This window comes from Nicotiana tabacum, chromosome 5 (assembly GCF_000715075.1).
Source record: "Nicotiana tabacum cultivar K326 chromosome 5, ASM71507v2, whole genome shotgun sequence".
NCBI classification, from domain to species: domain Eukaryota; kingdom Viridiplantae; phylum Streptophyta; class Magnoliopsida; order Solanales; family Solanaceae; genus Nicotiana; species Nicotiana tabacum.
Window position 1 is genome coordinate 4,972,227 of NC_134084.1, and position 72,089 is coordinate 5,044,315.

Below are 72,089 nucleotides of genomic sequence, written 5' to 3' on the forward strand. Positions count from 1 at the left end.
CGGACACGACTTAAGGAGTCTTCATATCCTTCCTCTATTTTATTTTTGGTGCTTATCTGATTTAGTTGGCATTGAGGACAATGCTAGCTTTTATTTGAGGGGGTGCGCCCTTTATCTTTGGATGACTGTACATATATACTGATTTAGTTTATGCTTTTTTGATTTTCATTTGGGTCTATATATAACTTTACATTTAGTTACTTTTATCACACTTTTTATCTTTCATTTGGTCTGTATATAAAGTTACATCATTGTATATATTCATGCCCCGTTGTATATTCAAATCCCCTATTGTATATATTCGTTCTATTTTCGTAAAAGTTTTCGTTGTTAGCTTCTTAATTATATTTGTAGCTTTTTGTTTCATTTTTGACGCTTTTAATAAGCCTTTGGTTTTCTTAATACCACGGTTCTTTCCAAAGGTGGAGTATTGTGTGAACCGGGTGGCTCTTCCCGATAATGGATGGCGTGACAAGCTTTTTAAGGGTTTGAGTCTGTTTTTATTTTTGTTTTTGGTAGTTTATAGTTAAGGGTACCTCAAGAAAAGCTTCACTTGGGCCTAGCACATTTGCCTTTAATCCCATGGTCAAAGACAAAATCTTGTGTTTAGGATGGTGAAAGTCGTGACCTTGAGACTCTTGCGTCGACCAACAATCATCAAGTGGTCTTTCGGGACCATTGTGTGCTCATCGTGTCTAAGGTTGTTGTGGGCCCCCGACTCTATGTCTTTAGAAATCCTTTAGCTTGTGTGGTGAGAAATTGAATTGCGAGTCCAAGCCCGGAGACATTGGTCTAGAACTTGCCCTGAATGTTTATTGAGGTGAAATCTTAGGTGAAATTTGACTTGAGAAGTGATTATAGACTCTCCTTGATCCAAATGATAGTCGAACAATTCCATAGCCTACCAATGATATGATCCCTAGTAAACTCTTTTGAGCCTTAAACCTTTTTTTTAGAAACCATGATACAAGCCTATACCCGTTAAAAGATACCCTTTCTTGGCACCCGATCTTTCCTTGAGCACATGGCAAAAGTATATGTTTGGGGGGATAGATGAGGAAGGGAACAAAGTGGTAAAAGGTACAAAAGCGAAGAAAAGGAAAGGCAATGAAAAAGAAAGAAAAGAAAAAGACAAAAAGAAAGCCCAATGTGAAAAAGAATAAAAAGGGATTCAGGATATTTCCTCTGATTCCGTGTCCGAATATGTCCCTGACTGGCCCGGGAGAATGATATTGACTGATGATACTCCTCCACCCACACCCACTTCCCAAGTAGTAGATCATGTCTCCACTGAGTCGTCTGAGGTCTCAGCAGCCGGCAGTGGCGAGTACTCCACCTCCCCAACAGCTTTATTTTCTGGGGAGAGTGCAGGCGTAGGTGATGAGGGAGATGAGGAGGTACCTGAGGGTGGTGAGTCTCAGGTTAGGGGGATTTCCCATACTAGGAAACCCGAAGTCTGGGAGGATAGGTTTGTAAGCCAAGTAGCATACTACAAATTTAGGGAGTGGTGGCCGGTGCAAAAACTGATTTTGGAGAGGAGTTTAGTAGATAGAGATCTTCTACCCCTAAACCCCGATGTGCATAGATAGTTTAGAACAAGAGTGGGGTGGGAGCACTTTATAGATGACTGCAGGGAGACAAATGAACACTTGGTCAATGAGTTTTACTGTAATGTGGCCCACATCGTCAAAGGCTCCAAAGTGACTAAGGTTCAAAACAAAAAGGTGTTGTTCGATGGGAAGTCTCTAAATGAATATTTGGGCTTCAATGAGGAAGATGAATCTCTTTATATGGCAAAGCTGGAGATGGGCAAGGAGGTCCGTACATGGTTAGCTCAGTACTTGGAAATCCCAGGTACCGTTCTGGAGTGGTTGACTGTTGGGGTCAAAATATTATGGAGGACCCTAAACTTTGAGGTGAAGGGCTAAGAGACATTTGTGTGTAGCCGGTTAGACCCTAATACCCATGACCAGACACTTCCTCTCCACCGGGCTGTTTCGGTTGCTTCCATTATGGCGGGGTACCCCATAAACGTGGGGAATGTGATGTCCCGGATCATTTCTATAGTGGGTGCCAAGAGCGACCGGAACTATCCTTTCCCCAACACCCTTACTATGTACTTCCGGGACATGCAGGTGGACAAGAGACCATACGACATCAAGTTCAAGGAGACAGCCCCGTTCTCCTGGTACAGCTTGAAGGGGAATGACAACCCCAAGGATAAGAACAACAAAGCCCCTGCTTCTACCTCAACTAGCCAGTCTGAAGAGCCAGTTGTGGTAGAGACCCCAGCTGAGCCAGCCTCACTCATACTGAGATGCCTCCTGGACCCTCCACTTTAGATATTCCTCCAGGCCCTTCCACATCAGCGGGCCCAGAGATTCCATCTACTCGGGCCCATCCTATCATTGCCCACCGGCTGAGCCAAATGCTTCAGAGTTTAAACAACTGGATGTATACTGCATTATCCAAGTTGTCTACCTTGACCTCCACCATTGCAGCTCAGTCGGCCCCTCAGCCAGCACAGGTCCCACAGTCTATAGAGGATGCCTTAAAGAAGATAATTGAAAACTAGGAGAAGATCCTCAGTACACAGGCTGATTTGGCAAAGGCAGTGGATTCACATGGCAAGGCTCTGAAGGAGCTTGCCAAGGAGCACAAGAAGCTATGCAAGACACGGGCCTCCAAGGAGTCCGTGAAGGAGCTACCGGCGGATGTGGATAGATTGAAGGCAGACCAGCTGCCTTTAGACTTATTATTTGAGGACTCAGCCCCAGCATTAGTGCCGCCAGCAGAGCCACAGCAGGAGCAGGAGCAGCGACCTCCAAATAGGAGGAGGATGATCCCGAGCGCATATGATGCCATCATCTAGTTGGCAGACCCACCGAAGGCTTCCTCCCGTCAGCCACAGGATGTATCTGATACACAGCCTGTCCAGGTCCAGGCACTGGTCCCAGCAGCTGAGCAGCAGGAGTCTGTAGCGAAACAGCTTCAGCCCATTTAGAGAAATAGTCTGTAGCGGCCAATATGTACATCTGTCCTTTTGATTACTTTGGAAGTGGTCCAACAACGTCAAATCCACATGCATCAAAAGGCCATGAAGCTATAGTTGGGTGAAGAGGCTTTGGAGGTTGGTGGATGTAGTTGGCATGAAATTGACACGCTTGACATCTTTTGGCATGATCCATGCAATCTTTCACCATTGTCGCCCAGGGTCGCAATAGCTTTTACCTGATATGAGGGTCGGGATCGAATTCCTTAGGGAGCTAGGAAGGGAGTTGAGTATCTGTCTAGACTAGAGTCGTGTAATTGTTCCAAATGTCACTTCCAATCATCTTTTGATTTTTCTCTAACAAACTAATATTATCAACTACTAATTAGAACTAAATTATGCTAATGAGAAAATTGCTAGAGTTGTATCTAATGGGTAGAAAGGCACTAGGGTAGTGACTTTCACCTAGATGGATAATTGATGGGTAAATGCTTCTAAGGTTCGATTGTCATGATTGGGGAAATATGCTATAACCGTTGTACAATTTTACCCACTCTCACACCTTTCGGTAGAGAAAGTGATTTTGCCCAATTGACTCTCTCGAGACCAAATAGGTAGGCGAATTAGCTCAAGCAACTAGGGTTCAAGTCGGGTAATTACTCTCTCGAGGTTTAACCCTTTAATTGGGACTATCAGTTCTCTTGAGTCCATCCCAATTCCTTTGTTGGGTCAATTTTGGAGACTTAGGCTCTCTTTCTCAAGAAGAGCCAAGTCAACTTAGCACAAACCAATGTTTGCAACCACCAATTCATAGATTAAACCATAAAATTATCCTAAATAGTATCCATAGTCAATCTAACCCTAGATGTCAACACCCATCAATTACCCACACTAGGGTTGAGCCACAACCCTAGCTAATGAGTTTAGCTACTCATGCTTGAAGAAGAGAATAGAGAAATAGATGAAGAACAAGACATATTAATTAAAAGTTAATGTAAATATAGAGAATCTATCGTTAAATCTAAGTTGAGATGCCAAAAATGGCTACACAATAGCTTCTCACGAGCGTAGCCTTGTTCAAAAAATAGCTTATACCTTAAAAATAGAAAATTGTTCTATTTATACTAAGCTAGAAAAACTGGACAAAAATGCCCCTGCAAGGTCAGTGCGGACCGCACAGAATGGACCGCGGCCGCACTAGGCTCTTGGACTTGAAGTCTTGGCTCTCTGAACTCAGGCTCCGCGGACCGCGCAGAATGGACCGCGGCCGCGGAGGTCTCTAATGCTATCCGCACAAATATGACCGCGGACCGCACTGGAATGATACTTGTCAAATTACATCTCTCTGATCTTCTCTTACGCGGACAACACATAATGGTAATGCGACCGCGGAACCTTCAGTGTGGACCGTGCAAGATCGAATGCGACCTCACTTCCTTGAAGCTCGATTTGCCAGCTCTCTGAATCCCCTAGTGCGGACCACACAAAGTGTAGTGCGGCCACACTAGGCCTTTTTGTCCTAAGTTTGCCTTGTCTTTGGTACTTGAGCAGGTTTCACTCCTTTTGAGCTGATCTTTGACATTTCGTCACTATGTCGATCAAACCTGCAATCAAGCACAACTTATGAGCCTTCTGGGACTATTTTGTAAAAATTTATAATTAAAGCGTAAGCAGGAAGTAGCATAAAACACATCAAAATTCCTAGTTATGAGTAGCCTATCCTCTTGATGCGAAAATGGAGCTTGGGACCAGATTGGTGTGCTCCACATGAGCCAGAATGTGCTTCCTCCATCGCTTGGCCGGCTTATTCTTTGTCAAGACATCGCAAGAATAGTCCTTCAAAAGAGCGGCAAAATAAAGTCCCCTTGTAGAAGATGAATCGTGGTGCTCTTTGTTTGATGTCTGTTCTTTGTCGCGGATCTTCAGGTAACTTTCCATGTTCAAGGTACTCTATCATTGATTGCCTCCAATCTTCTTCTTCAATTGCTCGAACAGACGTATGATGACTTTCGTTGATTTAAAGATCCAGAAGTCTAGGAATAACCTATCGATGATGCATATATACCTTTGTTGACTCATTCTCTCCAAGTGCCTTCGTCGTGGCCAAGTTAGCCAAAGCATCAGCCTTGCGATTTTCTTCTCTTGGGAAGTGGTTTAAGAACACTTGGTCAAATTTTTCAAGTAAACTAGAAGCGTATTGATGGTATGGCAATAGATCTTCCTTCTTTACCTCGTAACTCCCCAAAAGTTGGTTGATGATCAGCTTAGAGTCGCTGTAGATCTCCAACTGTAGAATCTTTATTTCTATTGCCATTTCGAGACAGAAGATCAAAGCTTGGTACTCTGCAGCATTGATGGAGCATGTTTCATCTAAAACAAAAGATAATGGCAAGACTTGCCTTTCTAGAGAGATCAACCCAACACCTGCCCCCGTACTGTTGCGACGTGCAGATCCATTAAAGAACATTTTCCATGGTGGAAACTCTTCGATGAACAAAACGTCTTTATCTGGAAACTCATCTGAAAGCTCCCATTCTGTCGGAAGAGGGTGATCAGCCAGAAAATTTGCTAGTTCTTGTCCTTTCACAGCTTTTTGAGGTGTGTATGTGATCTCATATTGGTTGAACAATATGGACCATCTTGTTAGGTGTCCAAAAAGAACAGATCGAGTCATCACAAACTTCATGGGATCTGCTCGAGAGATTAGTTTGATGGTGTATGCTTCAAAATAATGCCTTAGCTTCTTTATCGCATAAAGTAATGCTAAGCATATTTTCTCAACAAGCGTATAGTTCATCTCAGCTCCTATCAGATTCGGCTAAGGTAGTACAAAGTCTTGTTCCATTCCTTCCTCATTCTCTTAAGCAAGTAGTGCTCCAAGTGAACGTTCATATGCCGCGATGTAGAGTATCAATGGCTTCCCAAGCATTGGTGCCCCTAACACAGGTGGATTCAGCAAGTATTTTTTGATGCTTTCAAAAGTATTTTGACATGACTGATCCCAATAAAAAGGGATATCCTTCCTCAATAGATGATTGAAGGGTTGAGATCGTCCGGCTAGATTAGAGATGAACCTCCGGATGAATGCTAAGTTTCCTTGGGGACTTCGAAGCTCTCTCAAGTTCTTTGGCTTGGGCATTTTCTGAATGGCGTCAATCTTTGCAGGATCAACTTCAATTCCATGATGACGCACAATGAAGCCAAGAAACTTTACTGAGGTAACTCCAAATGCACACTTGAGTGGATTCATCTTTAGGTCGAATTTTCTTAACCTTTCAAAAACAATTCGAAGGTCTTCAAGGTGGTAACGCCTACTCTTCATCTTCACCACCAAGTCATCTAGGTAGAATTTAACTCTCTAATGGAGCATGTCACCAAATATGTTTTGCATCGTGCGTTGGTAGGTGGCACCAACATTCTTCAGACCGAAAGGGCATCACTTTGTAGCAATATATCCCTTTTGGAGTTTGGAAAGTAATACACTCTTCATCTTTTGGAGACATTCTGATTTGATTGTATCCAGAGGACCCATCCATGAATGACATAGCTTTATGCCCTATTGTAGCATCAACCATGAGTTCAATAATTGGTAGCGGGAAGTAATCTTTTGGACATACCTTCTTTAGGTCTCTAAAGTCAACACAAACACGTATTTGACCATTCTTCTTCTTGATAGGTACAATATTCGATATCCATGATAGGTACTTTACCTCTCGAATAAATCCCGCCTCAATGAGCTTATTGACTTCGACTTCAATTTGTGATACAAGCTTGGGTCGAAACATGCGTTGTGACTGCTTCACAGGGCGTGCTCAACTTTTGATCCCTAAATGATGAACAACTACCTTAGGACTAAGACCAGACATTTCTTTATACGACCAAACGAAGACATCTTTGTACTCGGTCAACAGCTTAGAGTATTCCTCCTCCTCTTGAGGCGTAAGAAGCGTACTAATAAAGGCGAGGCGTGGATCTTTCGGAGTACCTAAATTGAGTTCCTTAATCTCATCCATAGTTGATTGCCCGCCATCTTCTAGTTGAGGTGGAGCCTCATGTACTTCATCATCAACGTTAAGGCATGGGCTATCTTCCACATTTATATGATAGGATGTTTCCACAAAGTCTGACTTTTCTCTTTGACTTCCTTGGATGGTCGGCATGGCTTCTTTCTCTTTCTTTGCTTCTTTACGAGGCTAGCAAGTGTGAACAATGGTTCTCCTTTGCACCTTTAGTGGACCATCTGTGGATATTGACAAAATAGACTTCCTCTTCATACGTGATGGGAAAGCACTATAGATTTCTTTGTCAACAACAATTTCAAAATGATCCCGCTCCTCATGGACTTGCTCCTTATGTTTTGACAGTATATTTCTAGATGTCGACTTCTTTGTGGTCCCTAGGTGATAAAAGACAGAGTTCTTTGAGGTAGTGGAAACTTATTTTAGATGTTTGGAAGATACACGTTCACCTTTGTGACTTAGCCTTTCAAACACCGAGACCGGAGGGGTTGAGCCTCCAATGCGATATAATACTGAAGCCCATTGTTTTATTTTCTTGCCCTTAACTTCCTTCATCTCCTCTACCGAGGTGTATTGTGATGAAGCTATCTTTGCTTCTCTTTGATGAAATTGAAAGAGGATCTGCCAAACTAAACCCCCAACCCAAACTTTGGAGTGGCGACGTAGTGCCCTTGCTTTCTCAACTTCATTTGGGACTCACTGAGCCCATGTATCTTTTCACCAGTGATTTCGTCTTTGAGTTCTCCTAGTTGTGATGGATTGGAGAAGTCATAACCAGACTTTTCAAGCCGTATGAAGGCCTTAGGATCATAGTGCCCTTTTATTTTATTAGCTTGGAGATTGCCTTTAGCAGACTCACAAGTCACGAATGGGATTTGTGCAACTGGGACAATCATAAGCTCCTTCAAATGTTGGATATCTTTGTGACTCATTTTCTTCTTTGGAATACATTCTTGTAGAAAAAGGTTGCCCTTTCTTTCGACGTTTACATGGAACATAGCGAAATACCAGATGCTCCTCAATCTTTATCTGTATGTCACCTTCAGATGATGATAGCTTAATGGAGACTTCTTCTATTCCCTTCTTAGGCAGCTTGGTGGTAGTCCATTGAGCCTCATTTTCCTCTTCTGACTTGACATCAACTTCTCCACTTTCGGTTCACAAGAATCTAGGTAGAATTTTGCATCTGCAAAGTAAGACTCCGTCTCAGTGGAAGGCTTGATGTCTGCATCAATTTTGACTATCTCACCATCTCTTCTGTACTTCAGGCATTGATGTAAAGTATATTATACCACCCCATTCTCATGAATCCAGAGATGTCCAAGAAATAAGTTGTATGATGTTTTAGCATCTATGACGTGAATCAGGATGTTTGAATTCATCTCACCAATTAATAATTATCATACCTATGGCTCGTTGTCCTCCTTGGTTGAAACCGTGGATTGTTAGGTTACTTTTGGATAACTCATCGATAGAGATCCCAAGCTTTTTTAGTACCATCCTTGGCATGATGTTGATAGCCAAACCATTATCAACAAGTATGAGATTGAGATGTCGTTCCCGAATGGACCCTACAACAAACAAAGGTCTGTTATGTGGCTTAGACCCCAACAATAAGTCATCATCTGTGAATGAAATTGTTGCACAACATATGACAACTTTTCTGTGATCGTGATGTTCATGTGTTTTCATTGGAGCAGGCTCATCGTTGCTTTCCATTATTTTGTCAGTACTAGAAACTACATGAGTTGCACTAACGTGACCTCCATGAAGGAATTCTCCAAGAAAGAATTCATGCAATGTCATGGGCTTTCGGAACATCGACGATAAGGCACTGCTAATCTTCTTGCTAGTAGAAGATTTGATATTTCTTGGTGATTGTAGCCTATATGCATTTCTCATCATCTCTCTTGAATTAGGAATTCGTAGCCTCAACATTGCCTGATGTTTTCACTTCTTGTGAGTGACTACAATCCAACCCTCATCGTCTTTGTCTTTGGAGTGATTATCTAGCTCTAGTGAACCTTTAAGAGTTTTCCTTGTAAGATCAACTTCAACGGGCTCGAAACTTCCAAATTGTAAGAATGCAGTGCTTGACATGTTATGCAACTTTGAACACTTCTTTTCCTTGAGCGCGATATGATAACTAAGGACTCTAGTCTAGTTTATGATCCTTTTTGCTTGAGTTTTGGACTAAAATGTTTACAAGTATTCCCCAAAAGCTAAATTATTGTGATTGTTTGTAGTGTTTGGTCAAAAACGGTCAAGGATGTCATAACCAGCTCAAAAAGGCAGTGAAACCTGCACAAGTTCAAAACCAAGTCAAAGCAGCGCTATAGCGGAAAATCCACCGCGGACATAGAAGACCCACCGCGACCGCGGTCCTTTTATCGTGGTCCCGGTGGCAAGGATTCAGAGAGTTGTCATTTTTGGAATTCAAGCTACCGCGGTCCGCGGTGATTTTATGCGACCGTGGTACCCCTACCGCAACAGCAGTCCTTTTACCGCGGTCTGCGTAGAAGAGATTCAGAGAGCCTGGAGTCTGAGCTAATGCTGAAGACCGCGGTCCGCGGTAGACTCACCACTGCAACGGTCCATTTTTTTCTGTCAATGGTACCTCCGTTAGGGGCATTTTTGTCTGAAAAAATTGGTTGTGTATAAATACTACTTTTTCAGATTTTTAGGTTATCTTACGTTAGCTGAGCACGTGAACCGCTGCTTTTGTCTCTTTTGAGTAATTTTGTAGCTTACTTAGCAATTAATCTTAGTCTCTTATCTTGTAATTACACTTTATGGATTATTCTTCATCTCAATCTATGATTTCTTCTTCAATTATGAGTAGCTAAATCCATTAGCTAGGGTTGTGGCTCAACCCTAGTGTGGGTATTTAATGGGTCTCTTGTTTTAGGGCTTAGATGTTTATGGGTAATGGATATTTGGCCTGATTTATGATTTCTATGTTGAATTAGTGGTTGCAAACACTAATTTGTTCCTTTTTGACTTAGACTCTTCTTGAGAAAGAGAGACTAAGTCTACGAATTTCAGGCCAACAAGAAATTGGAGTGTATTCAAGAGATTGATAGCCCCAATTAAAGGGTTAAACCTAGAGATAGTAATACCCGACTTGAGCCAATATTGCTTGCACAAAAAGAATACCCAATTGGGCTTGAGAAAGCCAATTAGGGCAAAGTCACTCAAACTACAGAGAGGTATAGAGTGAGTAGTTTCGTGCATTGGCTATATCACGGTCCCAACTATAACATTATTGCCCTAAGTTTGAGATCCCATTAGATACTCATCTAGGAGAAAGTCACTTCCCTAGTGTCTCTTTACCCATTTAGAAAACCCTACAAAAATATCCATTTAGCTTAATTTCTTGCATCAGTAGTATTAAATTTAGAAGTAACAAACAAACAAGAATGATTGGAAGTGCAATTAAAAGTACTACACATTGCTATATTAGATAGGAATCCAACTCCAAATATATCTAGCTCCTTGTGGATTCGATCCCGACCTTCTCGGGTAAAAGTTGCATCGATCGCTCTTGCCACTATGTAGTGGTGTTAGGTTGGAACCCATCATTTTTTGGTGCCGTTGCCAGGGAGATAAACAGTTTTGGCTATCTATTTGACTTGTTTTGTGTTTTGTTTTCCCTTCCTTCTGTGTTACTAATTTGTGTGTGTCATCAATTCAGGTACAAAATGGCGAACAACGACAATCTTGGAAATGTTATTCCGGGGAGGAGGTAGATGAAAATATTAATGATGAGGTACCTATAGTGCCTCAAGCTCAAAGGAGAGGCCGCCAGGCCAATGATAATGTTCCAGACCCTTCCCCGCCTCCTCCAAGAGTCGTTCCTTGGGTGCTTCCAAAAGAAAGATATACTAGTGCAATTGTCCCACCCCGGATCTGGGCGGGCAATTTACAAATTGCAAATATGATGTTGACTTTGTTGGAGCAGCGAGGGTATTTCACAGGTGCTACCCATCAGAATGCATATAAACATCTCAAGGGATTTGTGGATATGTGTTGGAGAAACAAGCAAACAAATGTATCAGAGGATGCATTGCGGCTGAGATTATTCCCTTTCTCACTTATAGGGAAAGCTTGGGACTGGCTCGAGAGGCTTTCCAACCATTCTATCACTACATGGGATGAGTGGGCCAATAAGTTCATAGCCAAGTTTTTCTCACTAGAACATATGGAGGCATTGAGGGATGAAATCATAGCATTCAAACAGGAACCAAATGATCCCCTTCATGAAATCTGGGATCGATATAGAACTATGGTCAAGGAATGCTCCAACAATGATATGACTGAGGCAATGATTCAACAGACATTTTATTGGGGTATAAACATGACCAATCAATATGTGGTGAACCAGTTAGCAGGGGGTAATTTCATGAAGCTGCCTTATGCTGAGGCTTGTGATATTCTTGATGAGATGGCTGATACTTCTTCAGCTTGGCAAAGTCGAGCTAATGTGCCACAGGGTGACCTCACTGTCATTCACTTGCACAAAGAGCTCCATGACCATGGCCAAGCAATAGCAGAGTTGACTACAACAATGAACTAGTTGGCAAAAGCTCAGTTACAACAAGTTCAAGCCCCTAGATGCTATGGAAGGTGTCAACATGTTGGTCAACAAGAGGCGACAAAGAGGTCAACAAGGTCAAAGTAGTCTGGATCAATATGACCAAGGTAGTGGTGGTTTCAATAAAGATGAGGGCTATGATGAGCAGAATGAAGAAGAGCAGTATGTGAATAATTACCAAGGAAAAAGGGGCAATGCTCCTAACTAACAATAACAGTGGAGATCCCAAGGCAATTAGGGAAATCAAAACCAACAAGGAAATAGCAACTGGGGTAACAACAATCAAAATTGGGGCAATCAGAACAGCAGGGAAACTAGAGTGGAAACAACAACAATTGGGAGGAAACAACAACCAAGGGGGTTGGAATAATGGTTGTTTGGTTTGAGAACCAAACAACCCTCCTCCATTTCCATCCCAAGGTCCTAGCTCATCAAATAATGAGATGGGAAGGATTGAGATGATGTTTGAACAAATGATGAAAAAGAACACCGACTCTGATGCCCAGTTAGCGTCTCATAATACTTTAATCCGAAACTTGGAGGTTCAACTTGGCCAGATTTTGCAATCTTTGAATACTCGCCCTAAGGGGTCTCTACCTAGTGATACGGTAGTAAACCCAAAGGGTGGGAACAATACCGGGCATGCAATAGCGGTGATTACTAGAAGCGGACGAGGTGGTGAAGTGAACACTTCCAAGAAAAAAGAAGTTGTGAATGATAAGGTTGAAGTGCAAGATGATGATGTCCCTTTAGTTGATGACCAAGTGAGTGAAGAGAATGTGAATGTCGAAGTGAGGATTGATATTCATGATAATGAGGTGGAGACTCAACATGACGTGAACCCGTCTAGGGAACACGTGATAGACATGCCAGAAATGGTAATGCCCAAGGCTAAAGCTCCTTTGCCAAGGCCTCCTCCACCTTACCCTCAAAGGCTTGCGAAGCAAAAGAATGAGAACCAATTTAAGAAGTTCATAGAGATGATGAAAAGCTTATCAATTAATGTTCCATTAGTGGAAGCTCTTGAACGAATGTCGGGTTACGCCAAGTTCATGAAAGACTTGGTGACAAAAAAGAGATACATGGATTGTGAGACCATAAAAATGACTCACCAAGTAAGTGCAATTGTGCACTCAATGGCTCTAAAGCTTGAAGATCCCGGCACGTTCACTATTCCATGCACCATTGGGAGTGCAGATTTCGCAAAGGCATTGTGTGACTTGGGAGCGAGCATCAATTTGATGCCTTACTCCATCTTCAAAACTTTGGGTATTGGCCAACCACGACCTACTTCAATGAGGTTACAAATGGAGGATAGAACAATGAAGAGGCCGTTTGGTATTATTGATGATGTTCTTGTTCTAGTGGACAAGTTCATTTTGCCTGCTCACTTTGTGATTTTGGACTGCAAGGTTGATTATGAGGTTCCGATCATATTGGGAAGACCTTTCCTTGCAACTGGGAAGGCCTTAGTTGATGTAGAAGCAGGGGAGCTCACCTTCCAGGTGGGTGATGAAAAAGTGGTCTTTCATGTGTGCAAGTCAATGGAGCAACCTAATAGTACTGAAGTGTGCTCTTTTGTGGATCTTGTCACGGAAATGATAGTTGATGATACGAGTACAATGATCAATATGGAGGACCCCATAGAAGCGGTATTGTTGAACCTTGATGTCAATGAGGATGAAGGTCGGGTGGAGTGTGTCAATGCTTTGCATAGAATGGGCTCTTAATCTTATGAGCCTCGAAAGCTCTCTTTGGATCTCGAGAATAAAAAAACTCCACCAACAAAGCCCTCAATCAAGGAACCTCCCATCTTGGAGTTGAAGCCGTTGCCTCCACACCTTAGGTATGAATTCTTAGGCCCTAGTTCAACTTTGCTAGTTATTCTTTCCTCTTGTCTTACTAACATGCAGGTAGATGCCACATTGGTCGTGCTCTAAAAATGGAAGAAGGCAATTCGATGGACTCTAGCTGATATCCGGGGGATAAGCCCCGCCTTTTGCATGCACAAGATTATTCTTGAAGATGATGCCAAGCCCTCCGTGTAACATCAAAGGAGGTTGAATGAGGCTATGAAAGAGGTTGTCAAAAAGGAGGTGATCAAGTGGTTGGATGCAGGGGTTGTGTACCCCATCTCAGATAGTTCTTGGACTTCACTGATGCAATGTGTGCCAAAGAAGGGTAGTATGACAGTGGTTACTAATGCACAAAATGAGTTGATTCCCACTAGGACTGTCACCGGATGGAGGGTGTGCATGGACTATTGCAAGCTGAATAAAGTGACCCGCAAAGATCACTTCCCATTGCCTTTTCTTGACCAGATGCTAGATAAACTTGTTGGGCAGGCCTTCTACTGTTTCTTCGATGGGTACTCCGAGTACAACCAGATTTTGATTACTCCGGAAGATCAGGAGAAAACAACTTTCACTTGTCCATATGGCACCTTTGCCTTTTCTAAAATTCCATTTGGGTTGTGTAATGCACCGGCTACATTCTAGTGGTGTATGATAGCCATATTTGTCGACATAGTGGAGGACATTTTGGAGGTATTCATGGATGACTTTACTGTTGTGGATGACTCGTTTGATGAATGTCTGAAAAATCTTAACAAGGTGTTGGCCCGGTGTGAAGAGACCAATCTTGTGCTTAATTGGGAAAAATGTCACTTTATGGTAGAGGAGGGCATTGTCCTCGGCCATAAGATTTCAAATCATGGTATAGAGGTGGACAAGGCTAAAATTGAAGTGATCTCAAAGATTCCTCCTCCTACTTTAGTCAAAGGGGTTAGAAGTTTTCTTGGGCATGCGGGGTTCTACCGAAGATTCATCAAAGTCTTTTCTAAGGTAGTGAACCTTTTATGCAAGTTATTGGAAAAGGATGCCAAGTTCGTGTTTAATGATGAATGCATGAAGGCTTTTGAACTTCTCAAGTACAAATTGACAATCACTCCCATTATTACCGCGCCTAATTGGAGCTTACCTTTTGAGCTCATGTGTGATGCAAGTGATGTTGCGGTAGGAACGGTCTTGGGTTAAAGAATGAACAATATGTTTCACCCGGTGTATTATGCAAGCAAGATAATGAATGATGCTCAAGTGAACTACACGGTGACGGAAAAAGAGTTGCTAGCAATTGTGTTTGCAATGGAGAAATTTAGGCCTTAACTCATAGGGGCCAAGGTGATAGTTCATACTGACCATGCAACACTTTGTTAACTCATGGTGACAAATAAGGATTCCAAGGCGAGATTGATGAGATGGGTTCTATTGCTTCAAGAGTTTGACTTTGAGATTGTCGATCGGAAAGGGAGTGAAAACCAAGTGGCGGACCACTTGTCCCCCTTGGAAGAGGAGGGGAGGCCTTGTGATGGCCTTGAAATTAATGATTCATTCCCTGATGAGCAACTTCCCTCCGTATCTGTGAATAGCATGACTTGGTTTACGGATGTTGCCAACTTTCTTGTGACCGGTATTGTTCCATATGAACTCTCTTCTAGCCAAAGGAAGAAGCTCAAATGGGATAGCTTGTACTACTATTGGGATGAGCCTTATTTGTTCAAAATTTTCAATGATGGTGTGATTCGAAGATGTGTTCCGGAAGAGGAGCAACTGAGTATTCTTGATGCTTATCATTCCTCTCCTTACGGTGGTCACCATGGTGGGGCAAGGATAGCTTCAAAGGTGCTTAGCTGTGGATTCTATTGGCCTACATTGTACAAGGATGCGGGTGATCTTGTGAAGAGATGTGATGAGTGCTAGAGAGATGGTGGAATTTCAAAGAAGGATGAAATGTCTCTCACCACTATTCTTGAGGTTGACATATTTGATGTGTGGGGCATCGACTTCATGGGACCTTTTGTAATTTCATATGGTAACACATACATTCTGGTGGCCATTGATTATGTTTCCAAATGGGTTGAGGCCGTGGCTTTACCCAACAACGAGGTCCGGAGTGTTGTTGCTTTTCTCAAGAAGAGTATATTTACTCGGTTTGGCACTCCTAGAGCAATCATCAGTGATGGAGGTTCTCATTTTTGCAATAAGGCATTTGATACGCTGCTTGCAAGGTATGGTCTCAATCATAAGATTTCAACCCCTTACCATCCTCAGGCTAGTGGGCAAGTTGAGGTCTCCAATAGGGAGATTAAGAGCACATTGTCGAAGACCGTCAATGCAAATAGGACCGACTGGTCCAAGAAATTGGATGATGCTTTATAGGTGATTTGTATGTATCCGTACCGGTTGTTGTTTGGAAAAGTTTGCCATCTACCAGTTGAGTTAAAGCACAAGGCCATGTGGGATTTGAGGAAGTTAAATCTTGAATGAGATGTTGCAGCAAATCTTCGGGTGGAGCAACTTAATCAGCTTGATGAGTTCCGGTTCCATGCCTATTCTAGCTCGTCATTGTATAAGGACAAGATGAAGTACTTACATGACAAATATGCTTGTGGCAAGGAGTTCAAAGTAGGTGATTTGGTTCTCTTGTTCAACTCCCGGCTACGACTGTTTCCAAGAAAGCTTAAGTCAAAATGGAGTGGACCTTTTGAGGTGGTTCTTATGACTCCGTTTGGTGCTCTTGATTTGAAAAACAAAAATGGTAAGGTCTTCAGAGTTAATGGGCACAGAGTCAAGCACTATCTTGGCAAGTTTTATGATAGCCACGTGGCGGTAATGATCCATCTCAAGTGATTGATAGTAACCCGCATCGTATCGCGATGTTAAATCAGGCGCTTCTTGGGAGGCAACCCATGTGTTTTTCCTCTTATTTTTCTTTGATTTTCCTCTTAGTGTAGGATTTGTTTTTGGACTAACTGGTTGTGACATGTGTTTAGGGATCTTTGATGCAGTGTAGGACTAAGCTGGAAAATGTGTCACTCTCTGAAGTTTGGACCGCGACCGTGCTCCATTTTTCGAGGACCACGGTGGCCTTATCGCGGGGGCGAAATTTGATTGCGGTCAGCGGTGCTAAACAATCCAAAGTGGGGGTTCTCTAAAATTTCAACCACTACCGCGGTGTATTTTTTGCTGTCAGCGGTGGCTTACCGCTGTCGCGGAGCATTTTTCACGGTGGTCTCAAAGCAACAGCTCTTATGAACTTTACAACCCAGTCCGTGGTGCATTTATTGCGGCTGCGGTAGGTAAGAATGTGCGGGTCCTAGGGCTTGTTTATAATAGAACCTCAGGCCCCCCTTTTACATTTTTCGCTCTTTGCATTCTCAAACAGCATAGACTATTGTTCACTCACTCCCTAGTTTGCACAAACACAAGAACTGAGCTTCATTTGTTTCACATTTCACATCTGGTAAATCCAATCAACCCTTAGTCTTTAATTTTGTTTTTATTTTCTTTTAAATTGATAGTTATTACTTCTTCTTCTTCCTTTTTCTTTCAGTTTTGACTCACGGTTCCATAGTTTTAATTAGATTAGGTTTCAATTAGTTAGAAATGGTTATTAACTACCTAGCGGGGTTGATAATGTGTTGATTAATGCCAAAATGCTTGAAAATTAGAAACCCTAGGTATTGAGCCCTAATTTGCCTTTCGCGGTCCGTTGTTGTTTGATCGCGGTTCGCTATCATTTATGTTTTGTGAGATTTTAAGTCTTGATAACCGCGATTAGCGGTGGCATTTTCCGCTGACAGTGGTGCCTCTCCGTGGCCACGATGATTTTTCCGCGGTTCACGATGATAAAGTTCAGAGAGATGCATTTGAGGGTATGCGGCCGCGGTTGATTTTCCGCGGTCCGCGGTGCACTCACCGTGGACGCGCTTCTTTTTCTGCGGTCCGTGATACTATTGAATCAGAGAGGGGGTAGTCTGAGTACCATCTCTCCATGGCCGCAATGCATTTTTCGCGGTCCGCAGTCTGGTGTTTTGTTCTTGCACAGTCAACTAATATTCTACACTACTTCTTGTAGTATTTGCACTAACAAATTTCAACTGATTGTACTTGTAGGCAATGGTTAAATCTAGAGGATCTGGTGACAAACAAAAGGGTAGAGCAGAATCCTCTCGGGGTAGGGGATGAGGCATGATTAAATTGACCCCAGCGGTTCAGAAAGCAATTGGGGAAACCAGAAAAAACATCAGAGCTGCAGATAGAGCTGCTTCCCATTCCGAGGAAAGTGAGTACTTACCCTCCCGTGAGGCATCAGAGTCTGATTCAGTGCCTGAATATGTACCCAACTTCCCGGAGAGACGTAAGTTGAGAGATGAGCCCAAACCTTCAGCCTCCCTTACTGCTCATGCTCCAGTTCATGTATCTTCTGAGTCGTCTGAGGGCTCAGCAGAGAGCAGTGATAGTTCAGATTCAACCTCACCTACACCTTAGTCACCTGGACAGGATGTAGATGTTGGGATACCGGATGAAGAGGGAGGGGTGTGACTCAAACTGGGGGTGTGGAAAGAACTAGAAACCCCGAGGTGTGGCAAAAGTGGTTCGTCAATGAGTTGGCTTATCGCAAGTTCCGGGAGTGGTGGCCTCTAAGGTCCCTTATTCATGAGTTCTAGTTCATAGAGAGGGATCTCCTGCCGCACAACCCCAACATGAAACAGAAATTCAATGAACGAGTGGGGTGGGATTACTTCACCAGCACGGTGTAAGAGGCAAACAAGCACTTAGTCAAAGAGTTTTACGCTAATGCTTCCCACATCAAGAAGGATACTAAAGTGCGGAACTTGAAAGTGAAGTTTGATGGGAAGACAATAAATGAATACCTGGGCTTTAATGAGGAAGATGAAGCATTTTACTTGGAGAAGGTAGCACTTGATGAGGCAGCCCGTCCGTGGTTGGCATCATATCTATCTCTCCCGGTCACCACCCCAACATGGTTGACAGCAGGGGTTCCTATCTTGAGGAAAACCCTAAACTTTGAGGCGAAAGGGTGGGAGACTTTTGTATGCAGCAGGCTTGACCCTACTACCCATGAAAACACATTGCCGGTATCTAGGGAAATATTAGTGGCAGCTATTATGGCGAGGTTCCCGATAATATCGGGAATGTCATGTCTAGGGTGATCACCAGAGTGGTCAACGAGGGTGACAGATCGTATCCCTTCCCAAACTTCCTCATAATGTACTTCGAAGATCAGAAGGTGGGAAAAGAAACTTTGATGTGAAGGTGAAACCTAAAATGCCCTTTTCATGGTACAGCCTCAGTGTCTAGACAAACCCAAAGCCAAAGAATCCAAGGGCAAAGCCACTACCTCTACTGGCCAATCTGAAGAGCCAGTAGTAGTAGTAGTCACTTCTTCTTAGCCTCCCACTGCCATAATAGAGCCTACCGCCGAACCATCTACTTCCACTCCTGCAGATATTCCATCCTCCTCAGCATACCAATTGATTGCCCACCGATTGAGCCAAACACTCTCCAGTATCAACAACTGGATGCAGGCAGCAACTTCTAAGTTGTCTGTACTATCTAGTTCAGTGGTAGCCCAGTCAGTGCCCCCACAGCCACAGGTGCCGGCTTCAGTAGAGGAGTCTCTCAATGAGCTTATGGACAACCAGAAGAAGCTCCTTGACAACCAAGAGCTGATAATGGATGCTCTTGCTGATCAAGGGAAAACACTTAAGGAGCTGAGCAAATACACAAAGAAGTTGAAGAAGACGCAGGCATCAAATGAGTCAGTTAAGGAATTGAGGGGAGAAGTGGAGAAGATGAAGGCAACTGACCATTTGCCTTTGGAGCTACTATTGCATGATCAGCCTCCAGCAGCTCAGACAGAGCAGGTTTCGGAGAAGGATATTGAGAGAGCACCAAAGAGGAGGAGGATGATCCCCCAAGTGGATGATGTTGATATTGAATTGGAGGAGATGGAGGGTGTTGCTTCTGGCCAGCCACAGGCCCCCGGGACAGATGATCCAGGTTCCCAGCCACAGGATCTCGTGCTACCACAAGACCCTACTCAGTCACAGGACCTCATGCATACGGAGGATCCATAGGGTGTTTTCTTCACTCTCTATCTTTCTTTTTGAGCTTATTTTTGGTTAGTTAGTATTGAGGACAATGCTAGCTTTCATTTGAGGGGGTTCCCCTACTTTGATTTTTGATTTGGTAGTTATATTTGGTAGTTGGATTGTAATTATGACAATATTTTCCTTCTTTGTGCTTATTTTTTCACTTTTGGTATGTATATAACTTTACCTTTTATTTTACTTTTCGTTGTTGTTCTATCTTGGCTTGTTTATAAAGTTACTCTCATGTATATATTCCTTCTTATGTATATTCATCTAACCCTCCCCCCCCCCTTGTACATATGCAGTTTGCTTTCCGCATTTTACTTCATAGCTTCTTTCGCAATTTCCTTACTAGTATAGTTTTTTATTTCATTTAATAGTTTTTTTCGGTTCGTAGCTTCTTATTTTACAATTTTGTGTGATCAATAAGCCTTTGGTTTTCTTAATGCCACGGTTCTTTCCAAAGGTGGAGTTTGTGTGAACCGGGTGGCTCTTCTCGATGATGGATGACATGACAACCTTCTTAAGGGTTTGAGTCTTTTTTTTTCTTTCATTTATGTGTAAATAGTAGTTAGCGAGCAATGGTGCCTCAGGCAAAGCTTCACTTGGGCCTAACACATTTACCTTTGACCTTATGGTTAAAAACAAATTGTTGTGTATAGGATGGTGATAGTTGTGACCTTGAGACTCTTGTGTTGGCTAAACAATCATCGAGTGGTTTCTCGAAACCATGTATGTTGCTCAAATCTTAGCTAAGGTTGTTGTGGTCCCCGACTCTGTTTCTTTAGCAATCCTATAGCTTGTGTGGTGAGGTATTGATTTGCAAGTCCAAGTCCCATGCCAATAAGTCTAGAACTTGCCCTGAATGTCTGTCTAGGCAAAATCCGAAGTGAAGCTCGAGTTGAGAAGTGATTATAGGCTCTCCTTGATCCTAATTGAGACTTGAAAACATTCATATCCTACCAATGATGATATCCCTAGTCAACCCCGTTGATCTATAGTCCTTAGTCTTTCAATAACCATGATACAAGCCTTTATCCGTTCTGAAATAATCCTCTCTTGGCACCCTATCTTTCCTTAGCACAAGGCAAAAGCATAAGTTTGAGGGTAGAGAAGAGAAATGCAAAAGTGATAAAAGGTACAAAATGAAGAAAAGGAAAGACAAAAAGAAAAAGAAAGAAAATCCAAAAAGTCAAAAAGAAAGTAAACAATGTAGATGAAATAAAGGGATTCAATAAAAGAAAAAGATGAAAGGCATGGAAAGATTAGAAAAGAAAAAAAAGGATTGAAATGAACAACAAAGAGTGACATTGTGTCTCTTTATCCCCTAAAGAAGAAGTAAATGACTCAAAGAGTCAAGAAAATGTATGCCAAAATGAAGCAAATGAAGTGCTTAAGGGAAGATGAAACCTTCTTAGACCAATACATCCTACCCTGAACCAAAAGTCTTCATTACATTCCCACAAAAGCCCTATATGATCTTGAGTTGAGTGAGCTTACATTAGTGGTGACTCACATAAGGGGCAAGCTTATGGTACTTAGAGCTGGACTTGTGACCTTCCTTTGAGAGAGATGAGTGTGTTTTCTACAATCCTCGTTCTGAGTGCTACAATCAAAAAGTGAGGTTTGCTTATGGAGAGTTGAGGAGTATGAGTTTGGGTTCCACAGCGACCAATATAACAGAAAGAGTTTCCTTGATGAGTTGAGTCAACTCTTGATGCTTTTGTGTCGTACTATAGCCATGGTGCTAAAAGGTTGTGTATTGTTGATAATGCATTTGAGTTGAGGGTAATTGTTAGTCCCAATTGATTCTTGATGAGGTTACTTTAGGACAGCTGAATTTTTCTTTCTTTTATCTTGAGGAGGTGGGAATTACTTTGTTTGCTTGAGGACAAGCAAAAGCTTAAGTTTGGGAGAGTTGATAACTAGGGATTCTGGTCTAGTTTATGCTTCTTTTTGCTTGAGTTTTGGACTAAAATGTGTACAGGTATTCCCCAAAAGCTAACTTGTTGTGCTTGTTTGCAGTGTTTGGTAAAAAAGGGGCAAGGATGTCATAACCAGCTCAAAAAAGGAGTGAAACCTGCACAAGTGCAAAACCAAGTCAAAGCAGCGCTATAGCGGAAAATCCACCGCGGACGCAGAAGACCCACCACGACTGCGCGCTTTTTATCACGGTCCGCAGTGGCAAGGATTCACAGAGTTGTCATTTTTTGAATTCAAGCTATCACGGTGATTTTATGCGACCGCGGTACCCCTACCGCAACAACGGTCCTTTTACCGCGGTCTGCGGAGAAGAGATTCAGAGAGCCTGGAGTCTGAGCTAAAGCTGAAGACTGCGGTCCGCAGTTGATTTACCACGGTCGCGGTAGCCTCACCGCTGCAACGGTCCATTTTCCGTTGTCAGTGGTACCTCCGTCAGGGGCATTTTTGTTTGGAAAATTTGGCTGTGTATAAATACTACTTTTTCATATTTTTAGGTCATCTTACGTTAGTTGAGCACGTGAAGCGCCGTTTTTTCTATTTTGAGTAATTTTATAGCTTACTTAGCAATTAATCTTAGTCTCTTATCTTGTAATTACAATTTATGGATTATTTATCATCTCAATCTATGATTTCTTCGTCAATTATGAGTAGTTAAACCCATTAACTAGGGTTGTGGCTCAACCCTAGTATGGGTATTTAATGGGTCTATTGTTTTAGGGCTTAGATGTTTATGGGTGATGGGTATTTGGCTATATTTATGCTTTCTATATTGAATTAGTGATTGGAAACACTAATTTGTGTCTTTTTGACTTAGGCTCTTCTTGAGAAAGAGAGACTAAATCTAGGAATTTCAGGCCAACAAGGAATTGGGGTGTATTCAAGAGATTGATAGCCCCAATTAAAGGGTTAAACCTAGATATAGTAATACCCGACTTGAGCCAATATTGCTTTCACAAAAAGAACACCCAATTGGGCTTCAGAAAGCCAATTAGGGCAAAGTCACTCAAACTACCGAGAGGTATAAAGTGAGTAGTTTCGTGCATTGGCTATATCATGATCCTAACTATAACATTATTTCCCTAAGTTTGAGATCCCCTTAGATACTTATCTAGGAGAAAGTCACTTTCCTAGTGCCTCTTTACCCATTTAGAAAACCCTACAAAAATATCCATTTAGCTTAATTTCTTGCATCAGTAGTATTAAATTTAAAAGTAACAAACAAACAAGAATGATTGGAAGTGCAATTAAAAGCACTACACATTTCTAGATTAGATAGGAATCCAACTCCAAATATATCTAGCTCCTTGTAGATTCGATCTCGACCTTCTCGGGTAAAAGCTGCATCGACCGCTCTTGCCACTCTGTAGTGGTGTAGGGTTGGAACCGATCACGATACTTGCATGATTTTCTTCTGTTGTTTCATCCATGTCTATGATGATTTTTTCTTCACTTACAAGAGCCATGATTTTCTCATTCAAGACGAAGCATTTCTCTGTAGGGTGGCTAATGACACGATGAAACTTGCAGTATTTCGGATCGCCAACTTTACCAATTTTCTTTGGCCTTTTTGATTCAGTGAGATCGATGACTTTCTTGTCCAATTGTTCATCAAGGATTGTGGGTACGTCTGAATCTGAAAATGTATAAACCTTTGCCTCTAATTCCTTCGAGGTGGGATGACGCTTCTCCTCTTTGGAATATTGACTTAGGGTCTTATCCTCCTTCACTTTTTGCTTGGTAGTGACCTTCACAGAAGTTGCTTTCACCGCCATTGATTCTTTGGTTTGGTTCTTTGATGCAACATTTTTCTTGAACTCATTTTAATCAGCAAATGGAGATGCCTTTCCATGACTTGTGATGCTTAACTCCATGTCGTGCACTCGTGTTGCAAGTTCTTCAAAAGTTCGCGGTTTGATCCCTTGTAGGATGTACAAAGGCCCCAGTGCATTCCTTGAATGCACATCTCCACAGCAGATATTTCTGAAAGGCGATCTTTGTAGTCCAAACTTGACGCTCTCCAACGATTAACGTAATCTACCACGGGCTCGTTCTTTCTTTGCTTGGTGCCTGTCAACTCTATTAGGCTTATTAAGGAATTCCTTCTCAAGTTGCTCCCAGCTATCAATGGACTCGGTCTCCAAGTCAATATACCAGTCAAATGCATTACCTTTCAGAGAATGAATAAATTGTTTTACCAAAAGGTCACCATGCGTTCCATCATTGCTACAAGTCTCAACAAAGTGGGCAATATGTTGCCTTGGGTTCCCTTTGCTATCAAATTGATGCAGCTTTGGTGGTTGATAATTGGTTGGCATGGTTAAACAATCAATCCTCTTAGTATAAGGCTTAGAGTAGTACAACGAACTTTGTGATGGTCCACCATATTGAGCTCAGATAGTGTTTGTTATCATGTCTTGCAATTGTTGGACAGATAACTCCGCAACTGAAGTGGATTGCTTTTCCTTTTGAATGTTTAACTTTGCAAATAATTCCTCAAAAGCTATTTTTTGGGAGGTAAAGACAGGTGAACGAGGAGGGACATGGATCGACTCTCCAAGTGCATAGGCCTCCAATTTGTTCATGAGTTGAGCGATTTGAAGGTCTTTGCCTTCAACGGATTTCTTCAAGACCTCTATAGTCTGTTCCATCATGGCAAACTTTTCGTCCACGTTAGTTGTGTCAGTCATCAAGGCATTGACATTCGTTGAAACTGAAGAATCCTCAAATCCGCCAAGGTTTGAGGTTGTTTGAGAAAGTTCTCCAAACAACGAGAATGGGGTGTTGCCCCCAGAGATTGCGGTTGCGAACGTCATATGAGATTTGCTCTTCTTTGCCATCTCTAAGGAGGCGAAGTATTCGGATCCATCCAAACCACTAGCCTTGAACTTGCTTCGAGTGTTTGGGCCAACATGACTGAGCTCGGTGGATACGGCAACAGTAGCATCTTTGCATGAAACATTACACTTGCGGAAGGCCATTGTAGCAGTAGATCTGAAGTTTGTAGTTTTCAACTTGCAAGAAGGAGAGATGAAGAGCAGAATTGGTCCCACTGGGCGTGCCAAAATTTGTTTGCAATAAATTTCCGTAATACGAAAAATAAACTGCAACAAAAATAATATAAAGAAAAAGAAATTTTATTGATAAATATTTGTGCGTACAATTCTATGTATCTCTTGATTCTCCTCTCTAAAATTCTTCGTGATTTGAGGGCTTGAGAAGCGTCTTTATTGAATGTAGGATGATGCGGACCTCCTTGTGATGTATTTAATTGCCAAGATCATCGAGCAAGACTTTGTTGTTACGGGTTAATCTCCGGAAAGAACTCCGTTGATCACACCTTTGTTGAAGAACTAAGCATTTGATGCTTGATCTCTCTGTTTGTGGATGCCTTCACCAATTGCGGAGTGTTCTTCTCCAACTCTAAATGTCCACCGAGAGTTATGTAACCCCTCTATTTATAGTTGTAGGGGATGGATAGTCCAGCTACATATGAACTCTCTTGCTTGATTCTGATTGGCCCATTTCATTTTTGCCCTTTGGCGACCTGTGGTTGGTTCTTACTTTTTGACTTAGACTGCCACATCATTTAACACGTGGCATCATCTTGTTGGCTTTGGATTTGACTGGACATGTCATGTCACTTGACATGTGGTACGAGTCTGGGCCTTAAGATGAAGAGAACATTGGGCTCGAAAATAATAAAATGAACTAATTTAACTTGTAAAACCCAAATTAATTATTTAATCCAAATTTTGTATGGATTAGACCCAATAAATTTCATATGTCTACACTCACCAACAAAATAAATATTCAAATGGGCAACCAATTGAGTAGTACTAAATTTGGATTGCCACAAAAATAGCAAAATAAGTTTAATAAAATGTTAAAATGTGATGTGCAAATTTCTTATTTCTTTATCAACGCGGGTGGACGGTGGTATGAAAAATGAACGGCTGAGATGGACGCTTGGGCTAGAAAACATGATAAAGCTTCGCTACAATTACAACGAATGTTTTGCATCATTACACCATCCTTTGAAATTTTAAGTACTACTATCAAATTAACAAGAGAATAAGTTGAGGGCTTAACCTTGATTCTTCAAAATTATTTGACATGTGATAAAATAGGAGGCTATCGATAGGAATGGCAATGGGACAGGATCAGGATAGGGCAAGTAGAATTTGTGGCAAGGTAAGATTTCATCCACCTCTGCCCTATTGTCATCTCTAGCTATCGGTCCATGATTGATTCGCGAGAAACATCATCGTGACTCCTTCAATTTTAATTATGTGACAATAGTTTGACAAGACAAAATTTAAGAAGAAGAATTTTTTAAAAAATCTTGTGACCTTAAACATATTATAATATTTGTCTACTTAAAAAATTATTGAAACTTATTGTCTTAAACTTGTTATGATTTAGTGTAACTATAAAAATTTCTCACTAAATATAAATTAGGAAGTTTAAAGTTAGATTACTCTTCTTACATACAAAAAAAGTGCCACTATTTTTTAAACGGACTAACAGAAAAATAATATTGCATAAAATGTGTGTGTGAGAGAGAGTGTGTAGTTGATGTTCTTCCCTATTTATTTTTCTTAAAAAGAAAAGAACAAGAAACTTTCCTTCTTTGGGGCACCACAAAAATAAACAATGAAGACCTAATCAAGTCTTGGACATTGTAATAGGGCAAAGATAGTAACATGATCTTCACAATGGGAGAAATAAAATAGACTAAATTTTTATTTTTGTTTGATAATCACCTCGACCATCCCTGCTACCTGCTACCTGCCACCAACATAGTTACCAGTAACTCTGCCTACCAAAGCTGAAAATTAGACTACTTTATCTAATAGATACAAAGTTATTAGGACATTTTTTCAAGCTAGAATTATCATCCATAATGCTTAGTTACTAAAGTAGTTGCAGCATCTTTTGAGCCAATTAAATACCACATAAAAGGACAATGTTTTCCTACTAATGAGTTCAACTAACTAAGACAAAAAATCACCATTGTTTCAACCACTGGCCAGCCTCTCTTTTTTCTCCTCGATGCTTCTCTGAGTTTGAGAAATGAACATTTAATTGAATATTTGATTAATGCTTTAACTTTTGAGGATGTAGCCCAAAGCTACACCTATCAAGCCAACAATGATGACAAACATGAAGGAAGCACCACCACCGCCGCGACTTTTGCCAACATCGCGCCTCAGAAGTTCCTACAGATAGTGTTTCAGAAGTAAGTCATTGTAACTAAAAGATACAACCACTCTAATCCAAATTATACAAAGGAGACTAATAGTCTGATTATGCAAGTTCAGCAAACAACACGGATTAAAGAGGACGGTTTCAGTAGGTTGACGACCAGTGTAAAACTAATCTAATTATGATGATCCTCACAATAAAAAATACCCCAACTTGCTAGGGATTGAGGCATAGTTGTTTGTGTATGAAAGTTCAGCTGGCTCTCACTTAAACCATTAGAATGAATCGACTATTCAGGTGAAAGGAGGACACAAATAATGGCAGGCAGAGGGATTTGCCTATGAAACTGCTCATAGATATAACAAATTCCATGGCCTCTCTACAAGTGTTGGAATTTTAGGAGGCACAAGAATCAGAAATAGAAAGTAATGTTACCCTTACCAATTCTTGACGAATTCTGTTACTGTGATGTAGAAAAGCAGTTTTCTCCTCCGTCAATCTGTAAATAACTGATTTTGCCTGAAAAGATACGTCCAGATTAATCATGTTGATGCGGAAATGTAAGGTAAGGACGCAGGGCAATATATCCTTTCAAGCAATATCTATAAAATCATTTAACAGCAAGCATCAAAAGTTTGAAGGATTTAAGAGTAGCTGCAAACGCGTTTGCAGAAAAAGCTTGACTCGTTCGAGGACACGGAAACAATGTCATCACTCTTCAGTAATTAGGGATTAATACCAAGTGAACCCACAAAGTTCCTCAGCTACGTAGTTGAAGTCAATGTTTCACCATGGCATCTCAGAGATAGAGTCCGAAGTCCATTGTAGTTGAGGTCATTGTTCCATATATAGATCATCAACATTGAAAGCATAAATAAGCTATCTCCGACATAATCTACTATCTAATAATTTAGGGTGAGAACGGATCAAACTTCTCTTCAGATCACTACTAAATTCGGATGTTTCATTGTCAGCAAATGATTCACTTTAGTTAGGGACAATACACGGAGAGGTAATATGACTAGCCAGCATCTTTTGTGAATTAGGATGACAAGACAACTGTACTCACGCAAAGAGAATAAAGAGACGAATGGAGAATGAATCACGAAGAGAATGATGATCCCTTAATCGCAGATTAGGTTCCAAGCGAAAGATACCAAAATAAAGGGAGCGCGCTATAGGACACTAGCTGGCCTTTACTTGAGCCCATCTTTCTAAAAAAATATCTCTGGCCAAACGCAAATCGTCGAGTTCAATTGGATCAACTAGATATCAAGATAAAGCTTGCAGCAAAAATTAATACTAAGGCCCACTCATCTTCTGTTCATCTTTCTAGTTTGTACTTGATTAAACAAATGACTCCAGCCATCGCAAGCCCTCCCTACCCGCTCCCTCTCCCAAATTTCCAAAGCCAATTATACACCTACCTGTTTTTCAAACTTACAATCATCTCAAGGCATTTGTACATTAGTTGGTAACATGTCGTAGATACTGCAATAAACTCGAGTTGTTTTCAGTCTACATCTCTACCTCCTAACTTATTTACACTTCTTTAGATAAGAAATGTTTTGAGATCATTAGGTCATTCAGAAACATCTCAAAAGACACAAGAAACTCTGCTAGATTATGTCAGCATTAGACACCTTCCAATAACAAGAATGCGCTTGCTAAGGGAATGTTGATTCTTCCCAAATACTACAAATCAGTAACCATGAATACGCCTCATAAGCATTAGACACATAGGAGATGTTTAGTACTTCTGCATGTCAATCTATACTAACTTACCACATGTGAATATCGGCAAATAATAACATCCATAGATACACACAGGTATAGAACATAAAAGAAAATTTGACATTCATACACAAAATTACGGTATACGCATATAATATTGACTATCAACAGGACATAAGTAAACAAAGACACACATATGTTATTGACTTTAATGGGACGTTAATGTATGGAACAGTATGGAATTGTATAGAAATTTCACCTCTGAAGATTTGTCATGAGTTTCAAGGAATGTTCTTGTGAGCTGCAGGTAACAATGATAAGCGTGAATAATCAAGATTCACTAAGAGTAAGATGAAACATACAAAAAGAATCATTAAAGGCGATAAATAAGGAATAAGCGATTCAGTAAACAACCTCAGAACCATTTTGACTGCCATTCTCTGTCAAGGATTGTCTTGGCGAAGAACCTTCTTCTGATCCTTCTGCAACGGGAGATGGTGGTTGCGGTGGGGGAAGATAAATCACTTTCAATTTGCACTCTTCCACAACGCGTCCAGGCTCCTTATTGAACTACAAAGGGATCAAAAAACTTCACTAAGCTTAAATGGTTGTGTAACGACAAGGACGACTAAAAGGTGATCCGTATTTTATCGTTCATTTCTTAAATCAAACATTTCATTACGGTAAGTTAAATATGACAACAAAGATACACCTTTCAGTCTTCACAGACACAAAATTATAAAGCAATGAAAAGGAGAAAATTCCACTTATTTGTACAATTACCATTTCTTGGGTGATGTCTTTCGGAGAGGTACCGGCAGTTGCAACTACACTCTGAAGCAGAAACTTGTCTTTGCATTGCATGTCAGCAGGCGCCTCCTTCTGCGCTTGCATTGTTACTGCCAAAAAATACAAACTAATATCAGTTAACCAAGAAAACAATCTAACACTGATAATGTGATGCTGAACAAGGACCAGAAAGGATGAATACTTATAATATCCCAATTAGATGAACTATAAGTTTTAAGTTTAAAATTTAAGCTGCACTGATAAGCTTAAATGGAGCGACACCGACAGTATGGATTCATATACATCACACCAACTTAATTGGGATTGAGGCATCAGGCATAATTATTGTTGTTCATTTGAACTTCTTTAGAATCTAAATACCGGAAATGACTTCCTTTTCTCGTTCTCTTTTTTTAGACGGTGGTGTTTGGACCATTTTAAGCGCACTTCGACTATTCCACATATACCTCCTACCTTCTGCCAGCATACATTTACACCGGGACGAGATTATTCCAAATACTCCCTCCATCTCAATTTTTGACGGTATCTGACTAACATGCAACTTTTGAAGAGAAAAAAAAGACAAATTTTTGACCCATAAGTTAAATATACATAAAATACACAAACAACACTTTCTACAAGAAGTTTAAGTACTATGCACTAACGGTATAAAAAATATTCACACAATCAGGTCACTTATTAGGTAATTACGTAATTGCAGGTAAATCTCTTGATTAACATTAATTGACAATCAAGTAAAAATGATAACTACCATGCTATCATACATTAAAATTAACTGTATATTACTTAAATACTTCTATAAAACCACACGTTTATGTATAATTGGAGCCAACAACAAGTCACATCAATTCTTATAAGAGCATATTTATAAGAGCAAAAATTAAAAAATTAAAAAATTAAAAAACGTCAAATAGTTTCTAAATAAAGAAATATGAACAATTTTATGAGATACATAAAAAGTACCAATGACATCACAAGTGGATCTAGGCAAAACAATGCCAGTGTTTGGACGAACACAATATTTTTTGGGATTCGTAGTTTTGACCTGAAAAAAATAAATAAAACAAAATATATAAGAAACAAGAAATTTAAGAATTACAAAAAAAAGAGAGTAATTTGGAACAAAATGTACCTTAAAGGCAACATGATTTTCAGTTTTATTTGATAATTGAAGGGAACAAGATATCTGTTTCTTCAGCTCAACTGATCAAACCCCATTACAGATAAAAGGAAAAAAAAAACACATTAAAAATTAGAAAAAAGAAATGATGAAAATTAACATAAATTAAGGAGGATAATTTTTACATGGGAATTTGAGCTCAAGAGGATCGATGTTGAGAAGTTCTTGTTCTGCACTGCTCATTTTCTGTTCTCTTTTTCGTTTTTTCTTCTTTTTTTGGTTCAGAAAGTGAATTAGAAAAAGGAAATTTGATTTCTTAGTTCTTTGCTTTAGTGATTACAGACTTTTGGGGGTGATCCGTATATGTCTCACTTTCCCCTCTGTCCCTCTTTCCACATTGGCGGATTATATACATTTAATGTAAACTCGAATTATATAAATATATTTTTAAATTTTAAGTATTACTCCCTCTATTCTAATGTCAAACTTTTAATTTTGATTGTAAATTCGGACATAAAATTTTTAATTTTTTAAAAACAAAATTTAAAGGTAGTCACAATAGGGCGGTCAAATTTGGCCCAATCCCAAATGACCCGTCCAGCCCACTCAAAGTTAGGTTAGTTATTGACCCGTTTATTTATTCAACTCAGTCCATCTTGATACAACACATCTCAACCCATTTAAAGTTGGGCTGATTTTTAAATGCCATATAATGAAACCAAAAGTCATGGCGAAGTGATGACTATTGGTCACTAGGCTGTTTGATATGGACCTATGACAAATGATGAAAAATGCATATTTTGAGTATATTTTCATATTAATTCTTGCGTGAGTCACCGGAGTTCACGTGGTTTTTGAAGTGAAATATGCTCATTATGTGTTTCTTATGTGTAGGAACGAGTTTGGATGATAAATGATCAAAAGATGACAAATTGACACAAAAAGAAAGAGATGGAAAGAATTGGGAGTTCGTCCAATCTCTTGCGTGGCACGAGAATGGACGCGAAAAAGGAGGAAAATGAAGGTACAAAACAGCGAAGCGAAGCAAAGGCACGGATCGCTTCGCGAACTGAAAAATTGCAAAAGTTAAATCTGCATCTATGGTCGCGCGCTACGCGAAGATAGGCGCACCTTCCAGTTCTCCTATTCGATTTTGGATTGCCTTGGACGGCCCTCCACCCTACCTAGGTCATATGAATACCTCCTAAAACGTAATGTTGGAGGAGGAGACACTACTTTAGGGTCACACAACACCTTTGGAGGCAAGAACACACTTGGAGCAAGGAGAATGATTCAACTCCACGTTTTTCCCTCTTTCTTCCTCTATTTTCATTATTGGTTTTGAATTCTAGTATTGTAGTTTTGCATACTATTATGAAAAGCTAATTTGTTATTAAGGGTTTTGACGAAACCTTTTGGAGGATGAATTCGTGTTAAGTTTGAATATAATTTAGCCTTTGAATTTCTTTACTTATTCATCTACGTGCTTTTTTCTGTTGATTGAATGGCCATCAATTGATTATGCATATTTATTATGTATTGCTTGGGAAAGGGTACATGTTTAGGTAGTTGTCGAACAATGTCACTCCTAACATATATGAGTAATCAATACGGCAGGTTTAAAGGTGGGTTTAGGAATATTAAAGCCTTGACGTGGTCATAGTGAGCGGTGAGATTGTGACAGCTAGCGTAGTTTGGGAGAATATGTCTAATAAACTATTGTAGTTGCTTGGGAGAGAATTACAACACCTGAAATGCTCACGATCAGTAGAGACTAATCAGGCGAAATTATAGGAGACGTAGTAGGAAGGATTCCGGCAAGTGGGGAAATCATAACTCTAGAACTCCTTGATTTTGTCTCCAACCCGTAGTATCTGTAGTTGTTAATTTACTATTTAAATTTATTAGTTCATTAGTTAGACATAAGAATCTTTATATTTATAACTTAGGAATTGTTCGAGCTTGTCTTATTGGTGATAGTAAACAGTTGTAGCTAAACCTTAGTTCTCTGTGGGATTCGACTCCGGACTCTTAGACCAGATTATATTTGCAACAATCGCTTATCTGTAACGACCCGGTCGGTCGTTTTAAGAATTACACCCTGATCCCCTATTAACTGCATTCCCCGTGTTTGTTTCTGCTATTGTGAGTTGCCAGGAAGGTTTATTTGGAGTTTCATAGAGTTTTGGGACACTTAGTCCCTAAATGAGAGTTTAAGTCATAGAATTTGGATTGTAGTCGGAGCAGCATGAAATGGCCTCGGAATGGAATTCCATCGGTTTCGTTATCTCCGTTGGGTGACTTCGGGCTTAGGGGCGTGTTCGGATTGTGTTTTGGAGGTCCACAACTTATTTAGGCTTGAAATGTCGAAAGCTAAATTTTTGAAGTTTCTGGTTCGATAGTAAGATTTTGATCTAAGGGTTGGAATAGAATTTTGGAAGTTGGAGTAGCTCCGTAATGTTGAATGTGACGTGTGTGCAAACTTTCAGGTCATTCGGACGAGGTTTGACATACTTTTTGATCGAAAGCGTAATTTGAGAGTTTTTGGAGTTCTTAGGCTTGAATCCATGGTTAATTAGACGTTTCGATGTTGTTTTAGGTGTTTTGAGGATTGGTATAAGTTTGGATAGTGGTATATGACTTGTTCGTGCTTTTGGTTGAGGTCCCAGGGGCCTCGGGATGATTTCAGATGGTTAACGGGAAGTTTGGAGTTGGGAATTTGCAGCTGAAGCTGCTGAGTTTGTTGTCATAACCGCACCTCCAACTTGGGAACCGCAGGTGCGAGCCCGCAGATGCGCTTGGAAGACCGCAGGTGCCGTCTGAGGCATTTTAGGATTGACCGCAGATGCGGCCCAGGCACCGCAGAAGCGGCACCGCATCTGCACAAAGGAGATCGCACGTGCGGAAGTTGTTGTTTAATGAATTGTCACAGATGCGACTTTAGTTCTGCAAAACCGGGACCACAGGTGCAGTCCCATGGCCGCAGAAGCGGATTTGCTGGGCAGAACATGTAAATAAATGCCTTCGCGAATTTGAGTTATTTTTCATCTCTTTTCAAACCGGAAGAAGCTTTGGGGAGCATTTTCAAGGGAGATTTTCAGAGGAATTCATTGAGGTAAGGTCTTTGGCCCTTAAGCTCGTTATTGTGGTGATTTTTATCATTGTAAGCATGAAATTTAAAGGAAAAACAATGGTAAATTGGGGGTTAGAGTTTGGTTAATTGGAGAGCTTTGAGTGGTGATTTGAGGGAACATTTGAGGTTCGATTTTGGTACTTTTGGTATGACTAAACTCGTTAGAGTGTAAGGATTCCGAATTTGTAAATTTTACCCAATTCCGAGATGTGGGCTTGGGGGGCATTTTGGTCATTTTTCCTAATTTCACGTATTAGCTTAGAATTAATTAGTAGAATCAGTTACGTGAAGTTATATTTACATTATGCAATTGATTTGAATAGATTTGGGCCATTTGGAGTCGAGTACTCGTGGCAAGAGCGTGGTTTCGGGTTGATTTTGAGCTAGTTTGAGGTAAGTGACTTGCCTAACCTTGTGTAGGGAAACTCCCTTTAGGATTTGATATTGTTGATATTTGAAATGTCTTGTACGTGGGGTAATGAGTGCGTACTTATGCTAATTATTGAAAAATCCTGTTTTCATTAATTAACTATAATTGTGTTTCTTTTCATGTTTATACTACTTGCAATTTAAGCTTACTGTTAGCTTAGGGAAGCATGTCTAATTCACTTAATTGCTTGATTTGGTCAAACTGCCTTATTTGGATTCTGTGCAGCATACTAGGTTAGAAATACCTGTTTTACCTTGGTATGAAATTTGAATTGAATTGAGTATTCTTCGTGTTGCTGTTGTGTGTTTACTTTGGGACTACGGATTTATATTTCGGGAGATCCCCCTGCACTTTTATATTGGAACTACAGGAATGCACCCGATAGATTCCCCCAGTACTGGATATTTATATTTGGGACTACAGATTGGTATTCCGGGAGATCCTCGCGCACTATGAGTTGGACTACGGGACGGCACCTGGGAGATCCACTGGATATTTATATTTGGGACTACAGGACGGTATACTGGGAGATCCCCTGTTGTTACCTCTGTGTTGAGCTGTATTCCTTCTGTGATTATTTTGTCTCTATTGTAGTTGTTGTTGTTCTTACTATCCTGTGTTCCTTCTTACTGTTTGCACTTAATTATATTGTCTTATTCTATACTGTTATACTTTGTTTTTCATCTAAACTCAGTAGGTTCCTGATTTTCCTCGTCACTACCGACCGAGGTTAGGCTTGGCACTTACTGAGTACCTCTATGGTATACTCATGCCTTTTTGTGCATGTTTTTCTTGTGCAAATCCAGGTACTTCGACTCAGCCTACTACCCTTGAGGCGAGGCGATTCTCCAGAGACTTCGAGGTATATCTGTTGCGTTCGCAGACCGAGGAGTCATTTTCCATTCTCCCTTATAGTATCAACCCTTCTGTATTTACTTTTGTTTATACATTCTGGAGTTAGACATTTGTAGTCATTCAATAGCATATGATTTCATGAGATTCCGAGTTTTGGGAAGTTGTTCACTTTGAGAGTTATATTGTATATGCCGAGCGGTATCTTTAAACCTCACTATATTTATTCTGCAGCTTTATTTGTTTATTTTGTTGTTTTCCCTTTTTTCGCAATTATTAGGCTTACCTAGTCGTAGAAACTAGGTGCCGTCATGACACTTCACGGAGGGTAAACTTGGGTCGTGACAAGTTGGTATCAGAGCTCTAGATTTATAGGACTCATGAATCACAAGCCGGTTTATACTCGTGGATCGGTACGGAGACGTCTGTACTTATCTAGGAGAGGCTATGTAATTGTTAGGAAATTTCGACTTCATTTGATTTCCTTGTCGTGCGAGATTTTGATATCACAATACTAAACTTATATCTTCTATTCTCTCACAGATGGTGAGGATACGTGCTACCAGAGATGATTAGGCACCCGCTCCCCCTACTAGAGCCGTCAAAGGTCGGGGCCGGGGTAGAGGCTGAGGATGCGCACGTAGTGTAGCCAGAGCACCCGCACGAGCTGCCACCGAGGTGCCACCAGTAGTTCCAGCCAGAGTCTAGGCACCTTATACGCTACTGCTACTACTACTACTCCAGTGCTCCAAGAGATTCTTGCGCAGTTCATGAGCATGTATACCACTCTAGCTCAGGAGGGGTTGCTTCCCCTTGCTGCAGCTACATCTCAGGATGGGGGAGGAGCATAGACTCCCTCCGCCCGCAACTTTGAGCAGCGAGTGCATGTAGATCCGGTCCTAGAGATTATTCCTATACAGCCTGCAGTCCCAGACCAGCTCGAGGATAGGGCAGCGACTTTTGAGGATGAGCAACTAAGGCTTGAGAGGTTCAAGAAGTACAAGCCTCCTGTATCCAGTGGTCTAGCATCAGATGATGCTTGGAGATTTCTAGATGAGTACCACCGTATTCTCCGTACCATGGTTATATCAGGATCGAGCGGGGTTTCCTTTACTACCTTCCAGCTTCGAGGAGCCGCCTATGAGTGGTGGTGTACTTATGAGTTAGACAGCCTGGATGAGATAACTTCCATAACTTGGACTCAATTTTCAGATATGTACTAGAGAGAGTATGTTCCTTAGAGCCTCAGGGACGCATGGCATGCAGAGTTTTGAGCTTTTGCGCCAGGGTACTATGACTATCTCGGAGTATGTTGTCAGTTACACTAGCTTAGCTAGACATGCCCCCGCCTTTGTTTCTACTGTTCATGAGAGGGTTCGCTAGTTTATTGAGGGGCTTATTCCCAACATCAGGTCTAACATGGCTCGTGAGTTGGAGATGGATATTTCTTATCAGCAGGTGGTGAGCATTGCTAGGAGGATAGAAGGCATGCATGCTAGGGATAGAGAGGAGAGGAAGGACAAGAGGTCTCGAGAGTTGGGCCAATATTCTGGTGTCATGCTCCAGCTATAGTTCGTCATGGTAGGGGTTATATGAGTCGCCCCTTTCATTCAGCTCTTCCAGCAGCCAATGGTATTTCACTTCCTCCTAGGCCTCAGGAGCCTTATTATGCACCTCCAGTATCTAGTATGCCTCCTACTCGGGGTGCTATCAGTGGTCACTCCAGCAGACCTGGCCCAAGCCAGTCACAACCGCCACATCCTCCCAGGGCTTGTTTTGAGTGTGGTGGCACATGCCATATGGTAAGGGATTGCCCCAGACTTAGGAAGGGTGCACCTCCACAGACTTCCCAATCACAGTGTGCCCCGCAGAGTTCTCAAACTATGGTTACAGCTCCAGTTGCTACCCCACCTGCGCAGCCAGCTAGAGGTGGAGGTCGGGGAGGTAAAGGTCGCCCTAGAGGGGGAGGCCAGGCCAGATATTCCGCCTTTCCTGCCCGTACTGAGTTTGTCGCCTCCGATTCTATCATCACAGGTATTGTCTTGGTTTGTCATAGAGATGCATCGGTTTTATTCGATTCAGGCTCCACATATTCTTATGTGTCTTCTTATTTTGCCCCGTATATAGGTGTATCTCGGGATTCTTTGAGTTCACCTGTTTATGTTTCTACTCATATGGGAGATTCTCTTGTTATGGACTACGTTTATCGGTTGTGTGTGGTTGCTATTAGTGGTTTTGAGACCAGAGCCGATTTATTATAGCTCAGCATGGTAGATTTTGATGTTATCTTGGGCATGGATTGGTTGTCACCCCATTATGCTATTCTCGATTGTCATGCCAAAACCGTGACACTGGCTATGCTAGGTGTACCGCGAGTAGAGTGGAGGGGTACCTTAGATCATACTTCCAGTAGAGTTATTTCATTCCTTAAGGCTCAACGTATGGTTGAGAAGGGGTGTGATGCCTATCTAGCTTATGTGAGAGATATCAGTATTGATACCCCTACAATTGATTCAGTCCCAGTAGTACGGATTTTTCTGATGTGTTTCTAGCTGACCTTACAGGCATGCCGCCAGATAGAGATATTGATTTTGGCATTGATCTGTTGCCGGGCACTCAGCCCATTTCTATTCCTCCGTATCATATGGCCCCTCCTGAGTTGAAGGAGTTGAAAGATCAGTTAGAAGAATTGCTTGATGAGGTGTTTTATTCGGCCTAGTGTATCACCTTGGGGGTGCTCCTGTCTTGTTTGTGAAGAAAAAGGATGGTTCTATGTGTATGTGTATTGATTATCGCCAGTTAAACAAAGTTACACTGAAGAACCGGTATCCTTTGCCTCGTATTGATGATTTGTTTGACCGGTTTCAGGGTGCACGGGTGTTTTCTAAGATTGACTTGCGTTTATATTACCATTAGTTGAAGATTCTGGAGCCAGATATCCCGAAGACTACTTTTAGGACTCGGTATGGCCATTACGAGTTCCTTGTTATGTCATTTAGGCTGACCAATGCCCCAACAGCCTTCATGCATTTGATACACAGTGTGTTCCGGCAATATCATGACTCGCTCGTCATTGTCTTTATTGATGATATTCTAGTGTATTCCCGTAGTCGGAAGGATCATGAGCAGCACCTGAGGACAATGCTTCAGACTTTTAGAGAAAAGAAGTTATATGCAAAGTTCTCGAAATGTGAGTTTTGGTTGGATTATGTGGCATTCTTAGGCCATGTGGTATCGAGTGAGGGTATTTAAATGGATCCGAAGAAAGTGGAGGCAGTGCAGAGTTGGCCCAGACCTTCCTTAGCTACAGAGATCCGCAGTTTTTTGGCTTGGGGGGTTATTATCGTCGATTTGTTGAGGGGTTTTCATATATTGCAGCCCCTATGACCAGGCTGGCCCAGAAGGGTGCTCCGTTCTAGTGAACGGAAGAGTGTGAGGCGAGATTTCAGAAGCTCAAGACAGCTTTGACTACAGCCCCAATTTTGATATTGCCTACAGGTTCGGGGTCATATACTGTCTATTGTGATGCCTCGAGGATTGGCCTTGGAGTGGTATTGATGCAGGATGGTAGGGTGATTGCCTACGCGTCCAGACAGTTGAAGGTACATGAGAAGAATTATCTTGTCCATGATCTCGAGTTAGCTACCATTGTCCATGCCTTGAAGATCTGGCATCATTATTTGTACGGTGTGCCTTGTGAGATTTATACTGACCACCGGAGTTTGTAGCATCTGTTCAAGCAGAAGGATCTTAATTTGCGTCAGAGGAGGTGGTTAGAGCTGCTGAAGGACTATGATATCACTATTTTGTATCACCCGGGAAAGCCCAATGTGGTGGCCGATGCTTTGAGTCGCCAGGCAGAGAGTTTGGGGAGTTTAGCTTATTTACCAACAGCGGAGAGGCCCATGGAGATGGATGTTCAGGCCTTAGCCAACCAGTTTGTGAGATTGGATCTTTTAGAGCCCAGTCGGGTTCTAGCTTGCATGATTTCTCGGTCTTCCTTATTAGATTGTATCAGAGAGCGTCAGTTTCATAACCCTCATTTGCTTGTCCTCAAGGACAAGGTTCTGCACGGTGATTCCAGAGATGTGACTATTGATGATGACGGGGTATTTAGGATGCAAGGTCGAGTATGTGTACCCAATGTTGATGGGCTTTGGGAGTTGATTTTAGAGAAGGCCCATAGTTTGTGGTATTCTATTCATCCGGGTACCGCAAAGATGTACCAGGATTTGAGGCAACACTATTGGTGGAAGCGGATGAAGAAGGATATAGTTAGGTCTGTAGCTTGGTGCCTCAATTGTCAGAAGGTGAAGTATGAGCACCAAAGACCTGGTGGGTTGCTTCAGCAGATAGAGATTCCAGAGTGGAAGTGGGAGCGGATCACCATGGACTTCGTAGCTGGACTCCCATGGACTTTGAGAAAGTTCGATGCCATTTGGGTGATTGTGGATCGGCTGACCAAGTCCGCACACTTATTTCCTATGTGTACTACCTATTCTTCGGAGCGATTGGCAGAAATTTATATCCGGGAGATTGTTCGTCTATATAGTATTCTAGTTTCCATCATTTCAGATAGAGGTACTCAGTTCACATCACGGTTCTGGAGGGCTGTTCAACATGAGTTGGGTACTCTAGTGGAGTTGAGTACAACATTTCACCCTCAGACGGATGGACAATCCGAGCGCACCATTCAGATTTTTGAGGATATGCTCCGTGCGTGTGTGATTAAGTTTGGAGGGTCTTGGGATCAGTTCTTGCCATTGGTGGAGTTTGCCTACAATAACAGCTATCAGTACAGCATTCAGTTGGCACTGTACGAGGCCTTATATGGTAGGCGGTGTAGATCCCCGGTGGGTTGGTTTGAGCCGGGTGAGGCTAGATTATTGGGCACAGACTTGGTTCAGGATGCTTTGGAGAAGGTTAAGGTGATTCAGGATAGACTCCATATAGCCTAGTCCAGATAGAAGAGTTACGCGGATTGGAAGGTTCATGATGTTTTTTATATGGTTGGAGAGTGGGTTTTGCTTCGGGTTTCACCTATGAAGGGCGTTATGAGATTTGGGAAGAAAGGGAAGTTGAGTCCGAGGTTAATTGGTCTTTTTGAGATATTGCGGCGTGTTGGGGAAGTTGCTTATGAGCTTGCCTTACCTCCCAACTTGGCAGGAGTTCATCCGGTATTTCATGTTTCGATGCTCCGGAGGTATCACGATGATCCGTTGCACGTATTGGATTTCAGTTCAGCCCAGATGGACAAGGATCTATCTTATGTTGAGGAGCGAGTGGTGATATTAGACAGGCAGGTTTGGAAGCTGAGGTCAAAGAACATTGCATCAGTGAAGGTTCAGTAGAGGGGTCAGCCGGTCGAGGAGGCGACCTGGGAGACCGAGCAGGATATGCGCAGCCGTTACCCTCATCTTTTCACTACTTCAGGTATGTCTCTATGCTCATTTGAGGATGAACGAATGTTTAAGTATAGGAGGATATAACGACCCGACCGGTCATTTTAAGAATTAACGCCCCGATCCCCCTGTTAACTGCATTCCCCATGTTTGTTTCTACTATTGTGAGTTTCGGAGAGTTTTGGGACACTTAGTCCCTTAATGAGAGTTTAAGTCTTAAAATTTGGACCGTAGTCGGAGCAGTGTGAAGACAGCCTCAGAAGGGAATTCCATAGGTTCCGTTAGCTCCTTTGGGTGATTTTGGGCTTAGAGGCGTATTCGGATTGTGTTTTGGAGGTCCGTAGCTTATTTAGGCTTGAAATGTCGAAAGCTGAATTTTTGAAATTTCCGGTTCGACAGTGAGATTTTGATCTAAGGGTCGGAATGGAATTCTGGAAGTTGGAGTAGATCTATAGTGTTGAATCTGACGTATGTGCAAAATTTCAGGTCATTCGGACGAGGTTTGATAGACTCTTTGATCGAAAGCGTAATTTGAGAGTTTTCGGAGTTCTTAGGCTTGAATCCATGGTTAATTCGACGTTTCGATGTTGTTTTAGGTGTTTTGGGTATTGGTATAAGTTTGGATAGTGGTATATGACTTGTTCGTGCTTTTGGTTGAGGTCCCAGGGGCCCCGGAATGATTTCGGATAGTTAACAGGAAGTTTAGAGTTGGGAATTTGCAACTTAAGCTGCTGAGTTTGCTGTCACAACTGCATCTTTGGCTTGGGGACCGCAGGTGCGAGCCCGCAGATGTGCTTGGAGGACCGCAGGTGCGGTCTGAGGTATTTTAGGATTGGTCGCAGATGCGGCCCAGGCATCGCAGAAGCTTCACCGCATCTGCGCAAAGGAGATCGCAGGTGCGGAAGTTGCTGTTTAATGAATTGTCATAGATACGACTTTAGTTCCGCAGAAGCAGGATCGCAGGTGCGGTCCCATGGCCGCAGAAGCGAATTTGCTAGGCGGAACATATAAATAGATGCCTTCGCGAATTTGAGTTATTTTTCATCTCTTTTCAAACGGGAAGAAGCTTTGGGGAGCATTTTCAAGGGAGATTTTCAAAGAGATTCATTGAGCTAAGGTATTTGGTCCTTAAGCTCGTTATTGTGGTGATTTTTATCATTGTAAGCATGAAATTTGAAGGAAAATCAGTGGTAAAATTGGGGGTTAGGGCTTTGTTAATTGGAGAGTTTTGAGTGGTGATTTGAGGGACCATTTGAGGTCCGATTTTGGTACTTTTGGTATGACTAAACTCGTGAGAGTGTGAGGATTCCGAATTTTTAAATTTTACCTAATTTCGAGACGTGGGATTGGGGGCATTTTGGTCATTTTTCCTAATTTCGCGTATTAGCTTAGAATTAATTAGTGGAATCAGTTACTTGAAGTTATATTTACATTATGCAATTGATTTGAATAGATTTGGGCCATTTGGAGTCGAGTACTCGTGGCAAGAGCGTGGTTTCAGGTTGATTTTGAGTCGGTTCGAGGTAAGTGGCTTGCCTAACCTTGTGCAGGGGAACTCTCTTTATGATTTGGTATTGTTGATATTTGAAATGCCTTGTACGTGGGGTAACGAGTACGTACTTGTGCTAATTATTGAAAAATCCTATTTTCATTAATTAACTATAATTGTGTTTCTTTTTCTGTTTATACTACTTGCAATTTAAGCCTATTGTTAGCTTAGGGAAGCATGTCTAATTGACTTAATTGCTTTATTTGCTCAAACTGCCTTATTTGAATTCTGTGCAGCATACTAGGTTAGAAATACTTGTTTTACCTTGGTATGAAATTTGAATTGAATTGAGTATTCTTCGTGTTGCTACTGTGTGTTTACTTTGGGACTACTGGACGGTATCTCGGGAGATCCCCCTGCATGTTTACTTTGGGAATACGGATTTGTATTCCGGGAGATCCCCCTGCACTTTTATATTAGAACTACGGGACTGCACCCGTTAGATTCCCCCAGTACTGGATATTTAAATTTGGGACTACGGATCGATATTCTAGGAGATCCCCGCGCACTATGAGTTGGACTACGGGACGCCACTTGGGAGATCCACTGGATATTTACATTTGGGACTACAGGACGACATCCTGGGAGATCCCCGGTTGTTACCTTTGTGTTGAGCTGTATTACTTCCGTGATTATTTTGTCTCTGTTGTAGTTGTTGTTGTTCTTTCTATCCTAGGTTCCTTCTTACTGTTTGCACTAAATTATATTGTCTTATTCTATACTGTTATACTTTGTTTTTCATCTAAACTTAGTAGGGCCCTGACTTTCCTCGTCATTACCCGACCGAGGTTAGGCTTGGCACTTACTAAGTACCGCTGTGGTATACTCATGCCTTTTCTGCGCATGTTTTTCATGTGCAGATCCAGGTACTTAGACTCAACCCTACTATCCTTGAGGCGAGGAAATTCTCCATAGACTTCGAGGTATATCTGTCGCGCCCGCAGACCGAGGAGTCCCTTTCCATTCTCCCTTATAGTATCAGCCCTTCTGTATTTATTTTTATTTAGACATTCTGGAGATAGACACTTGTAGTCATTCAATAACTTGTGATTTCATGAGATTTCGAGTTTTGGGAAGTTGTTCAGTTTGAGAGTTATATTGTATATGCCGAGCAGCATCTTTAACCTCACTATGTTTATTCCGCAGTTTTATTTGTTTATTTTGTTGTTTTCTCTTTTTCCACAATTATTAGACTTACCCAGTCGTAGAGACTAGGTGTCATCACGACAGTTCATGCAGGGCGAACCTGGGTCATGACATTATCCTTTTTAGGACTAGAGTTGGGGGTGATCAACCTACAATATTTTAAGCAAATAAGAGTTCACCAAAAAAAATCGACAAAATCAACATGTACAAATACATATAAAAAATGGATATAATCACAAATTAGTATTGCATGACCATGAAACACCAAAAAATAAACCCAAAAATTATGGTAAAGTAATGAGCACTTGTCAGTAGGCAGCTTCTTATGGACCTAAGATATTTCGGGCCAATTAGAGTATGTTAATTTTTTTTATATATAAAATCAGCATATATAAATACATACGAAAAAGTAGATATAATCATAAATTCATATTGCACGACCATGAAACATCATAAAATTAACCCAAAAGTCATGGCGAAATAATGAATAGTGGTCACTAGGTTGTTTCCTATAAACCTACGAACTTTCAAGCGAATCGGAGTCCATCAACTTTTTTTACAAAATCATCATGTACTAATACATACGAAAAAGTAGATATAATTATATGTTTTTATTGCATGATCATGAAATGCCATAAAATATACCCGAAAATTATGGCTAAGAAATGAGTATTGATCACTAGGTCGTTGTCTATGGACTTGTGTAATATAAAGCCAATCAAAGTCCGTCAAATTTTTTTAATATAAAATTAGCATGTATATTGACACACAAAAAAGTGGATATAATCACAAATTCGTATTGCATGACCATGAAACGCCATAAAATTAACTCGAAGGTCATGACAAAATAATGAGTATCAGTCACTAGGCCGTTTCCTGACCTACGAAATTACAGGCTAATCGGAGTCCATCAGAAATATGCTACAAAATCAACATGTAGTAATACACACGAAAAAGTGAATATAACCATAAATTCATGTTGTATGACCATGAAACACCATAAAATAAACCCGAATAAATGGTGAAGCAATGAGTATTGGTCACTAGGCCATTTCTTATGGACCTAGGAATATTTAGGCCAGTTGAAATTCGTAAAACAATTATACAAAATTAGCATGTACTAATACACATGCAAAAGTCGATATAGTTACAAATTCGTATTTCGTGACCCCGAACGCCACAAAAATAAACCAGAATGTTATATCAAAGCAATGAGCATTGGTTATTAGGCATTTTCTATAGACCTATAAAATTTCAGGCCAATCAGAGTCCGTCAAAAAAATTCTACAAAATCAGCATATACGAATACATACGAAAAAGTAGATATAATCATAAATTCGTGTTGCATAACCAAGAAACGCCAAAAAATAAACCTGAAAGTCATAGCTAAGCAATGAGTGTTGGTTACTAGGCTGTTTCCTATGGACCTACGAAAAATCAAGCAAATTAGAGTTCGTCGAAAAAATTCTACAAAACCAGTATATACTAAAAAACATTAAAAAGTGAATATATTCACAAATTCGTGTTGCGTGAAAATAAAATTCCATAAAATAAACTCAAAAAATATGGGGAAGCAATGAGTATTGGTCAATATTTTCTGTGGACCGACGACAATTCAGATTAATCGGAGTCTGTCAATTTTTTTTTACAAAATTAACATGTACTAACACACACGAAACATCGATATAATCACAAATTCGTGTTGCAAGACCATGAAATGCTAAAAAAAAATGAAAATCATAGCGAAGATGAACAACGTTGTCAAAGGTGAAAAGCATTAAGGGGCGGACCAAGTCTAACGGGGTTTAAGCGCAAAGAGCAATTAAAGTGTGAGCTTTAGTTAAAAAACGAAATGAAGAAAAAATAAAATTATATTCTTACATTATATATATAAAGATCTAATCACACTCAATGATAAGGCCATCAAGGTCACCTAACAATCTGATCAAATTCTAGTTGCATCAGCTCATTCGGAATCACTGAAGAAGATTATGGAAGTGTTAGGTGGTTATGAAAAGATCTCTAGTCAGGTGATCAACAAGGCTAATAGCACGTTTGGCCAAGCTGCAAAAACCAGCTTATTTTGAGAAGTGCTTTTCTCAAAAGTACTTTTGGTGAGAAGCAGTTTGTGTTTGGTTAATTAGTTTGAAAAACACTTCTGAGCAGCAATAAGTGTTTGGCCAAGCTTTAAAAAAGTGCTTCTAAGTGTATTTTTCTCAAAAGTACTTCTCAAAAAAGTGCTTTTGGAGAGAAGCTACTTTTTTCCGCTTCTCCAAAACTGCTTCCGCTTCTCCTCAAAAGCACTTTTTTCCTTCCAAAAAAATTTGGTGAGACACCTCAATTTTTGGCCAAAAAGAAGTTTGGCCAAACAGGCTATAAGACTTCTTACTATATGCATGCTAGGGTATCCAATGCTTTATTTCAAATAGTGGAGGATATCACATGCTTCTCCAAAGGTATGTTTCTTATTACATACCTAGGATGCCCTATATTCTATACCAGAAAAAGGAAGGATTATTATGATAACCTTATTAAGAAAATGAAGGCCAAGCTACACTCATGGAAATGGAAGTTACTATCTTATGGTGGCAAGACAACATTGATCAGTAGTGTTCTACAAAGTATGTCAATCCATATGTTATTAGTACTTGATCCACCTAAAGAAATTATAGACCATCTGCATAAGCTTTTTGCAAGTTTCTTTTGGAGTACAAATGAGGAAGGGAGAAGCAGACATTGGGCTTCATAACAGAAGTTGTGTCTCCCAAAAGGTGAAAGAAGGCTAGGTTTCAGATCTTAATTTAATGTCTCCAAAGCACTATTTGCAAAGCTATGGTGGAGATTTAGAATCACAAAGTCTTTGTGGCCAAATTTTATGTGGAACAAATACTGCAAGAATGAGTTGTCTATAGTTGTACAGTTTAAGGATGGTTCGGATATTTGGAGACAAACGGTTAATGCTAGACAAGAAGTGGAACATGAGATCTGGTGGTAGATGAAGGCTGGTACCACTAATGTTTGGCATGAAAATTAGACATGATTAGGGGTTTATATCATCTAGTACCTCCTAATTTTCACATCAATGATGAGCTGCAAGAAGTGATAGAACTAAGGCAAGGTGATGGATGGAATGAGATGCTGCTTGATCAATCCTTTCCAGAAGACATTGCTGATCATATAAAGCAACATGTACAGTTTAAAGGCAGTGAAGGGTACTGGGATAGGCCTTGGTGGAAACCTACTTCATCAAGAAAGTTTACTATGAGCAGTGTTTGGCATCTTGTCAGGCATAGGGCAAAACGTAATTCAGAGTTCAAGAACATGTGGATTAAGGGCTTGCCATTTAAGATTTCATTCTTCCTTTGGAGGCTAAGGAGGTTCAAACTAGCTACCGATGACATGTGTACTATGTAAAGGATATATATATATATATATATATATATATATATATATATATATATATATATATATATATATATATATATATGTCCAGAATATTGGTGATGTCAATCTTCAAAGGAGGAATCCTTTGATCATCTTTTCTTGACAGGAACTACAGCAACTAAGGTGTGGAGGACATTTTTAAATGCAGTTGGGATCAGTGTGCCATTGATTCAGGTTCATCAGGTGATTAGAGCATGATGGAATGCATCTAGTTATCCAAAATTGAAGCCATTGTATCAGGCAGTACATGAATAAAACAAGCAACTTAATACAAGTAACAAGCAACTTAATAAAACATTAGCCGTGGTTTATTAAGTACCAAAATACATATAACATGTCCATATACATGTCATAATTTATGTTTATGAATTATATTATTACCCATTACAAAGAATTTTGATTGATAGATATTTGCTTCTATGCTACTACTTGCGTAGGGAAAATTGAGCTCTTTCTGGCCGCTAATATTACTCGTTTGTTAATAACCTTATGCATTGCACATTATGTACACAAACTAAGCATACATTGTTCAATAAACTAACAATTAATCCTATGAGGAAATGGCTTAATTATTCACTTCTTGCTTTAGCTCTATGTAGTACTTTATCTATAATCAGGTCGTGAGTTTGACGGAATGCATAGCTTTTAGGTATCTCGCTACACTTTTGTTTACCCTAAAATTCAAGTAACAATTAAATTTGTATTGAGGTCATAAAGATACGTGATTTAGTCCAATACTAACTGATAATCAAGAAATCAAGCGTATAGATTAAGGAAGTAGGTAGAATCAAACGAGAGTGCAAGCATGTCTCGACCTCGAGCTAAGGTGGCCTCAAGGTAGGCTAGTGAGAACAAGAAAGCAAGAACAATAAAGTTAAAAGACAATTCTGATGAGTAATGAGAAAGGAAGTAAAAATGTATATTCTTTTGCCAATGATTGATTGTCTTACAAATGAATGGACTCTCCTTTATATAATAGGGGAATTCTTTACAAGGTACATTTCCATTTTTAGTAGAGAATCTTATTGGGACGTCTATCTAACTGCCTAGTACAAATCCATACAAACTCATACAAATCTATTTCGAAATTTACGCCGTGATCTTAGGGACGTTGCAAGAATCTTGCTCTTTCTGTTACAAACTCATAACGTCATCATCTCAGGATTGGTCAAACTCGACCTCGGTGCTTATCGCGTACTTTGTTCTTTGAGCCTTGTACTTCGTCATCGGGCTCCAGCCCAGTCCATCGGGTTCGAGCTCGGTCCATTCTGAACTCGGGCTTGAAGCGCTTCTTCGAGCCTATAAATTCAAGCATATCTAATTTTGACCGTATACAGATAGTCCCCGTATTTCTTTGAAAAAAGTGATAAGAAACATTTTGATCCTCGATCCTCCAATGCCCCGATCGTGACGTCAATGACAGAAGTGATTGAAAGGTCACGTTTGCATAGTTCCCAAGGTCATTAATTGAAGGCGGATGATGGTCGGTCGTTGGTTTCCTCAAACCGTTGAAGCGGACACTATAAATAGGTCTATTCCACAACTTTTACATTCTTTACTTCTGAAAATTTTCCCAAACCCTTACTAGCTTCTTCATCTTCTCTGAATCCATCCTTTCTTCAATTTGTTCTTGTTGCAGCATCAACTTCTTCTCTTCTTTTAAGTTTCTCGACGGCAATGGCTAAAACATCTAAAACCGTTCCTTAGAAAAAAAAAGTCTCCTCATCATCGCGTCCGGCCGGTGGTAGGACAACGGCGCCACATCATATCGAGGAATGCATTCTTGGGCCATGGGAGCTATCTTCCGATTTCAAAATTGATAAGCCTCCATCAGTTCCAGGACGATGCAAGCCTATGTCTTGATACATCTGCTCGATATCTGAAGCCGATCTTAAGTAGGCGAAAGAGGATTGCAATTGGGAGAACAAGGAAGTGGTGATTCCTTCCCCAGAGGAGGACATCACTACCTATGTGAAAGGGTACCTAAGTGTGTATACTTATCCTTTCATACTAGGTCCCGTACATCCGCTACTGGGTCCCGTAGATCCAGTCATTCTCGATTTATGTCACCAGTATTGGGTGACCCTTAGCCAGATCTACCCTTCCCTATAGCGTATTGTTACGCCCCGCAGCATTACGATGATGTTACGCTTCGTAGTATTAAGTTACAAGTTACGACAGTATTGCACTCAACAGTATTACATTACGGTGATGTCACGCTTTGCAGTATTAAGTTACGAGGATGTTACACCCTGAAGTATTGTACGTTAAATTTGTCGTAAGGAAATTGACATCAGTCCAAGTAAAAGATTATTTGGAGATTATAAAGATTATGCTATTTCACAAGCGATTAGTAAATTCATGAAGGTAAAAGAGGGAGCAAGTCAAAGAAAATAAATTTTGTCCAAGTTTGATATTTTGGAATAAAATACGGGTCAAGCGATAATACCCGATAATTATGAACTGGTATCATGCAAGGTTCCATGTGACCACGGTAGTATAATATACAAAGTATATATGAAGTATTTTAAAAATATAAATAGAATTTTAAGTAATTTATGATAATTTTTAAATTATGTGGGTAATTGATTAATTATTGGTTAACGGAACATTACTTGGTTAACTAATAAATGGATAAAAATTAGTATTCCACCTCACCCCATGTGGCAAGAAGCCACAAAATTGGAATGACTAATGTAATCACATTTGCCAGATGGCTAATGTAATAGACAAGATCATGACTTATGTCTTGAATAAGACTTATCCATGATATTTTGAAGATGTGCCTTGAAAAGGCTTCACATTCCATAATCTGTCTTTGGCATTTAAAGCCAAGGACGTTGAAAGCAGAAGTTTTCCATTTCAAACAACAATTTCCAATTTTGCCTTTAGTTGCATTTTGGATCTTTAGCTTCATTTTATTGATTTGGTTTTCAAGACCAAAAACGTTGGGCAGAAGTCATTCTTGTCAACACTCTTAGCCAAAAAAGATCTCAATTGAAATTTCAAAAGCAACAACAATTCACATTTGTATTATGTATTGAAACAAAAATGTGAAAGCAAACAATAGCAAGAACATTTTCTTGCTTGGTTCATACACTGTAACGCCAAGAGCAGAAGCTTAGTTCCGTCCAAATTTTGTGATTCTAAAATAATACGGTGCAATCTTCGCCAAGAATATTATACGGATTTTTTTCTACTCCAGGTATGTTAAGACCCTCCTTTCTTTCTTTTGGCATGGTCCAAATTATACTGAAGAAATGAGCAAATACACAGTTTTCTATAAATTACTCTATTTATAGAAATAGTAGGGGTATCTATATTCTTGATTCCCCATGAGAATTTTTATTATCTTCTGTTTATGGCTCTCAAAATAATACGCAGTTGGAAAAGTTTATTCGAAAGAAATATCGAGATTATTATGTATTTTTCATGCATTTCACTCATTTATACATGTGTATTGACCCATGACCAGATGGTGTTATATACATATATATATATATGTAAATATATGTATATGGGATATGCCGTTATATACGCACCACCACCTGATCAGCTGGTATATGATGATGATATTGTCCACAGTGACTGAAATACGATTCAAACAGCGTTATATACGTGTATATATGTAAATATATGTATATGGGATATGAGAAAAGGTTATGGCATTATATACGCACCACCACCTGATCAGCTAGTATACGTTGATGATTTTGCCCACAGTGGCTAATATGATATGATGAGATGCCCTCAGAGGCTGATGATGTTATGAAGCATATACCTATGTACAACATGTCATTCATATGCATATGCATGATGCTAAAAGTAATTTATGATTTACAAAGTTATTCAGACTTACAGGTTAAGTCATATACTCTATATTTCCTCCATGTCTCTTATGTATTTATTTTTGTGCCTTACATACTCGGTACATTATTCGTACTGACGTCCCTTTTGCCTGGGGACGCTGCGTTTCATGCCCGCAGGTCTAGATAGACAGGTCGAGAGCCCTCCAAGTAGGCTATCAGCTCAGTGGAAGATGTTGGTGCGCTCCATTTGCTTCGGAGTTGTGAGTTTGGTTAGTATGATTTAGACGTGTATTGTCTGGTATGGCGGGACTCTATCCTGACCTTTATGACATTTATGTTCTCTTAGAGGCTTGTAGACATATGTCGTGTATGTGAAAGATTGTACGGCCTTATCGGCCTATGTTTTGAATTTATAAAGGACCATGTTGGCCTATTATGCCCGTATGTCACATGTATATGATGATGTAATAAGAAAGATACGTTACGTTGGTACTCGGTTGAGTAAGATACAGGGTGTCCATCGCGGCCCATCGGTTTGGGTCGTGACACGTATTGTGAAATTGCTCAAGTTCTTCTCGGGCAAGGTCAAGGGGTTGCCTTTTACGCTTGACCATCTAATTAGGCTATACAACTCTCGCCTCTATCGAGGTGGTTTAATAAAGCTCCAGTGTTGGTCCTCAAAGGCGCAATTCTCCATTATTGATGAGGACAAAGACCGAGGATGGATGGGCCGGTTTGTCCGAATCAAGACCTCTGACTTAATTCCTGCTGAAAGGATGTCATTCCTCGAGGAATGGAACATAAAACGTAAGTACAACCCTATTGATGATACTTACTACTATGCTTTTCCCTGTTCTTCCTCGATCTAATTCCTTTTCAATGGTGCAGGTTCCCCTTGGTTTCTTAGTGTGATTCCGGACCTCACAGGTTGGGTCCGACAACTGGCCTCTACTTCTTCACATGTAGAACAATGTTGGAGTGATTTGGCTAAGGGTCGGTGGGAAGCTAAAACCATGGTGAGTTCCCTTGTTCATATGCCGATGTTTTCCTATAAAATACTTACTTTCCCTTTATGCAGGCCTCGGAGATTATGTTGTTATAAGGCCGCCCCCACCCGGTGAAGAGGAGATCCCAAAGTCATCCAAAGAGAAGAAGAGGAAATGGGACTCGCCTCCAAGTACCCTGAAGCCCAGGAGAAATAGGGCTCAAAAGCCTAGGGCCAACCTTGCAGTCTTGTCTGCTGATGCGGTCCAACACCTTTGGGATGACGAGGAAGAGGGAGAAGATGCTGACTGTCCATTGGTAGCTCGGAAGAGAGGGAGAACTAAATCTTCGAAGTCTGCCGAACCGGCAGTGGCTGATGTGGTTTAATCTCGAATCGAAGAAATCTCGAAGGGTAGTTCGAGTAGAGCCCCCGAGCCATCGGGTGGTAAAAGTGCTCCTCGCCTTGGAGGGCATCTAACCGGCGAATCGGAAGAGCCTAATTTTGAGGCCCTCCAAAGAGAAGAGAATGTCCCAAGTGAATCACTTGGGATAATTAAGATAGATGAATCCCCATCTGGCCCTGAGTTTTCTGAAGGGCAGTTCCGAGATGCTCGGGCCATGAAGACTCCCGACGTGGGGACGACCCACAAAGGGAATGATATTTTTCGGGAATGCTTTATGGGGGTCGAAGATGGTCCCGACCCAGATGCTTCGTTTATCTTTGACGAGACCCGGTGGCTTTTTAAACAAGTAAGTTTCTGCCCTCAAAATTATGCTTGTGTTTTATTCTTGTTGTTCCGAGTCTAACTTTTTCCTTTTGTGTGAAGGCTATGACGCTCCATTGAGAAGCATTTTCCAAATCTCGAGCCAAGCTTGCTCGATGTGAGGCTGAACTCAAGAAGCTCGTGGAAGAGAGGGACGACCTTAAGATCCTCTACGTTAAAAAAGAAAGGGAGATCAGGGATCTTCGAGCTGAAGCGAGAGCTCATCAGGAACAGACTGAGCTCATTGAGCAGGTAATGCAACTTTTTGGGAGTTTGTTACATGTTCATTTGATTTAGTGATTAACGGTTTCGACTTTGCAGGCCCAGCGGAAGGGCGAGCTGGGGGAGCAGCTTCGAGAGAAGGTCAAGATGAAAGAGGTCGAGACCCTAGGGTAGAAGCAACAAATGGACCATCTTTCCTCGGATAAAGACACACTTCGGGCCCAGTTGGCTTCGGTCAAATGCCAGCTTCAAAATGCAAAGGGGGAAAACTTGGCTCGGAGCTGAAAGATTGAGGAGCTCGAAGCTAAAATAGCCGCCAATCTTGCAAGAGCTAAATCTGATGCGGAAGCATTTGTGGCCTCCTATCGAGCTGACGTCGATGCTGCCAACATTCAGGCATAGGAAATCTCTATTGCTGCAGAAGTCAAATTGTCGTGTGCTCTTGATCATGCCAGGCGACAATCACGGAGAGGGACTCTTGAGGAAGTGCATGCTCGTGGCTTCGACCTCTTAGCTGATATCGAGAATGCAAAAGCTTTAGACGACGAGGCTGCCGCTTTACTCTCCGATGATGAAGACTCTGCTAGTGGTTCCGAGAGCAGAGGAGATGAGGATGAAGTCCCCAAGGAAGAGGTTCCTGAAGATGCGGCTCCCAAAGTAGGCTAGGTCCTTAGGATTTTATTTTTTTGTTTTTTGTGTAAGGCCCCTGTGGGCATTATAAATAGAGTGAGCACTAGCTCGGACTCAGAGTAAAACAAACCCTTAGGTTTTTAAGTAATCAATGGGAAATCTTTGAACTTATAATAGAATACCTCTTAAGGTTTTTTGATGAATCCTCGAACTATGCTTAAGTCGATTTGATGCGAGCTCGGGATGGTGGGACCCTTAGGTCCAAGTTGAGTGAGAGCAAGGTCTCGAACTCTACATGTTTTGGCCCTTAGGTTCTTTTAGGTTGGGCTGATATGGCCTTTGAAAGATGACTATTATTTTTCCTTTTCGGCTTAAAAGACTTAGTAAAAATTTCATTATGCCTTGGCATGGAATTTTTACCCATTGGGTTTAATGAAGGTTTAGTCTCGATCGGAACCCTTTTTGTTTTTGTGCCTTAGCACAAGTTTGTATTTGAATAATTCAATACCTCTTAAGGTTTTTCGAGGGCTGATTTTATCGAAGTCCTTTGATCATTTACCAAGGGTAGCCTTTATTAACCGATTTTCATAGAATTCGAATGCCTGTTTTTATTACGTATTCAGACATCTCCGAGTTGTGTTAGTTTGGCTGTAAACTTTAATATGGTCGTAGCCTTTGGGTGTTTCTCTTGGACTTATTTCCAAATAAAGGTTTTAATAGTCCCCGAGTATGATGGCCTTAGCCTTTACGTCGAGGGATGCCACTTTGAGGTCTTACGAATTCGAGTTTAGAAAACTCGAATATGTTGACTGTCGATGACAGTTTCCAAGTATTCGAGGTGTATTTGTGTTTTGGCTCTTGAGCCGTTTCTCACAGAAAATCACAAGTACAAAGCTCATATAGTAGCAAATTTCTTCGCGACACAAAGTGTTTGATATAGAAAGAAAGCTTCTTTGAATAATTCATACATGCGTACATGTTTTGCCATCGGGGATCGGCTATTCTATATGGACACGGTTCATCTGACCGTTTGGCCCATTACAAAGTTTACCTATCGAGGCCCTTTCTGGCATGAAGTATTTTTCTCGAAAATACAGCCTCCGAGGGTGATGCCCTCCAGTATTTGAGGTTGCTTGAAAAGAAGCTTTGGATACTGTTGAATTCTCCTAAAACCCGATCTAGTTGTTGCCTAGTTAAAAACCTCGCCGGCAAAACCCATTTGGGATAAAACTTGATCTAAGGGAAAAAGAGTGCAACACGTACTTTAAAACCTAAGGTCTTTGTGTAGAAGGGTGTCAGAGTTCTCAGCCTCCTTCCTTACAACGTCGAGAACCGAGTCAATAAGCTCTGCCCCGTCTGTGTAGTATCCTTTGGCCCAGTTGTTACCAGCACCGAACAATCCAAAGACGAAGTTATCGGGCCAGAATATCTGAGGCCCGATCTGACACTATCCATGGTTTTCGGCTCCAAATCCACGAGGACGACGCGTGGAACAAACCTTACGCAGCTGGCTTCATTATAGTACACATTTAAGCGCTCCAATTGAAGATCATTATCGCCTTGATACCTTCTGGTGGAATCATTGTCGTGCTCGGCATAGATAACTTCCCAGAACTTATCTCCTATTTGGTTCCCACATTGACCTCTCTTTTTGCTTCGTTTTCACAAGAATTTTTGCAGAGAATTGGGGGATATGTGAAATTTTAGCAGAGAACTTTGGGTTTGGGAAAATGGAGTGGAGAGTTTGGGGTTTATATCGAGGGACTGGTGGATCATTTCAAAGCTTTTTATTAGGATTATTGAACATAATAGTACTAAAACAGTATTATATAAAAAGTATTTAAAGATCATAACATTATAATATTTTGAAGTCAACTAACTGGAGAAATATATTTTGGCATTGAAAACAGAGTAACTCCATAAGATATATATTAATTAAATAAACAGAAAAGGGCCTGAATTGTCCCTAAACTATCAAATTTGGTCTAAAATTCCCTCATCAACCTATAGAGCTAAAAATGACCTCCCCGTTAATGCTTGGGCTCACAGCTGTCCCTATTGTTAACAACTCACATCCGGTTAATAAATAATAATATTTTAAATGATGTGGCATTAAACTATTGGCTGATTTAAAACCCACCCAAAATATATGCAACACATCCATTCTACCTGACCCATCAGACCTTACCCATTAAACTCAGTTGATGGGTCGGGTAGAATGAGTGGGTTGGACATATTTTGGGTGGGTTTTAAATCAGCCAATAGTTTAATGCCACATCATTTAAATATTATTATTTATTAACGGATATGAGTTGTTAACAATAGGGGTAGTTGTGAGCCCAAACAATAAACAGGAGGTCATTTTTAGCTCTATAGGTAAATGAGGGGCAAGTTTAGATCAAATCTGATAGTTTACGGGCAATTCAGGCTTTTTTCCATTAAATAAATAAATAAAATATTAAATACCATAATAATTGAAAAAAGAAAAATTGTACAGCAGTACTACGTAGTATTAATTCTAACCGCTCTACCTTACAGACATAAAATACTTTGTGAAAAGACTTCAAGTTTTGCCATAGGGACATCATGGCTGAGAAGAAAATTAGCATACAACAAACTGCAACCTAACTTTGAAGTTTAAATAAACCACAACATCAATTCTGTATCATTTCAAGAACCCTTAGCATTGCAATGTCAAATCTATCACGGAACTTGATCTTAACTTAAAATGGCAAGGCAAAACAATGGGATATATACTACAACATCAACATTCATTTCTATCTATTCACTTCCACAACCAAAACAGTTTAGCCAAAGTTCATGGTTTAGTTAAAGACTCGTGAAGGTCAAACATAACTATAATCTACTAGTAAACTTTTGACGACAATTTCTACTTTAGGAGATGCACGCTGAGATTTTGATATCTCAGCGAGTAATTTGACTCTTGCATATTCTTCATTTTTCTGATGACGAGTCACTTGCAGAATTTACATATAGCCAGGACTCAATTTTCATTCTCACCAGCGCCGGAGACTTGGCTAAGAGAAGCTTGATAAGCTGCATCTGAGGATTTTTGCTTATAATGCTTTCTAGCTTGATTTCCATGAGGTGATCGAATGTCAAACCTGAAAAACCTTCAACTTCATGAGCTTCTGGAGCAACAACTGCGGTATTATCCACCTAAGAAAGATAAAAAAATCATACATCCGAATCTATTGAGGATCTAAGGTATAAGAAATCAACTAAATAAGGAGGAGAAAGGAAAGAATGAAATGATTAAGAACCTTGATTTCCAAATATTGTAAATATGGGATGCTTCTAATCAAGCAAAGATTAGAATTTAGGCTCGGTATATGTAAAATCAAAACAAAAAGGTGGTGTTGCTGCTACGGACACTGAGACCATATAGATAGTCTTCTCTACTCTTTTCCTTCCTTAAGTTTTATTTTGTTAAACATTGGGGACAATGCTTATTCTTATTTGGGGGGAGGGGGGAGTTTATTTTGATTTGATGATATTTGGCCTGTAATAACTTGATAACATTTTCTTTTCCTTTTTATTTATGTACATATTCTTCTCTCTCTATTGATGTATATATTCGCTTTCCCTTTCTTAGTTTGTATATTCATTTATGCTTTCAGTAGTTCATTTTATAGCTTCTTTATTTTGTGTTCTTACAAGTCAATGTTTAGTTAAATAGCTTATTATTTTACTTTACTAGCTTCTTTTTAATCTAGTAGCCTCTTTAGTTAAATTCTCGATCAATAAGTTTTTGGTTTTCTTAATGCCACACGATTCTTTCCAAAGGTGATTTTTGTGTGAACCGGATGGCTCTTCCCAATGATGGATGGCGTGACAACCTTCTTAAGGGATTGAGTCCGTTTTTGATATTTTACTAAAAGTAGTAGTAATAATGAATAAGAGGACCTAATTGAGTTGAACTAGAAGAGTCGAGCATGCTTCACTTGGTACCAACATACTTAACTACGTGTTTATGATTAAAAACAAGTTCATGGAAAAAAAATAACTCTATGTAATGACTGTTTTAACTCTTGTGTTGACTTAAGAAATCATCAAGTAGTTTAATTGAACCATTAGTGATTTTCAATCTTGAATATGGTTGTTGTGGGCTCTCCACTCTATTCTCTTTAACAATCCAGCTGTGTGAGAAGTGAGATTTTTGTTTCAAGTCCATGTACCAGTGCGAATAGTCTAGAACTTGCCCCGAATATGTTTCTAGGCGAAATTCTAAGTTTTGCCTGGCTTGAGAAGTGATTGTAGGCTCTTCTTAACCCGCTTGAAATTTTTCACGTCCCAGTAATGTTGCTATCCCTAGTCAACCCATTTGAGCCTAAGACCTTTCTCATTTGATAGCCATGTTACAAGCCTTTGCCCATTTTGTAGTGACCCTCTCTTGACACTCAAGCTTTTCTTAACACTATTGAGAAACAATCGGCCTCTTGTTTTGTCGATACACCTACCAAATAAAGATATATGAGTCTAGTTTCTAAAGCATTAAATCATTTGTCAATACACCTACCAAATATGTACCCATGCATCGTGTACCATGCACTAGTGTACCATGCGCCTAACCAAGACCTTTGGCATATCTATATTCTATTCCTATAACATTTACTCAATGCTTCCGCCGAGGTTCCATCCCTGGTGATTAAGGCAGTACATTAGAGTAGTTAAATAGAGCAAGCTAGACAACAAACACAAGTTGACATTTTTACCAATAAGTAGAAACTTTTTTTCCTTAGTAATGTTCACTAAAATATCTACCTTTTTCTCTTAAATTGAATTTCAAATATGGAAAATGAAATTAAAAACTGCATTACCACGATAGATCATGCAATCCTTATAGATCATCTGATTTTTAAGAAAAATGAAAATTGTTCACAAATAGGGGAACAAATTGAACAGGATAACATGCACTTTTCAAAATATTGAAAAAAAAAACATATTGCGTTTCTTTATTCATCTAGATATCCGAGCTATACAAAAAATACAAAAAGAATCATGTCAAACAGATATGACAGCACAACGTGGTTTTGAGAACACTAGTAATATAGCAAGCAATGGTCGTGCAAGCTGCTATGTCCCGGGTACACACTGACCTTCCCACTGGGCACCATAGGACGACTAATAGAAGTAACCTTGAAGTGTCTAGCTAAAATCCATAGACATGAACCACCTCCAGCGATATAGTCCAGCATCATAGGCCATGCCTGAAGACATAGGACAACGACATAGGTCGCGCTCAATGATATAGGCCAGCGACATAGACCACAATCAATGACATATGCTAGCGACATAATCAACCGTGTGACATGTACCAATGCACCTGTCCTCGAGTTGACCACATACATAAATCATGCCATGCAAATAACAAAAGAACATATGATACCGAAAACGAGGCCATGCTTATAGGTTTACATTTGCCCTGCCAAGACCTGGAGGAATATGCAGCCATGCATCATGTACCATGCACTAGTGCAACATGCGCCCACCCAAGACCTTTGGGTTATCTCCATTTTACTCATATAATCTCTACTCAATGCTTCTGTCGAGGTTCGATCCCTGGTGGTTGAGAGAGTAATTTAAAGTAGTTAAATAGAGCAAGCTAGTCAACAAACACAAGTTGACATTTTTACAATAAGTAGAAACATTTTATCTTTAATATTGTTCACTAAGGTATCTACCTCGATAAGTGTAAATATTGAAATTGAAATTAAAACTGCATTACCATGAGATTTTCATCATGAAAACCTTTTAGGTCATCTGATTTTTACTAAAGAATAATTAAAATTGTGCACAAATTTAGGGGAACAAATTGAATAGGACAACATACACTTTTAAATATTGACATGGTAAAACCATCTTGCGTCTTTTTATCCCACTAGATCTCCAAGAAATACACAAAATACAAAAAGAACAAGGTAAAACGATATTTGAGTGTAACGTAGTTTGCGGAATGCCATTATAATGAAGCACGGAATGGTCGTGTAGGCTACCATGTCCCTCGCTACTTGTTGACTTGCCCACTAGGCACCATAGGCCAACGAACATCAGTAACCCTGAAGTGCCTTGCCACAGACCATAGACATTGACCTCCCCCAACGACATAGTCCAAAATCATAGGTCGCACCGGAAGACATAGGACAACGACATAAGTCACACTCAATGATAAAGTCACATAGGGAGTAGGCTCGCTGTGGACATTAAATATTGATCTGTTTTTTGTGCTTTCATAGGGTGATCATTTGAGCCTAGTCTCCGAGCAAGCCTACTACGGCAGAGCAGTTACATATACCGAGCCTTATAGGACCGAACACTCAATGATAAGACATAGGACAACAACCCACATATTGTTAGAATTTGATCGGGCTATGATAATAGGCCAGATTCATGTAATTTGGCGATTGTTTATGCCCCAGCTTGGCCATGTTTGACTGTTATAGGATAGTTAAATGATGGTAAATTAGCTTTAATTATGAACTTCATGTTTTGCAGGAGCGAATTGCGTGCATGAGGACTTAGAACTGTAATTGGAGCTAGATTGAAGCAAGGGAAGCCCCTCGGAGCTTAGTACGTGAGAAGAAGAGAGAAAGAAGGGCTGAAATGATGACCTAGACTAGCGCGTCCACTAGCGCGACCGCGCTAGCCCAGGAGTTCGAGGCAGAAAGGTAGGCCATATGCGCGGTCATTAGCGCGCTCATTAGCGCGACCGCGCTAGTCCAGTTTCGGAAAAATAAAGCTCAAGGGTACTTGGAAGTTCGGGGGCAATTCCACAAAACCTAAAAGAGGTCCAGCTCGCCCAAAGGGGATTATCAAGGTCTGGATAGCTGTGTTCAAGGAAGAGAGAAGCAAGAGGCAAGGAGGAGACTTCAACATAGAGTTCTTCATTTATTCCTTTTGTATTTTACTATTTGTGATAAATTTGGCTGTTGTTATGATGAACACTAGTATGAGTAGCTAAGTGTTTAGTCTAAGGTTTTGATGAAACCTATTGAAAGATGAACTTCTTGTTATGTTAACATAGATTGCTTGGTTTAATCTCTATTTGTGTCAACTACGTTTTTGTTGTAGTTAATTGATAGGATCCTCAATTAGCTGTGCCTATTTAATATGTATTACTCGGGAGAGAGTGTATATTTAGGTAATTGTTGAACAACACCACTCCCAAAGTATATGAGAGATCAATAACCGAGGGTTTAAAAGCGAGATTAGGGATAACAAAGCTTTGGGTGCGATCTAAAGTGAGTTGTATTAATAGTCAGCTAGTGTAACTCAGGAGAGTACGTCTAGTAAATTGTCGTGATTACTCGGGAGAGATTTACGGTAATAAGAGTGTTCATGATCGATAGAAACTGTTAGGCAAATCTATATGAAACATAACCGGAAGGGATTCCATCAATAGGAGAAATCACAACCTTAGATCCTTCTCTTTATTGTTTACAACTTAATCATAGTTAATCTTTATTTACTTAATTGCAGTCTGTCATAGTTAGTAAAAATATCCTCAACTGTGATTCAAAACGTTTGGGAAATTGATTACGTAGAATTTAGTGAGTTTGACAAGAGTAATTGATAGGTTAATTCCTTGTGGGTTCGACTCTGGGCGAAATACTCAGATTATATTTGCAACGTCCGCTTGTCCTTTTTATAAGGCATAGTTGGGCGTGATCAAGCTGCATAATCAAAAGAGCTCGAGGTTTATGCAAAGATAGAGTGAGCATTATCACACAAAAAATTAAAAATCATCCCGAATTTTTGTTTTGTGACCCAAAATGTCAAACGAGAAACCATCATGGCAAAGTAATGACAATTGTTAATTAGGTCGTTTCTGATGGACCCACAAAACTTTAGGCGATTCGGAGCCCGTCGCCCAAATTCATGAAGATGGTGTGGACATTAAAACATGAAAATTTTGAAATCATCATAAATTCTTGTTTTATGACCCATATAAGGCGTAGGGCCTTGTATTTGAATAGAAACATCAATCTTTCATCTGGTCCATCACGTTCATAAAAATTTGCATGTTGGACGGATAACATACGACAATAATTTGGGGAGAATTGTATTGGACTGCACATAAAAAGGAGATGCAAAATCTGCAATAAATGCCCATGAATAATCCTAGTTATCTACTGCTTCTGGGTAAGTTAAAGAGGCATCTCTGAAGCTAACTCGGAAAATCATGTTTCAAATCTGAAAAATCACTAAAGCACCACTTATACCAATGAGACTTCCCTTGATGCACAGAGACCGTGGTGAACCTGCTCTTATTAAAGCAAAAGAAAAGCTTAGAACATGAAATGGAGCTAGAATAAAACATTATATCAACCTAGCGAGAACAGCTACCGCATGATATTTAGAACCTAATGCTCAGAGCATGACTTATTGCTCTAAAGCTGGTTCATAAACTTCACTGTCACAATCAAGCCAGGGAGGGGAGAGGTAAGAAGTTAAAAGTTAATGGTAGAATAATTTAGGTTATAATAGATCTACACTTGCTCTCGGGAAGACACATCTACCGTGAGGACTGGACATTGATAATATAATCTAATTGTTGCACTAGATCCTAGAGTACAAAGCAAAACACAAATAAAAATAGATAAAGCTAGGATGTGAACAAGGTTTTTCAGTTTTTTGGTTTCTCGCGGCACTAAAGGGAAAGCAACACAGATTTGACATGACACAGTATTTGCAATTTATTTTGACCAATGCTAATGAACCCAAATCCATATACACAGCTCACCTTTACTTGTGAAATGTAAGAGATTCTGACTAATTGCATGCACGGTTTTCTTGAAAGAAGAAAACCAGTAGTTAATATTATAAAAAGGCCAAGGACTGACCTGCTACCAAAAGTACGTAAGCAACAAACACGTAAACAGAAATCCCTTTTAGTACACTCATTTAAAAGACAGAAGTAACTATGCAGACAAGCCATTTTCACTTCCACAGGAGATTATTATTCTTACAGCGATTCTGATACGAAGCATGAAATACCCGAGACATGAAAGGAAATAAAGTGTGGAACTTAAAGAAGTTCTTGAATCCACCTTTGATTTTTCAATCAAGAAATATAATTGAATAGTCAGGTTCTGTAGCAAGATCATTCTCAAGGTTAATTACTGAATTTTACACATGTATATATTGATGAAGAATAGTTAGCAGATTACTTACACATTTGCCAATTTTAATTAGAAACCGCAAATTTACAGACAATTACATAGATGAGTGATGAGGAATTTGTGGCTTTATTCTCTCCAATAGCTTTTCAGCTTCAACAAATCCACCGAGTGGCCCCAATGATAAGTATTTTATAAACCTCCAGCTGTTGAATGTCTTAAAATCAGAAAAAGGAATATACAATACTTCCAATAAATTCAAAATTTTGGACAAGGTAATATTCTTGAGTATCCAGGGCAGTTTAAGCATGTAGAGAAAAGGGTACCTTGGAGTATAAGGAAGTGCAAAGCAGTGGAGGTGAAGGTGATCAACACTGTTGAATGGGGGCTGATGAAAACCAAATCTGCGATAATGGAAAAATATGAATGAAAAAGATTCCTTCTCCAGGTACAAGCCTTTTTATGTTAAGCATGCCAAAATATAAAGTAACAGTAAGATTCTTAAAATATCAAAAACATGTGAGGATACTTAGAAATATATATTGGTTATGACTTGTATGTTAGAGAGAATCGACTAGATTGTTGCGGCTGTGTTCTCTATTTGTAGTCACAAGTCAGTACTAACAACTAGCAGCTTAAGATTGTAAAATGTATTTCTTCATCCACAGAAGGTTGTGTTGATTGGCACCAAAAATTCAATACAAGTGCCAGACAATAAGGAACAACATAATAAAGAAAAAAGCTAGAATCACAAATTAAAGTCCTTATATCATTGGATTAAGCACTGGTTTAGATCCCAGCATTTATTCTGCAAAGTCATTGAAGAAAGTTTCAGGAGTATTAGGCTTGGTTATGTTACTACTTACTACTACGAATTATAGAATAACAGTAGAGCAACTGAAGATGTAAGTCCTTTACCTGTAATGCTTGCACTGAGGTGCATCCCTATGTAACAGACTCTTCCCGACATCTAACATGTGACTCACTGTAAGAAATAGAAGCTGCAAGTTAGAAGTGTGAATACAAAGAAATAAAGTAGCTTAAGGATTTCAAAAGAAAATGAGGTGGTAAGTATGCTTCAGAAAGTTTAATTTACCCAAGGAGAAATCTTCCGGGCTTCTCTGAAGGTTTTTGACAGTTGGAATGTGCTGTTTTGGAATTACCAAGTAATGCCTATCAGATTTTGAGTTCAAACAACTTATTAACAGGAGATAACTACAAAGGATTTTGCAACTTTACATGCTATGTGAGTGACAGAAGTGCATATAGATGACTGACATCACATATCAGCGTAATAAGTTGGCTAAGACATATTCCAACATTGCATTGACTATACCGATTGAAAGTTTCCAAAATTTATGGAGAACAAATACAACTGTACAGAGGTATCTCTAAATTTTGTTTAACCTCATGGTAAATATATTTGATGGACCAAAATAATATGCCAAACAAAAGGCAAGCAGTACTAGCTTTGAAGAATAAGTATGAGATTCATAGCTCTCCCTCCACTTCTAATGACTATGCTTGACATCATTCATAGTCCTCCCTCCCATTTTAATGACTTAGTTTGATTTCATACGAGTCTCAAGAAAAGAATAAATCTTTTACTCCAAATGAGTCGTCATACCAACTTGAGAATCGGAAGTTGAATCTGCCAAATTGTACTCTAGTATAGCTAAATGATGTGTCTAAATGTCACACGCTGCCCTAGCTAATAAAACCTTACAATCCTTGCATAGCCCTCTGTCACACCTCCTAGAAAATTATTTGGTGGAGTACTAATTAACTACAAACCCAGGAAATAAGTATCCCTCTATCCCTCAGCCAATATCATTCAGTATGATGAATTGGATAAGTTATTGGTAAAAATGCAATAAAAAAAAAGGAACTCAGCAAATAGGATTCACAGCATCTATGAACACCCATCGTTTTTCATTTCATGGGTGAAGCCATGCGATTCAAAGAAATGCGTGCTTCAAACAATGACGTGCACAGCGATCCAAATGAGAAGCGGTCAGTTCTTTGAATCTAAATTTTCAGGAGTTGGATAGGTGTCGGCATCATTGTACATTGGATGCTGACATTAATTCATTTAATCGCAATTTAACTATTATAGTACTAGTATTCATATAATATTTCTTAATTTTTCGTACATTGTGCACTTCAGTTCTTGCTTCAAGCCTCATGGACCTTGTGCTTTTCTGGCTTTGCTCTTTCAAAAGCACTGTTAACAACTAAACCTGAACATACCAAAATAGTATTCACAAGAAAGGTTCGTTCTCATCAATTAACTAAGAAGCACTAGAAAATGATCATAACTTTCTTCAATAAGTTACACATTGAATTCAAAACTCCTATATTCTGAGCTTCACACAGCATACTCTGGCCCAAACCAGCATAAAGAAGACAAGTGCTCAAATTATGATGAAGATTCAGAAGATTTTTAAAAGCGAAGCTCAACTAGTTTGTGATTGAGGCTGAGTAATTGATTGAAATTAAAATTCAGGTGAAAGACAAAGGAAAAAGAATTGATGATAATTTGAAGAACCTGAAGGCAGATGGATTAATATCTCGAAATGCAACAACTTTATCATCCTGCAAAATCAAATTAAAACTACAAAAAGTTAAATTACTGCGTGTGTGAGAGAGAAATGCAACGACTTTATCATCCCTAAAAATCAAATAAAAGCTACAAAATCTCAAATTGCTCTGTGTGTGTGTGTGTGTGCGCACGTGCGAGAGATTCAACAACTTAATCATCCTGCAAAAATCAATTAATGCTAAAAAAAATTAAATTACTCAGTGTGTGAGTGAAATGCAACGACTTTATCATCCCTAAAAATCAATTAAAGCTACAAAATCTCAAATTACTGTGTATGTGTGTGTGTGCGCGTGTGAAATTCACAACTTTATCATCCTGAAAAAATCAATTAAAGCAAAAAAAAAATTAAATTACATCGACTCTGTGTGTGTGTGTGTGTGTGTGTGTGAAAATATGATCTTACGGAGTGAAGGAGAGTGGTGGAAGCGGAAGAGGTAGCAATTTGGCAAAATATACATTCCGATAAAGCTGCTCCCCTTATCATTCTTCCGCCCTCTGTCAATTTACGGATCATATCACCATTGTTGAATTTGTTCTTTACTTCTTGAGGAGGAGGAGCAGCCATTAGCGTGCGAAGTAAGTACTAATTTTGGTAATTGGGCCACCAACCCGACAAAGAGTATATACAGCCCATCTCTATAAACTGGACCTGGCCCATATTTCGGAATAGGGCCGGCCCAGCTATGTCTGCTCATATATCGATACAATAACTCATAGATATAAGAGAAATGTATATTTTTAGCGGTTCCCAAAAATAATAATGGATAAAATATTATTTATATATATATATATATATATATATATATATATATGTATTTTATATATAAAAAAATATATTTATTTTATAACTTTTTGGCAAGCAAATGCAATTAGCATTGGTCGGCTGGCCAATGCCATAAAAATAGCCCACTAACCACTTTTCCGTCTTATAATTAAAAAAAATAGTCATTGTCATGGAGTTCCATCACAACATGATGAAGTGGCCCCTATGAAATTTGAATCTTCGTGGAAATAAGTGACTATTTGTGAATTTTACCCCCAATAACTCTTGGTCAATAATTTATTCTTTAGGTAAAGATTTTTTTATTCTTTTTGAAGAATTAACCCAACTTGTCGCTCATCCAACCGCTTAAACTAAAAATAGTCCGTAAAGGTATAATATATACATAACTTATGTATTATATGTGTATAATTATGTATAATTTATGTATATAACTAGAAAATATAAACAATGAATATGACCGACTATTTGTATAAAGATCCAGATAGTTGATGTCCTCCTGATATTGGGGTTGATTAGTTTAATTTGTTATCAGTCATTTTATGTAATTATCTTTTAGCTAATTTAATAGTGTGAAAATCCTTCTATATTGTTTGTGTATAGAAAGTAAACTTATGCTTTGCAGTTTGCAGCATATTTTTGATTGATCCTTTATTGATTATTTCAATTTAGAGTGTAGATGAAGACAATGACTCTTTTTTCAATTAGTGATATGCTCTAATTAGTACTATTATTTTATTCATTGAAACTTTGCCTAATTGCCTTGTCCTTCCCGCAATAGAATATTTGTCAAGTGCGACAATTCCACTAATTAAGAAACATAATATTTAAATGTCATTTTTAGTCATTGGCTTATTCCAAATCATCTTATTTTGGCAGTTCTGAAAATAACGCAGTCTTTAGTACTAGTAGTATATGTATAAAAGAAAAAAGAAAAAAAGAAAAAGAAATAAAAGATGAAGCAAACGAACAAAAGTAGGCAATCTAAAATGAATAACTTGGCTTCTTAATTAAGTACTAGTATTGCTTTACAAGATTGATTTGACCATAAGATAAGAGAATACTACAAAAATATCCAAATCGTAAAGTACATTTGTACCTTTTTTGGTCCAACAAACTTAAAGAGGAGATTTTCTATAATGAAAAAAGAGATCATTAAATTATATTAAGCAATTTATAATGGAAACTTTTCTAGATTTAATCCCTTTTTTGCGCTCAACTAATTTTATCTTTTTAGATAATTGAGACTTGCAAGTTTCACACTTTCTCATCATCTCGTTGCTTTGGGTAAACAACCTTTTCATCAATTAAATAAATTTAAAAAAAAAAAAAAAACCTCAGCCTGCTAAGTGCATAATTTAATTGACAACATAAACAAATTTTACAAGAAGAAGCCAGACAGAAAATCACCATTTTTGTTATTTTTTCCCAAGATTAAAGCTTGAAGCGATTTTTCATGAAAATAACTCTAATATATGAGATGTTCGACTTATCAAAATTCAAAATGGCCTTAGCACATACGATCAATAAAGTGGGTGATAGTCATAGGAGATTATAATTCAAATTTCAGTACATACAAAAAATATGCTAGATAATGTGCCTAAGTCTAGTGTGCAATTATCTGATACCTATGGGAATGAGAGGTAACAAATATTCAGTAGAATAGTTGAGCTGAACGCAAATAAGATTCAATTGAAGAGTCGAATACGCTAATTTATTTCCTTTATATCATCGACGGGTGATGACATTTGCCTAGGTGATACCTAGAGTTCAAGGGCAGACCTAGTATAGCAGCTTAGGGTTTTTTCGGGTCCAATAACTTTAATTCAGATCCTAAATATACATTAAATATCACTAAACTAAGTATAAAAAGATAAATTATAACCCAATAAAAATTAAAACCGATTGTGCTAGAACTCTAAATTCAACAACAACAACGACAACAATGACCCAATATAGTCCCACAAGTGAGGTTTGGGGAGGGATGGGCTAGAGAGGTTGTTTTCGATAGACCCTCGGCTCAAGAAGACGAAAAGATAAAAAGAGACATTATATCAGTACCATCAATAAAAATCATGAAAATAATAACAACATCATAAGAACCAATGAATAAATGGAAAGCAAAAATAATAACCATTAAATAAGGTCCGACACTATGAAAGCGGAAGAGTAGCGTAAACACAACACTGACCACTAGCAGTCTAAGACTAAATCCTAATTAGCCTAGCCTCACACAAGTAGACTAAATGAACTCAATTACCTCCTAACCTACAACTTTAATGCTCGACCTCCACAGCTTCCTATCGAGTGCCATGTCCTCCGAGATCTGAAGCCTCACCATATCCTATCTGATCACCTCACCTCAATACTTCTTAAGCCGCCTTCTACCACTCCTCATACTCACCAACGCCGACCGCTCGCACCTCCTTACCGAGGCATCCAAGATCCTCCTATGTACGTGCCCGAACCATCTGAGCCTCGTTTCCCGCATCTTGTCATCCATAGGAGTCATGCCCATGTTCTCTTGAATATCTTCATTCCTAATCCTACCATCCTAGTGTGCCCGCACATCCACCTCAACATCCCCATTTCTGCTACTCTCATCTTCTGGGCATGTGAGTTCTTAAATAGCCAACACTCAGCCTCATACAATATGGTCGGCCTAACCACAACTCTATAAAATTTACCTTTGAGTAGCGGAGGCACTTTGTTGTCACACAGTACTCCAGATGTTAACCTCCATTTCATCCATCCCACCCCTATACGGTTTGTGACATCCTCGTCGATCTTCCCATCTCCCTGGATAATCGACCCAAGGTACTTGAAACTTCCTCTCTTGGCAGTGACCTGCGATCCAAGCCGCACGTCCATGCTTCCCTCGGGTCAGCACTGAACTTGCACTCAAGATACTCCATCTTCGTCCTGCTCAACTTTAAAGCCTTAGACTCAGGGGCATGTCTCCAAACCTCCAGCCTATCGTTAACGCGACCCTGTGTTTCGTCAATCAGAAAAATGTCATCAGTGAATAACATACACCATGACATTTCTCCTTGAACATGGTGTGTCAGTGCATCCATCACCGGAGCAAACAAGAATGGGCTGAGTGCAGATCCTTGGTGTAACTCCATAACAACTGAAAAATGCTCAGATTCACCTCCCACTTTCCTAACCCGACTCTTAGCTCTATCATATATGTCCTTAATCGCCCTAATGTAAGCAACCAGCACACCTTTAGCCTCTAGGCATCTCCAAAGAACCTCTCTAGAACCTTGTCATACGCTTTCTCCAAATCAATAAATACCATGTGCAAATCTTTCTTCCGATCCCTGTACTGTTCTACCAACCTCCTAATAAGGTGGATAGCTTCCGTAGTAGAACGGCCCGGCATGAACCTGATTGGTTGTCTGATATAGGCACCGTCCTGCTCACCCTCGCTTCTACTACCCTCTCCCATGCTTTCATAGTATGACTCAATAATTTGATGCCCCTATAGTTGTTGCAACTCTGGATGTCACATTTGTTCTTGTACAACGGAACCACCGTACTCCACCTCTACTCGTCCAGCATCCTCTTCGACCTGAAAATAATATTAAACAACCCAGTCAACCACTCCAAGCTTGCTCTACCCACACACCTTAAAAATTCTATCGGAATCTCATCAAGCCCGGTAGCTCTGCCCCTGCTCATATTACGCATAGCCCTCATGACCTCCCCGACCTTAATGCGCCTGCAATACCCAAAATCGCAGTGGCTCTTAGAAAGCCCCAACTCACCTAACACAATATCATGATCCTCTTCTTCATTCAGAAGTTTATGAAAGTAAGTCTACCATCTCCGCTTAATCTGGGCATCTCCCATCAATACTTTACTATCCTTGTTTTTGATGTACCTCACTTGGTCCAGATCCCGGGCTTTCCTCTCTCTCGCCTTGGCCAGTCAGAATAATTTCTTCTCCCTGCCTTTGGCCCCTAGTTTCTCGTACAGACGACTAAAAACCGCAGTCTTAGCCTCCGTAACCACCAATTTCGCCTCCTTCCTAGCTACTTTATACCTCTCCCTGTTCGCACTCCTCTCAACCTCGCATGTGCTCCCAACTAACTTCAGGTACGCCGCCTTCTTTGCTTCCACTTATCTTGGACCACTTTATTCCACCACTATTCGCCTTTGTGCCTGCCAGCCTAACACTTCGAGACTCCCAACACCTCTCTCACTGCCTCCCGTATATAATCTGCCATCGTCGACCAAATATCGTTCGCGTCCCCACTACTCCTCCATGCTCCCACAGCTGATAACCTCCCTTCCAACTCCTGAGCTTTATCCTTAGTCAAGATTCCCCACCTGATCCTCGGTCGACCTCGTGCATTCCTCTTCATAATAATACCGACATCCATCACCAAGAGACTATACTGCATCGCGAGGGTCTCACACGGGATAACCTTTCCATCCTTACACGGCCCTCTGTCACCCCTCCTAAGGAGAAATTAGTCAGTTTGAGTCTTCGCCACCGTACTCTGAAAAGTAACCAAATGCTCCTCTCTCTTTGAAAAACTAGAGTTAGCAATCACCAGCTCAAATGCCTTTGCGAAATCCAGCAACGAAGTACCTCATGCGTTCCTATCCCCAAAATCGCAGCCACCATGCACCTCGCCATAGCCGCCTGCAGTCGTCCCAATATGATCATTGAAATCCCATCCTATAAATAATCTCTCAACAGGTGGGCTAGAATTCTAAATTCGAATCCACAAAATTCTAATATATGGGATGTTCGACTTATCAAATTCAAAATGGCCTTAGCACATACGATCGCTAAAGTGGGTGGTAGTCATAGGAGATTATAATTCAAATTTCAGCACATACAAAAAATATGCTAGATAATTTGCCTAAGTCTAGTGTGTTGTTATCTGATTCCTATGTGAATGAGAGGTAACAAATATTCAGTAGAATATATAGTCGAGCTGAACGCAAATATGATTCAATTGAAGAGTCGAATGCGCTAATTTATTTCCTTTATATCATCGAAAGTGATGACATTTTCCTAGGTGATACGAGAGTTCAAGGACAGACCTAGTGTAGTAGTTTAGGGTTTTTAGGTCCAACGACTTTGATTCAGATCCTATATAGTATATATTAAATATCACTAAACAAAGTATAAAAAGATAAACTATAACCCAATAAAAATTAAACCCGGCTGTGCTAGAATTCTAAATTCGAATCCACAAAATTTTAATATATGGGATGTTCGACTTATCACATTCAAAATGGCCTTTGCACGTACTATCAATGAAGTAGGTGATAGTCATAGGAGATTATAATTCAAATTTCAGCACATACAAAAGATATGCTGGGTAATGTGCCTAAGTCTACTGTACAGATTTATCTAAATAACAAATATTTAGTAAAATAGTCGAGTTGAGCGAAAGCAAGATTCATTTGAAGAGTCGAAGGTGCTGACATATTTCTTTTATATCATCGACAAGTGATGACATTTCCTTAGGTGATACCCAAAGTTCAAGGGCAGACCTAGTATATTAGTTTATGATTCGCTCGAATTCAATAACTTTGATTCAGATTTTATATATACATCAAATATCACTAAACTAATATAAAAACATAGATTATGAACCCCAATAAAAATAAAACCTATTATACCAGAATTCTTAACTCGAATCCACAAAATTCAATTTCAGAATAAGGATGGGATGGAACATTATTAAGGATTTGGTGTATGATATATCCATCACATATTGGTTCACATTGTCAGATGTAATCTGAAATATAGCCACGTGTGGCCATAACTCTATTACCACAAAATTCCAAAGCAAAATTTCTAATGAAGTTTAAAAAGGAAACTTCGTTGGAAATTTCGACTAGGCCCCAAATCTTTGTCCCATTTCACGTGATGTGATATCCAAAGGCCTGTCATATGATATTACCAATTATTTGAAATCCAAAATTGACTTCCAAGTAAAATGTAAAATCATGACATATTCAACTACTGTAATAATGGCTTGAATTAAGTTGTACATTTGACATTTCAGTTGCTAGTGGACAAAATATTTGGTATTTATACAGAATCCGAGAAAGAATCGCACTCCAAGAGGCGTGATGTAGATAGTTTATCTTAATGTAACTATTATGGCTATTTTCACACCTCGAATTCGTGACATATAGGTCTTATACGATGATAACTTTACCGTTGCTCCAAGATTCCTCGACGGCAAATTATCATCATATGAAATGATCAAAGTTTCGAACACAATCAATTTACGTATTAATTTGCATGCAACTCCAAGTTAGATTATTTAGAAACTCCAACAGCTCCAAAGACGAAAGTTTTTTAATGGCCTTTAGAATGATTATAGAATTTAGCTAAATTTACACGATAGTTCTTCATAAATGCAAGCCCTCAAAATTTCTCATTAACAAGATACTATTACTTATTTAGAGCTATGTTGCTCGCACTTTTCAAAGATATTATCGAGTTATGTGTTGGATTTTCCAAAAGTGATATACCTCAGAAGATCCGACATGAATACATCAATATTTTTGAAGAGTTTGAGCTACGTACATCTGTGCATTAAGCCAGATATGATTAATTAAAGAATAGATTAATAATATATTATAAATCGTGAGTTGTACTGAGAGTGTAAAATAATGTCCCCATCGATAGAGGCGGATGTGGATTCATCTGAACCGAGAATTTTTGATACCATGCATAAATACATATAAAAATCTATTAAAATCTCAACAAATATTAGATCTGAATCTACAATTTTATTTGTAAGAA

General features: G+C 39.8%; 3 protein-coding genes across 4 annotated transcripts; all 3 read right to left on the minus strand.

The window, feature by feature from the left end:
* Positions 1-4,708: 4,708 nt before the first annotated feature.
* Positions 4,709-5,789, minus strand: LOC107797418 (uncharacterized). Its single transcript, XM_016620317.2, has 2 exons — positions 5,058-5,789; positions 4,709-4,912 (listed from the first exon to the last, which is right to left on the minus strand). Exons 1-2 carry the CDS (start codon positions 5,787-5,789, stop codon positions 4,709-4,711), a joined length of 936 nt encoding a protein of 311 aa, XP_016475803.2.
* A 20,455-nt stretch (positions 5,790-26,244) lies between these two features.
* On the minus strand, positions 26,245-30,791 carry LOC107797413 (vesicle-associated protein 1-2-like). The gene is made up of 8 exons (XM_016620311.2): positions 30,600-30,791; positions 30,427-30,497; positions 30,258-30,339; positions 29,268-29,383; positions 28,899-29,054; positions 28,744-28,785; positions 27,192-27,269; positions 26,245-26,764 (listed from the first exon to the last, which is right to left on the minus strand). The coding sequence occupies exons 1-8, from the start codon at positions 30,655-30,657 to the stop codon at positions 26,651-26,653; spliced, it is 717 nt and encodes a 238-aa protein (XP_016475797.1). The 5' UTR covers positions 30,658-30,791; the 3' UTR covers positions 26,245-26,650.
* Positions 30,792-60,791: 30,000 nt separating this feature from the next.
* Positions 60,792-65,124, minus strand: LOC107797414 (bifunctional adenosine 5'-phosphosulfate phosphorylase/adenylylsulfatase HINT4). Of its 2 annotated transcripts, XM_016620313.2 has the most exons (7): positions 64,925-65,124; positions 64,468-64,514; positions 63,016-63,092; positions 62,838-62,904; positions 62,246-62,323; positions 61,975-62,125; positions 60,792-61,061 (listed from the first exon to the last, which is right to left on the minus strand). In XM_016620313.2, the coding sequence occupies exons 1-6, from the start codon at positions 65,084-65,086 to the stop codon at positions 62,017-62,019; spliced, it is 540 nt and encodes a 179-aa protein (XP_016475799.1). In that variant the 5' UTR covers positions 65,087-65,124; the 3' UTR covers positions 60,792-61,061; positions 61,975-62,016. The 2 variants fall into 2 exon arrangements, with proteins under 2 accessions (XP_016475799.1, XP_016475798.1); XM_016620312.2 differs by lacking the exon at positions 60,792-61,061 and having other exon boundaries at positions 61,838-62,125.
* Positions 65,125-72,089: the final 6,965 nt, after the last annotated feature.

Excerpts from the sequence above, each read along its gene's own strand:
- LOC107797414 (XM_016620313.2), bottom strand. The coding sequence starts at position 65,086 with ATGGCTGCTCCTCCTCCTCAAGAAGTAAAGAACAAATTCAACAATGGT. Across the intron at positions 62,905-63,015 it reads CCCGGAAGATTTCTCCTTGG|TGAGTCACATGTTAGATGTC; the intron begins GTAAATTAAACT and ends TATTTCTTACAG. Across the intron at positions 62,126-62,245 it reads GCACTTCCTTATACTCCAAG|CTGGAGGTTTATAAAATACT; the intron begins GTACCCTTTTCT and ends GACATTCAACAG.
- LOC107797413 (XM_016620311.2), bottom strand. The coding sequence starts at position 30,657 with ATGAGCAGTGCAGAACAAGAACTTCTCAACATCGATCCTCTTGAGCTC. Across the intron at positions 30,340-30,426 it reads AAAATCATGTTGCCTTTAAG|GTCAAAACTACGAATCCCAA; the intron begins GTACATTTTGTT and ends TATTTTTTTCAG. Across the intron at positions 27,270-28,743 it reads CTCATGACAAATCTTCAGAG|GCAAAATCAGTTATTTACAG; the intron begins GTGAAATTTCTA and ends GTATCTTTTCAG.
- LOC107797418 (XM_016620317.2), bottom strand. The coding sequence starts at position 5,789 with ATGAACTATACGCTTGTTGAGAAAATATGCTTAGCATTACTTTATGCG. Across the intron at positions 4,913-5,057 it reads GAGAGAATGAGTCAACAAAG|ATCCGCGACAAAGAACAGAC; the intron begins GTATATATGCAT and ends AGTTACCTGAAG.